A 70,970-nucleotide genomic window follows, 5' to 3' on the forward strand; every position below is an offset into this window, starting at 1 on the left:
TCTGCTATAGCAGCATGTACACATATTGTTCTATCAAACACAACAGTTCTTTTGGCTTAAAATACAGAAGTTTATTATAAAGAAGAGTGCAAGAGCAGAAACTGCTTTTTCAGTCTGTGTTTTCCACAATATAGTCTTGTTCATTTCTTTCATTTTTGTTGTTTGTTTTATTGCTTTACAACTTTTATAGATAACATTTTAACGGCTAGGTCTTTATTTCAAAGGGAAAGTTCAGAATTTTTGACATTTGACTAATCTTTGCGTTAGCGTGGGTTTAATTAGTAGGAGGAGTTGATTTCAACAAATTCCATGCAGTTTATCAGTTATTTGTTAGTTTCAGGGCTCAGGAGTGGCTAAGCTAGCGCGACTCAATGGTGCCTGCTTAGCATACCAGTAAAAAACTATATAAACAGATCTAACATAGTATAATAAATTCAAAATGCAGATCGTTGTTCGAAATACCCATGCGGCCAAAACAATGTCACACCATACTGCCGTAATTCATTCTATTCAGCAGGACATTTTTTTTTTTTTTTTTTTAGATGCATAATGCGACCACAATAGAGAGGAGTGCTTCAGCTCTTGTGCTCAGTCTGCGGGAGAGTCTTTTGCATGTTGGCAGTGCACAGTGCATGTTGGCATTCATGTTAGCATGTTTTGTTCCAATGGTGGCAGCACTCATGCAGCCCTAGACAATGACACTCCCTGACCATGCTTGATTGAAGGCAACACACACCTGTCATTGTATCCTTCACCTGTTTTCCAGCATATACACTTGACACCAACTGAACCAAATATGTTCTTCTTGTTCTCATCAGACCACAGGATATTGTTTCAGGAATCCATTTCCTCAGTCTCCTTCAGCAAACTGTTTTACTGACTCTATCGTGCAGAGAAGAGACATTCTTCTGTTGCAACAGCCAGACCAATTTGATGTAGTGTGCGGCGTATGGTCCAAGCACTGACAATCCGTCTCCCCTCGCTCCTTGAGCCTGTTCAGCAATGCTGGAAATATTCTTATGTCTATATTCCATAGAAAATCTCTGGATATGATGCTGAGAACGAGCACTCAGACTCTTGGGCGAACCATGGCGAGGCCTGTGGTGAGTGGAAACTGTCCTGTCCTGTTAAACAGCTGGATAGTCATGGCACAGTTGGTCACCCAGGGCGACCAAGATGATCACTGCCTTGTTAAAGAGCCCGAAGGTCAAGGCAATTGACTAGACATGCATGTCCCCAAACCTAAACCATGTTGAACATCTCTGGGGTATCCTCATACAAAATGTAGAAGAGGAGTTAAGGTCTCGAATATCCGCCAGCGTCGTGACGTCATCATGAAGGAGTGAAAGAGGATTCCAATGGGAACCGGTAATGCTCTGGTGAGCTTCATGCCCAGGAGAGTGAAATCAGTGCTGAAAAATATTGGTGCCAAATTAAATATTGACTCCCTGGTCATTTTCACTTGGGCAGGGGTGTACTCACTTTTGTGGTCAGTTATTGGCTGTAGGTTGTTATTTTGAGGGAACAATAATTACACTGTTATATAAGCAGTACACTGACTTCTTTTCATTGTGTCAAAGAATAATATGTTCAGTGATCCATTAAATATCTGAGAGAGAGAGAGAGAGAGAGAGAGAGAGAGAGAGAGAGAGAGAGAGAGAGAGAGAGAGAGAGAGAGAGAGAGAGAGAGAGAGAGAGAGAGAGACTCAACAAGATTTTTCTGCCATCACTGGTCTCATATTCATAATTTCTACAAAATTTACAACCTTGACTTCATCATGTCAAGCCACGGGCTTGAATTTTTTGAAGCATGATCTCTTACATCTTTGTCTTAAATGTTTGCTGTATTTCTACATAGAGGAAACAAGAGGAATCCCTCCGTCCTAACAGCCAAATGTAGAGGCACTGTTTAAGTGAGTAGGGTTTACAGTAATTACACTTATAAGCTGTACAATGACTACTTTTCATTGTGTCAAAGACTAATATGTTCAGTGGTCCATTAAATATCTGCAGATGTGGGGAGAGACGCACCAAGATTATTCTGCCATCACTGGTCTCATATTCATAATTTGTACAAGTTTTTCAACCTTGACTTCATCATGCCAAGTTATGGGCTTGCCATTTGTAGTGTGATCTTTTATATCTTTTTCCTAAAATGTTTTCTGTATTTCTACACAGAGGAGACAAGAGGAATCACTCCGTCTTAGCAGCTAAATGCAGAGACACTGTTTAAGTAAATAGCTCTATCTAGTGTTGAAACTGAAAATTGGAATAGAGTGGAGGCCATATTAAATTACATTTCCATAATTCCCTGCAGGCTAATAAAAATTTGATCTCTGGCTGTAGTTTGGACACCCCTATTTCAGATGAAAATAGAGTTTTAAAAAAAACATGGAACATAAAAAATAGAACAGAGAACACAGAGTTACCTCAATAACTTGCTTGCACAAAATATTGCATTACAAATCTGAAATATAGGAAGAAATAATCCGTGTTATAAATGAAATTGTTGAATGTCTTTGAAATTCAGTAGGTACAAATTTACTGCCGCGTGGTAAGATTAAAGATTTCGCGTCATCTAGTGCTTATTTCTGCAACAAATGAGGAGGGTGTGAAAGGGATTTCTGTAAAAGACCTGATGACGAATCAGGTGACTGTCACTTCGAGCAAACAAAACTTAACATTTGAGACACACAAGTCTGAATATATGAAATAAAAAAAGAGGGCTCGAGGTGGAGTTAGTGTGGGTCCCGGACTCTCAGCACACGTGGGGATTGAGGGAAATAAGGAGTTGAATATCCTAGCCAAACATGCACTGAAAGCTCCAGGGAGAAAAAGACAGGTCGGTATGAGTAAAGCAGAAGGGAAATCATTTATAAGGAAACACATACAAAAAAGGTGGCAAAGATATTGGGAAGCACAGGAAACGGGGAGACATTTTTTATTTTTATTTGATTGATTGATTTCAAGCAGTAATAATAAAAAACAAGAGTGGGGGGAAAACAAATGACAATAATAACAGTTATTATTTTGGCTCCAACCCCCAATTCTCTCCTTAAAATTTCAATGACAATACAGTCACTTCCCAACATCGTCCTCATTATCACTATAACCACCGCCATCACTACCACCGCTATCATCGTCATCATCAACGCTGTCACCATTTATTGATCGTACATTCAAAAGTCATAATATGTAATAACAGCTTTACTGGAGCTCATGGTGATAACCATTGTTGTTGAGATGTGTATTATTCATTAATCAATGTTATTTGTGGACCTGCTGCCAGAGGAAAGCAACCTCCAGGTACCAGGACCACTCATTGCTACATGTCCTAGCTGTGCATTAAAAGACAAAATTTGGGAACCTGTGCCAATGGGTTGGCCTCCAGCATCAGCGCTCCCCCTTGCCAGCCCTATACTCAAGTTACACTGAATATGTAGACATATAAACATGTTTGCATAATAGTTTTCATGTCTATAGATATGTATAACCATTTATTTTAACTATCACCATCAGCACCAGCATTCTATTTAACTCAAAGTATTGTTCATAGCAATAAAATCTGGACTAAATAATATCCGAGCAATAGTGAAAACAACAATAAAAATGAGTTATGGCCACAACAATAATGACAACGATGGCAATAACAGTGATATCAATGATGACAACAAAACACTTATACGACAACTATACCAATCATAATGATTACACCGATAATAATAGTACTTGCGGTGATCCTAATAACACCAATACATCAGTAATAATATGTATAAGCAACTATCACACATATAATGATTAATGTACATAACACATGTTATATTTATCTATATACCCAAAACATTAAGAGACCACTTTCTGTATATTGTGACCAGACCTGATGTTTACAAAACAATTTGAATCTCTGGATACTTTGGCACCGCTTATATTGTAAATCCAGACTGTTCCACAGTTTTACCCCACATACAGACACACAGAATCCTTTACGAGTAGTATGAAATTTTGGTAGTGAAAAGAGAAATTATGAGATTGCTCTCGCACTGTAAAAATACATTGTACATTTGTTCTCAATACAGAAATAGGTGGGGGTGGGAAGGAATTTAGGCTGGAAAATATTCTAAAGGTAAAAACAACCAAAATTCAGAGACAGTTAATTGAGTTTCTCGAGGAAACAGGGATAATGAAAAGGATACAGAGCAATTATTTTTTTGTTCCTTCTTGGTGTGTGTAAACATTTGTCAGAATAGCAGAAATGTAGTATGTAACTGCCGGATGAAAAAGTTCATTCAAATATTTATTTTTATATAGAAGGACTAAAACAATCTGTTTAAAGAACAATGACATTTTATTTGATCAAATAGATAACTATATACAATATTTACAAGAAAACATATGAACAAATGTCTCAAAAAACAGACGCTGAGCCACTTTAATGGAATCCTTGAAGCCACTGAATTTTCCACCCTTCACCTAGAAAAAAAAAAAAAGTTTTTAATATTTTTTGCTCAATATCAGAGATGTAAGTCACATGCAATACGTATGTTGTTGTTGTTGTTTTTTTTTTTTTTAAAGAATTGTTGACTATTTGTGTCAGTCTAAATTGAGTTAAATTCACTGCACAAATGTCTCCAACATACATTCTCAAGTCTACAATAAATAAATGGCAAAACAATGGCTCGTGTTTTGAAAAAGCTTGAAGTCAAGTGACCGCTTTTTGAACTTTTTTAAACCAAGAAGCCACAGAATTGTATATAAGTTTCCCTGATTACCTTTGGAGCTTTGCTGTGATGGCTTTAGGAATACTGATTGGCTCTTTGAGTGATCCCATCAGGTGGACGGTGTGCTCCTTGTTTAGCTTCTGGATATGCTCGATCCAGTCCAGCTTGGTTTGAATAGTTGACGCCTATTGTGAAAGAGGAAAGTCGAAGGTTATGAGGCCATTTAGAATTTAAACACTTATTAAAATTTTCATTCGTCTTTCCACACAGGTCTGAATAAACCACGTGAGCATTTCTTATTCGGTGGAGTTTAACATATGATTTTCTTTTCTTTGGTTACAATACTTGGCATTTGACTTATTCGTATTGAAAAAAAATACAGCCAAGGCTAAACATAATAACATATTCGAGATAATAAGATGTGAGAAAAAAAAATAAAGCAAGGTGGACCCAAATGCGCAAGTGGTTTACAAAAACCTGTTCGTAATATGTGTGGGAATCTCACTTTGTTTTGAGGAAAGAATGTCTTACCTTAAGAACAATTCCTTTGCTGGACATCCAGGTGTGCCCCACTCCAAGAACAAACTTGCCAGGATCTCCCTTACGGTGTTCTGTCAGCTTCATCTCAGCTATCTAAGGAAGCAATGAAATTAGTATGTTTATTGAGAATATTGCATACGTAAAAAGTACGGTAAGTAAAGGATAACTCACGTTGAGTTTTCTCTTAAATATGTATTTTGTCATGCCTTTGGGATCCTTGACCTCCTTGCAGACCACCAAGGACTTTTTCAGGAGAAAGAGGTGTCTATTCTTCCCCCTGCAAAATGGTAATTTTGAATCCCACATTTTGAATGAGTCCTGTACGAGTAGCTCACGTCGGGATTCAACGCTCTCATTAAAACCTGACGGAAGAGAGAATAGGTCATGTAAAAAAAATTATGTCTCAAAAGCAAGTGCATGTTCAGCCATCTTGCCCATGTTAACTTACCTTCCAGCATAGAGAAATGAATGGCATCATTGGCTCTCTTAGGAATGCTGATAGTCAACTCCAGGGCTTCCTTGAGTACTCCTTTCCGATCTTCACCGGACTCGAGGAGATTCTAAAATAAGCGAAAATACATTTGAAATGCATTAAGACATTGTTCCCACAGGACATAGAGATTATATACCTGTGAATATTGTTGTATGCTCCGTTTGTATGTGAATAAAGGCGGGAACCCACATGAGCTCAACAACTACAGGCCTATTTCCATCCTCCCTCAACTTTCAAAAATACTTGAAAAGCTCTTTAATAACCGACTTGACAAATTCATAACAAAGCATCACTTATTATACGACAGTCAATATGGATTTAGAAAAAACCACTCCACTGTGCAGGCCCTAGCTGAGTCTATGGAACTGATTACGGATGCTCTTGACCAAAAAAAATACTCTGTGGGAATCTTCCTAGACTTGAAAAAAGCCTTTGATACAGTTAACCACGACATCCTACTGGATAAACTACAGAGACTTGGTATGAGAGGTAACGCTCTAAACTGGATAAGAAGCTATTTGGAGAGGCGCTCGCAATATGTTTCATATGAAGGGTGCAGATCAACAACTCGTCAAATTACATGTGGCGTGCCCCAAGGCTCCGTCCTGGGTCCGAAACTATTCATCCTATACATAAATGACCTGCATATAGCTTCTAATCTAAAAATGGTGCTTTTTGCGGATGAAACAAACATCTTCTGTTCCGGGAAAGACCCCCAGAGTCTATTTAAACTAATAAATGTGGAATTAACTAAACTGCAAAAATGGTTCGATGCTAACAAATTAACTCTTAACCTTGAGAAAACTAAATACATAGTATTTGGAAGAAAAGGTTTGGATATGAACCTAAAGATACAAATAAATAATGTAGAGATACAAAGGGTGCAACAGCACAAAATGCTAGGCATAATTATTGATCAACGTCTAAACTGGAAGCCTCATGTAGATAGACTGAGAAACAAAATTGCTCGGAGCATCTCAATTCTCTAGAGTACAAAACATGTTAGATACGAGGGCTCTCCAAACCCTATACTGTGCACTCGTCCTTCCACATTTCAGTTACTGCTTAGAGATCTGGGGACGCACTTATGAAACCCACCTCAACCCACTCTTCGTTCTCCAAAAGAAAGCCATTCGAATTATTCATGGAGCTTCCTACAGAGCACACACCAATGAGCTCTTTATCAATTCCAAAATTCTGAAATTACATGATTTGGTTAACTACAAAATAGCTCAAATGATGTATAAGGCCAATACAAACAGTCTTCCAGCAAATTTGCAAGCTTTATTCCGTATTAAAGAATCCTCCTACAAACTGAGAGTATCCCGAACGTTTTCCTACCAGTCCATTAGGACTAAAATGAAATCTTTTTCCGTTGTAAACACAGGGGCTCGACTATGGAATACATGTGATGCAGCGCTAACGAATATAAACTCATTAAGCTACTTAAAAAAAATGTACAGAATAAACATAATAAGCCAGTACGTTGCCCAGACTCAACAGTAAAAGCACACACGACACAGATAAGACTGTCCTCACACCAAACCAAGCTAAATGTCAGGGCCAACTAGATAAGACATAACAATTCTGGGACGTGCCCCGCACCGAAATCACATTACGGACTCCAGAGATGATGATGACTAACCTCCTAAAGGGATGCTGACCACAAATCTTCTACAGTGGATGCAACACATGCGAGCCCCCAAAGCACCCCTGGCTTTCACCCCTCACCAAACTAGGACATGAACTGATCAAAGATACATAAATTACTATATGTGAAATCTCCATGGAAATTAATGACTTTTTGAACAAAAGGAGCTAGACTGTCATTGGACTGATCCAGAGCTGTTGCTGGTGCGACCTTGGTGGAAGGGGGACGGGTCCCAATAAGCCTTGGCTTTTTTCCGTTCCCTTTGTCATGTCTGTTCTCATCTTCTTGGATAAACAAATATTCCCCTCTTTCTTTCCTTTCTCTTTCTCTCTTTTCTCTCTCTCTTTACGTTGATTTTACGTTGATTTAATGTTGATGATGATGATGATGTTGATGATGATGATGATAATGTTGATGATGATGATGATGTTGATGATGATGATGATGACAAATGACAATAAATTTAAAATTTAAAAATATTAAAGCAATTGTCTGAAGGATTATAATTATAAAATCTTTGCACGTTTCCATAAACCTGTCTGTTGTTTCGAATTAGGTTTGGGGACTTTCATGAAACAAAATTATGTGATTTACTTGAACAAACTAAACATTGTTGAATTATTTTGTTTGTTTAAATATATATATATATATATATATATATATATATATGTATTTTTTTTAAAAATCTGATTTCTCTATGTGGCAGATTTTACCTATTTTCATTAATGTATCCTCTGTAATTTATGTTGGTTTTCTGAACAACGAACTTAAATATTTGGGCTTACCTTTAACAAGAGCGGATATCTTGTAATTCTCTGTACTGGTTCAATTAGGAAAGATTCTACCGAGAATGCCAGTCCGTGCTTCTGCTGAATTTTCTGTTGAACCCATGGAAACAAAGAGAAGACTGTAAGACAACGAAGCATTATAACCTGTAATTTTACGTTGATAACCTTGACATTCAACTTACATTAGAATAGTTGACAGTATGCTCCATGATGAGCCGAGTGGACTTGTCACTGTTCTTGCAGTAGTCCACATATAACTGGAACTTTTCAGCCTATAACAACAAAACCAACAACATGCTCAGAATTCTTGATGGGTCAATTATCCGAATGATTATGATTACGGTAGTGACAAAGCGATAAATACCCATTTGACAAAGCAATGCCCGACATCTTCAGGGACGTTTGCATGTTTTTCCAGTTCCTTGAGAAAGATCCTGAAGATAGAACACAGAAAAAAATTAATTTGTTCCAAAAAGTGAGTGGTGGTGTCAAAGCTTCGCATAAGTACACATAAGGTGATGTTTTAAATATGAGAAATGACCAAGAGTAGCCTATTTGTTTAGCTTGGTCCACTCGGGGTCAAAATGTCAGTCATTTTTGAGAAAAGTGACGTATGCTTACTCATGATGGAATTCATACAGCTCCAGCAAGTTCCCGAAGATGACGTGCTCCAAGTTGGTTAGCCCTGCAGGAATCGTCTTCTCTTGGGTCAACATCTCCTTCATGCAAGTCTGCAAGATCCAACAGAAAGATTAGCTTAAAGTTTGTCTTACAAGGACTGCACATGAGCAGAAAGGAAACTCACATCAATGCTCTCGCACGTAAGCCTTTTCCGTTTCGATCAGCTCAGCCAAAATGAACCTAAATGAAGGCAAAATTGGCACAAGTTATTATCTTGAAATTAGGAATTAGCAAATGGTATAAGAGTCACATACATTTCCCTGCTTGCAGCCTTTTTTCTTTCCTCGTTGACCTTGAGGATGTCTGATGTGGCTGGAAAGATGCCCATTTGGACTTCCAGCGTGTTGGGTACAGTCATCTTGGAACCGTCGCTCACCATATCCAAATCTGGTAAACCCAGCGGATGCTCCATTAAGTGCTCTGCAGAAAAGAAGTAAAACAAATAATGAATGAGGAAACATTGATGGATACATGAAATGGTTTAATAGACAAGTGATTCCCAACCGCTGTGCCATCAGATATCATCCTGCATGTTGCAGAAAATCATCCACTTTCACCTAATAAATGAGCTTTTAGTTTGTTTGTTTTTTATTAATCTATCTATATATCCCTGATGAGTGTTTAGACAGGCAAAACAACCAAATTTTCGCCCACAAAATGATAAGACCTACCTGGTTGAGTTGCAGCATAACAACCTGCTCCATTGTGCATCGTCCTCGAATTCAGCTCCAAAACTGACCATGTTACTCGCCATACCTCCGGTCAGTTTCGTTTCCTCGGGAGCCGATCGAGATACCCACCTCGATGACATGTTTTTGGCCGTTAGTATTAACGTCGATTCAATTTGAAAAACTTGGTCCACTTACAGCCACATTAACATTTCGTTACACTCTGCTGACGTTTGTATTGTCAATTACAATAAAACATTGTCATAAAGGAAAGGATAAGCATTTTCACACTCCCTGTATTGTGCACGCTACATGTGGATAATGAGTTTACAATTAACATGGATGACTTTTCACGTTTCAGCTACGAAAGTTTGAATTTTAGCCGTTACCTGCGATGCGTTTAGCATAACGCGATATTCCAAATGGCTTTTTGGCGTTTTCGACTCGACGAACAAAAGTCAGTTAAATGTTAAAATTGTTTAGGTGGAAATCATTTTTTCCAAAAAAATTTTTTAAACGGGCTGCAAATCCCGATATTCTGTGTCAAACGACGTCGTGAATAAAACGCTGTAGTCATAAATACTTGACTTTTCACATTTTAGCTCCTAAAGTTTGGATTTTAGCCGTTACACCTGCGATGCGTTTAGAATAACGCGATAACCCAAATGTTGTTTTTGACTCGACAAACATAAGTCGGTTAAATGCTAAAATTATTTTGAATCATTTTGAATACGGGCTGCAAATCACGATATTCTGTGTTAAACCAGGTCACGAATAAAACACTGTTGTCATAAATACTTGACTTTTAGCATTTCAGCTCGTCAGAATTTTAGCCTTTACCTGCGATGCATTATAAACAACATTTGGGATGTCGCGTTGTGCTGACTCGACAAACATAAGTCGGTTAAATGTTAATGTTTTGAATTTTGGAAACGGCTGCAAGTACTGATATTCTGTGTCAAACAACGTCATGAATAAAACGCTGTAGTCGTAAATATTTATTAACAGCCCCAACATGACGCAAAAAGAACATGGCATTCAAAAACAAAGTTCTGCAATTAAAGTTTTTGAAAGAATAATACATGTTTGAATTAGACTAATTGACTTACCTCCCAGCCTTTCGATGTTTGCAAGAATTTCAGATGCAAGATGTTCCATTGTCTAAGTCTTTCGTCCAGATGGTGTCCTCAGTTGAGTCTTGTGCACTTGACTCCACTGCAGCATCTGACGGGATGTCACTCACGGATTGTTTTATACTTTGATTTGACATCTAAGATCAAAGATCGTTCTTTGGTGACGTCAAGCGAGATCTTTGAAGCGACACGAGATCGTTCTTTTACACGTCACGCTCTTTGATCACGATTTCAGTTTTTAGCGCCATGCCCGGCCATCGGCATAGGATAAATTGGCTGCCATCTAGTGGAGGGCGTCCGAAATTTCAGTATTTATTATTTTTTACTATTTCAATACTCAAAAGCGACATGGAGGAGCAGAAGCAGAACCATCTATCTTTCACTGACATATATGGCGGAAAACACTCAAGTGACTTGAAGCTCCGCTCTGAGACCGCCAATTTGGCCAAATTTCAAAATTGTCCGATATGCACGTGTGATACATCATTGGAAAGCTTAAAATCGTAATTTTCTGGGGGAAGAAATTTTTTGAACAGGAGTGCATTTAAAAAAAAAAAAAACTATCTGGAGGCAAGAGCAGAATTAAAGTTTCAATGATTTTAACGAGATATTATCGCGTACTTACCTTGTTTTGATTAAAAAACTCCATGTAGTATGTATCATTGAGGTTCAAGACACAGAAGCGAATGGCCACTATGGAAGACCAGGAGTATGGAGGACCAGGAGTGCAAAAATTCATAGGCCACAGCCGGATTTTTGGAGGATTTAATGGGTGAAATGCTGACAAAAGGGAACTAATGCAAAAACGGGAGCAATTTTAACAACTTTAACGGTTGATTCACGACATTAAATGACTTCCAAACATAGCATAGGTTACTATGTTGTTGCTTTTTTTTTTTTTTTTTTTTTTTTGAAAAAATGGAAGAAAAAAAACATGAACGGTAACACCAGTGACTTTGCCAAGTAACTAATTACTCTTACATGCAGGTAACTGAGTTATTAACTCAATTACGTTTTGGGAGAAGTAATTTGTAACTGTAATTAATTACTTTTTAAAACTAAGATTAACAGCACTGGTCATAAAGATGCCGTCTTTATTATGCAGTTTGCAGAATAAAAAGTGATGAAAGCGGAGATTTTATTCTGCCAATTTGTTGCCGAACACAATTTGCCTGCAACTATTGCTGATCACTTCTCAGAATTAGCTAAATAACTAAATGACTCAAAGATTGCATCGGTAAGTTAATTTTATCAATTGACCTTTTTAATTTATAATTGGACACACTAACGAACTACCTTAAAGTCCAACTGAATTGCGAGCTGAAGTCCCATGAAGTGCAGCCAGCAAAAGACATGATAGAAATTGCCAAAAGTTCTACATACAATTATAACAAAAGTCACTGTTAAATTTTATTAATCATGATGTAGCTGAAGATATTGATTGTTCTTTGATTGCGCCAGGTTATATGTGACAATGTTACCAATGAATTCATATTGTTTTAAAAATTGAGTTTTATTTTTGTTTCATATTGCACGTTATATAAAACGTTGTAAGATTAGTCATCAGTTTGCAAGGGCATACGTCACTATTTGTACAATTGCCAACGGCCTCAGGTTTACAGGTATTATATGTACCACACACAGGGCGTATTATTAACAAATGTTAAAGTTGTATAAAAGAGCAAACGTGTGCGCACACATCTGTCTCTGTCGTGCTCGAGGGCATTAAATATCGTGCGTCACGTAAAGTGAAATACCGTTCATGCCAATTCACAGACATACTTACGTCAATACGCTTGAGCTATGGCTCGCATGCGCACGCGCACGCTTGTGTGTGTGTTGTTGTTAGAATGAATGGCACACGGCAAATGACATTGTTTTGAAGTTACTCCCGATGAAAGTCTCACAGCTTCCTATGTTGTAATCTAAAGTAACATTACGAGCGTACGAAAATGCCACAGTATCCATCATTGCCAATCTTTAAAATCTCTTCAATTTTTTTTTTTTTTTTAATGATCAGTTTCATTCCCTGGATTTTAACTCTGTGTGAGACTCAACCCCTTTAATGTGTTTTGGTTTGTTATTACATTTGAATTTATGCTTGTTTTGGTAAATGGAGAGTACTTATATGCACTTTATCTACATTGTTGCAATGCCCAAAGCGCTTTACTTTATTATATTTTACTGTTTTTGTTCTTGAACATTATGTAACGCATTTTGTGCCAGTTTTTAATGTGTGGTTTTAAAGTGATTTATTAGGAGAGTTATGAATAATTACGCTTAAGAATTTCCATCCTTAATGAATATCCACCCATCTTCCACCGCTTAATCAGAGGGCAGATAGCAGAAGCAGCACCTTCAACAGGAAAGCCCAGAGTTCCCTTTCCTCATAAATAATGTTCAGCTCCTCCAAGCCAGGAAAAGAATGAGGAAGAATTTGGTCTCCTCAACCTGTCCTGGTGAACTTCAGGTTTCTTCCCAGTGAACATGCCCAACAGATCACCAGGGAGGTGATCTTGTTGAATATTCAATTATTAATATTTAATCTAATTGATGATTAACATGATCTCATTATGGTTGCCGTTCCAATCTTTTGATGAGAAGAAAAACAAGAATAAGTCAAGTACCTTTTACCATTTATTGATAACAATATTCTGGAAGAATAAAAGCATTGTTGGGTTCTGATTAACTTACCCTACCAGACAGACATGCATAGCAGAGTTGAACCAGTCAGAACTCTCACCGACTAGTCCCTGAACCCGCATATGGTATCAAAACGCAGTATCTAGACAGTAAATTTGCCTTTCTTAAATGCCAACTTTCCTCTGATTGGCCAGGTACACCGTTATGATGATTCATCTTCTTCCTTCTTCGCCCCCGCACAACAAGTAAAACATGCACTTAAGAAGAATTAAACACACGTAACATATGCATCCTGTTGGAATAAAATCATATTCAATCAATTAAAAAAAAAAGATTTTACTTCTGTAATCCACTAATACAGTGGGGCAAATAAGTATTTAGTCAACCACTAATTGTACAAGTTCTCCTATTTGAAAAGATTACAGAGGCCTGTAATTGTCAACATGGGTAAAACTCAACCGTGAGAGACAGAATGTGAAAAAAAACAACGGAAAATCACATTGTTTGATTTTTAAAGAATTTATTTCCAAATTAGAGTGGAAAATAAGTATTTGGTCACCTACAAACAAGCAAGATATCTGGCTGTCAAAGAGGTTCAACTTCTTCTAACGAGGTCTAGCGAGGCTCCACTCGTTACCTGTATTAATGGCACCTGTTTTAACTCATTATCAGTTTAAAAGACACCTGTCCACAATCTCAGTCAGTCACACTCAAAACTCCACTATGGCCAAGACCAAAGAGCTGTCGAAGGACACCAGAAACAAAATTGTAGACCTGCACCAGGCTGGGAAGACTGAATCTGCAATAGGTAAAACGCTTGGTGTAAAGAAATCAACTGTGGGAGCAGACATACAAGATCTGGGGCTCCATGCAAGACCTCACCCCCGTGGCGTCAAAATGATAACAAGAACGGTGAGCAAAAATCCCAGAACCACACGTGGGGATCTAGTGAATGACCTACAGAGAGCTGGGACCACAGTAACAAAGGCAATTATCAGTAACACAACGCGCCACCAGGGACTCAAATCCTGCACTGCCAGACGTGTCCCCCTGCTGAAGAAAGTACACGTCTGGGCCCGTCTGCGGTTCGCTAGAGAGCATTTGGATGATCCAGAAGAGGACTGGGAGAATGTGTTATGGTCAGATGAAACCAAGATAGAACTTTATGGTAGAAACACAGGTTCTCGTGTTTGGAGGAGAAAAAATACGGAATTGCATCTGAAGAACACCATACCCACTTTGAAGCATGGGGGTGGTAACATCATGCTTTGGGGCCGTTTTTCTGCACAGGGACAAGGACAACTGATCTGTGTAAAGGAAAGAATGAATGGGGCCATGAATCGAGAGATTTTGAGTAAAAATCTCCTTCCATCAGCAAGGGCATTGAAGATGAGACGTGGCTTGATCTTTCAGCATGACAATGATCAACCATTTTTCAAGGTAAAATATATTACATGTTGACTTCTCCTTTAACCTGGCCTTTAGCTCAGTCGGAACATCTGACACTCACCAACTCTCACTCGAGTGCACAGGTACAGTAATTAAATAAGTATGCAAGCAGGTAGGTAGATATTTGTATATATGATTACAATGTTCTAAATTACTTACAAATTTAGCATTCCACATGGTTTTCTTAAAAACTCAACTCATATTCCAATTTTATCACTTTTGGAACTCTATATATGAGGAAGTCAGCATGATGTCACGATGATGTCACCTCGCTTAGCAACGTGTCGCCATTTTGTGAAGGGGGCCCGCACAGCTTTGCATTCCGTCAACAAACGTCTGAAATTCATATATTTCAGGTGTGTTTTGCGTGTTTTTTCATAAAAACGTCTTAAACGTGGCTTACTATTATCACGAGTCACTGCCGACAGACGCGAGGAGGCAATACAATTTAAAATTAGCGTTTATTGGCTTACAAAGCTGCCCATTCAAAGTCACAGCTAATAGCTGGATAAACAAAGGAATGGCCTGCAGTGGAGTTCGGAAACATCTATAACTACCTTATAAAGTCACCCAGTAAGTTTACCTTTATCAATTACGTGGAATATGTACTGTGTGGAACTTAGAAAATTGGCAGTATATACGAAGTGATTATTTCTGCCGTACCCGGTAATTCGCCTCCAAGCTTATTTAGCCGTGAATACGTCACGGCAAAATAACAAATTCCCACCAGGCCAATAATATACCGTTTGACTAATCAGAGCAGTTCACGGCAAAAGAAAAATAACGCTTTGCGAGTTGCCGGTTACTGTAATAATAACCACTGCCTAGTCTATTTGGAGCTAACTGGGGCAAAAATGAAAGTTTACTCACCAGTAATAAAGTGTCGGCTGCAAACGTAAATGTGCTTGGATTTAGGTTCCCACAGGCGAGAATAGTCCACGGAACAGTCTTCTTTTACTGTTCCTCAATTAATTGCTTTCAGACATTTGCTTGTCCTTTTCTTCTCACGAGGAAGAATAAAGAACTTCAAATGCGGCTCCGAACTCTTCCTTGTGTGACAACCCGCAACACAGCAACTTTTAGTCATTCCGACGGAAAAAAGACCGCAAATAAGACGAAAGTTGAACGCCTTTGTATTACAATGCACGACAGAGCAACTGCTTGTGACTCATCTTTAGCCCAGTTTTCAATATGGCGACGCTTTGTTGTGGCTGGTGACGTCATTAATGCCCGGATGTCCGACTTCTTCTATTGGCTGAAATGAACCTTGAAGAAAGGCTCGGGCCTCACCAGTCCAATATGCAAACCTGTTAAGGTCTATTAAGTGAGTTATTGACAGAATAATAACGTATACTAAAGGGTAAGTAATCTTAAATTACATTTAAAAATGTTCTTACCCTTCAATGTTGAATCAAACTAATACACCACCATTTTGGGATGTGTGCCATGTAGCTCTAAAAAAAAAACATCATTATTTTAAATAGTCACGCAAACATTAAAGCATTTTCGTTCTTAAATGTAGCATTGTGAAAACTGTTAGACAATGTAATCAATTAACTTTAAAACTTGCACCTACACTAGAAGAAAAAAATACTAACTTCGGCGAACAGAAATTGAGCAAGTGTACTGAAGCTGAGTGCATATTCTGAAAAGCCAATATTTGGTTACGTATGGCAGTTTAAAAAAATAATACAAGAAAATCCTTCAACAAAGAAATGAAAAATACTTGCCATCAATATGAATATCCCGCAACTGTTTCCACTAGTTTGTTAAGGAAATCCCTGTAAGAATTGTGGAAACATTAAAGAAAAAAAAAATCAGTGTTAAAATCCAAACAGAAAGACAGGAATGTGCAACAAACAAAATGCAGTTCTAATATCCTCGGGAGACCTGAATATCTCTGCCAAATGTATTTGTTGTCCACTACCCCGGATTAATGTGTTGAGCTATAGATCACTGTCAAAACGACGTCATCAGCAGTTGATGTCCTCTAATACGAGAGACAGATGTGTGCGCACACGTTTGCTCTTTTATACAACTTTAACATTTGTTAATAATACGCTCTGTGTGTGGCATCATCGATCGCTTTACATACGCATTTTTAAATGGGCACTTTTAGGGGGGGAAATGATTAAAAATAAAAATATATATATATATATACATATACATACATATATATACACAGTGCCTTGCAAAAGTATTCGGCCCCCTTGAACCTTGCAACCTTTCGCCACATTTCAGGCATCAAACATAAAGATATAAAATTTTAATTTTTTGTCAAGAATCACCAACAAGTGGGACACAATCGTGAAGTGGAACAAAATTTATTGGATAATTTAAACTTTTTTAACAAATAAAACACTGAAAAGTGGGGCGTGCAATATTATTCGGCCCCCTTGCGTTAATACTTTGTAGCGCCACCTTTTGCTCCAATTACAGCTGCAAGTCGCTTGGGGTATGTTTCTATCAGTTTTGCACATCGAGAAACTGACATTCTTGCCCATTCTTCCTTGCAAAACAGCTCGAGCTCAGTGAGGTTGGATGGAGAGTGTTTATGAACAGCAGTCTTCAGCTCTTTCCACAGATTCTCGATTGGATTCAGGTCTGGACTTTGACTTGGCCATTCTAACACCTGGATACGTTTATTTTTGAACCATTCCATTGTAGATTTGGCTTTATGTTTTGGATCATTGTCCTGTTGGAAGATAAATCTCCATCCCAGTCTCAGGCCTTGTGCAGATACCAACAGGTTTTCTTCCAGAATGTTCCTGTATTTGGCTGCATCCATCTTCCCGTCAATTTTAACCATCTTCCCTGTCCCTACTGAAGAAAAGCAGGCCCAAACCATGATGCTGCCACCACCATGTTTGACAGTGGGGATGGTGTGTTCAGGGTGATGAGCTGTGTTGCTTTTACGCCAAACATATCGTTTTGCATTGTGGCCAAAAAGTTCAATTTTGGTTTCATCTGACCAGAGCACCTTCTTCCACATGTTTGGTGTGTCTCCCAGGTGGCTTGTGGCAAACTTTAAACGAGACTTTTTATGGATATCTTTGAGAAATGGCTTTCTTCTTGCCACTCTTCCATAAAGGCCAGATTTGTGCAGTGTACGACTGATTGTTGTCCAATGGACAGACTCTCCCACCTCAGCTGTAGATCTCTGGAGTTCATCCAGAGTGATCATGGGCCTCTTAGCTGCATCTCTGATCAGTTTCTCCTTTTTTGAGAAGAAAGTTTGGAAGGACGGCCGGGTCTTGGTAGATGTGCAGTGGTCTGATGCTCCTTCCATTTCAATATGATGGCTTGCACAGTGCTCCTTGAGATGTTTAAAGCTTGGGAAATCTTTTTGTATCCAAATCCGGCTTTAAACTTCTCCACAACAGTATCTCGGACCTGCCTGGTGTGTTCCTTGGTTTTCATAATGCTCTCTGCACTTTAAACAGAACCCTGAGACTATCACAGAGCAGGTGCATTTATACGGAGACTTGATTACACACAGGTGGATTCTATTTATCATCATCGGTCATTCGCAAGGTTTCCGCCCCTATCGCCATGTTGGAAGCAGGAAGTTCGGTGTCAGAACTCCGGGAAACATCAACAGTGAGGCATTTCGACACAGGTCGGTTTTTTAAAATGGTTGGAAATTATTGTGCGGTAAAGAAATGTAACAACCGATCAAACAGAAAGGAGAATGTACAGATCGACGGAACCCCATTGAGCTTCTTCCGGATCCCTACATGGAGAAAAGGCAAGGGAAAGCTCATATCTGAACTTACCAAACGTCGAAGAATGGCATGGGTAGCCTCGATCAGAAGAAAGGACATAACATTTCATTGTACAGTTACACACAGAGTTTGCTCTATGCACTTCCACTCCGGTAAGTTAATTTGTCTACGCAAATTTCGGTAACATCATGCCCTAAGTCGGCCTGTTGTCAACTATAACTACAGCCAAACAACTAGCTTGCATACATGTGCATTGTCTTCAGTAATGCTTCATAAGACATAATTCCTGTCGTTTCTAAATGAAAGAGCTGTAATATGTTGGCGTGAGACTATGGCAAAGAATTTGTACACTGGCTACATTTTCTGCAACAAAGAATTTGTACATCTGTGGTCACAGACTTATGTTTTCTTTGTGTTGCTTGTTCTTATATTGTTTACAGGTAAGCCATTTTATGAAATGCTATAGAACCACCCAGATTGGAAACCGTCACTGCGGTTTGGCCATGGTGAAGTGCAAGTGACAGATAAGGCAAGATTTCAGAGGCATCTAAGACGCAGACAGGCCTGGCCACCCTCTCCTACTGCAATGCACGCAGGCATGGACCAGCCACCTTGTCATGCAATATATTTTGTGTACTGTACACCAAAGTCATCCCCAACTGTTAATATGAGTGACATACATTGGTAATATGTGAAGAATAATTAAAAACAGTGCAAAAGAGTAAAGAGGATAAGATGCACATAAACACACTGTTGTGCTAAATGTTAACAATGTGCAATGTCAGGGCATGTTTATGTAGTTGTTTACAGTGCAATGTATAAGATCAGACAACGTACGCAAGTACATGGGGGCACAAACAATGCTAAAAATGTAAAAATGGTGGCATATTGGAACATATGCTATACAACCACAGTTTGCATTTGTAAATACATTAGCATGTTGCATACAGAAAGCATAATGTCAGTCATTTTTCTCATGATGGCCAAAACCATACTGAATCAGCTGGAGGTGTGTCAACAATGCCTACACACTGGAAGTGGAACCACTGGACAGAGCAGCTGGTGTTGTCGCATGCAACCATCTCACCATGCTCATGCGTGCAGGACTCAGCCACACTTGCCATGCATGTGCAGTGTGCTGACAAGACTTGCCCCTCTGGTGCCAGGATAACCCATGGAGTTAATGGTGGCCGAGTCTGACGCTGTGAGTGCAACACCTGAGCAGAAACAAAGAGGAAATTTAACATTCAGGGTTACTAGAGGGTCAAATCAAGATAACAATGGAGTAACCCAATGTTGTGCAATACGTTTTACTTTTTGAATACATATAAATTGCTTGCAGTGGGCCAACTGAGAAAGATTGAGCAAGGTAAATCTGTTTTCTACAACACAGCATTGATTTGTCACTTAACAATCACAGCTCAGCACAGCACAAATTCAGATGTTCATGGCAATGAAAATAGTAAACACACATAGCCTACCTTTGCAAGAACGGTGGAGTTGCCGTTTGATATGGTCATAATGTGCAGGTCCTGCACCCATCCGCAGCAAAACTGTTCGTAGCTTTATAGCGATTTGTCATTTCGGAATCGCTGATGAGTTTAGTAACATACACCAAACAATAAATACAGCAGAATGTCCATTTCACGTAATACATAGTTCTCGTGTGACATCAGCATCCGGGCACTTATAATTGTGTCCGCCATCTTGGATGGCAACGACACCTTGTCACGGTACAGTGGATAATTTGAATGAGAATCTATTTATAGTCGTCATGGTGCTTTCATGTTGGGCCAATGGTTGTAAAAATAGACACGATGACTCAGTCAAGCGTAGTTTCTTTCGATTTCCAAAAGTAATCGTCCACGAAGGAAAAGACACTCGGAAAATAAGCGAAGACCGTCGTCGAAAGTGGTTGGCGAATGTCGGTAGAAAGGATGTCCCATCACAGTACTCTCGCATATGTTCAGATCATTTTGTTACCGGTAAATATTACATTGAAGTTTTTTTTTATTTGTGTGCGAAATTTATTCATGATTTGACCTTTCATGCTTGGACTATTGCACTCGTTTCGAATGATTTGGCTTTCTCGCCCGCCTCTACACACTCGTCTGTGCACAGGTGCCTGATAAGTGACCCCCATTCACCATATAGCCTATATAGCACACCTTCTCTTTTATATAAAAGAGAAGGTGTAGAGAAGCCTATATAGCACACCTTCTCTTTTGCACACCTTCTCTTTTATATAAAAGAGAAGGTGTAGAGAAGCCTATATAGCACACCTTCTCTTTTATAGAGAAGCCTATACAGCACACCTTCTCTTTTGCACACCTTCTCTTTTATATAAAAGAGAAGGTGTAGAGAAGCCTATATAGCACACCTTCTCTTTTATATAGGCTATATGGTGAATGGGGGTCACTTATCAGGCACCTGTGCGTCTGTGTACAATTTCTGAGTTGTGATGCAACGATGTACATGTATGTATGACCGTTATATTAAAGCCTATTTAAAAACATTTATATTAACGTAACATCGTCCATGAAATTACCTTAGTCAGAGACTAAGTTTAAGTATTAGTTCATTGCATATAATTATTTTCTCCTCATGGTTCTACTTCATGTTTATTCTGCATTTTTACATTGTTCTTCAGTTACATTGAATTTCATGTTCCCACACACCTAGACCAATTCACTTCTGTTCATATTCATATATTTATCACTCTTTAAACTAGAAAAGTTCACGGGAAGTTTTTCTTCTTTCAGAATCTCTGGAATGTAGATTTCCTGGTGATCTGAAATAACCGCCAGCACTGCAGGCTTAACTCCTGTATTCGATAGTTTCTTGGCAAAACAAGACATCTCTTCCTCTGTGGGCTCTGGGACTAGCGGCATCTTCAGGGGCATTCGCTTTGGTGTTTGAGCTCCAATCAGGGTACATTCAAACTCGCGTTTCCTAACCTCTGTTGATGTAAAGTCGATGTCCTGAATCTCTGAATATGCCACCTTGTCAACATAGGATGGTACTGGCCAGTAAGCTTTCTTCTGGGTCACTGTTAGAGCTTTGTTGGCACGGTAGTTCTCATCCACCCAGAACAACAATGACCCAACATGACAGCAAACCTGCAAATATCGAATTAACTTATGAATGACTTTTTTTTTTTTTTTTTTTTACAAATGTAGTCAAACTTGTCTTAAGTGGTCACCCTGTTATGCAGCCACTATCTTTGGTTCCCTTGGGTGGCTGCTTAAGACAGGTCTGACAATATCTTTTTAGCTACCTTATGATGTAACACATTACAAAATGCATATATAAAGTAACACCTGTCAGGTGATATGACAATAGCAGTTGAATGCGGCATAAAACCCCATTCAATCAATCTAAAACATGCGCTTAAATTTCATATGCCAGTCATACGAATAATTACAAATATCTTTTTATCTATGTAAATAAAATTCCGCTCTATTTCTTCTTTACGACTGGATAAATTTTATTTAAACTTCACATGTAGGCTGAGTGTTAAGCAGAGATGTGCATATGAAATGAAAATGGTACATTGATCAAATCCATATCCTCTCCTCTTTATCTCATGAACTACTGGACAAATTTGATTTTATACTACAGCATGTCATACTTTATTATGGCTACTATAGGTTTCATAAAAGTTAAGGCGGTTTGAAGATTGTGAACAAGTTTCTTTGAAACATCATGGGCAGACTTGGCGCTAACAATGAGTCTCTTATTTTGCATTCCTTTGACATTGATTTGTTTTGTGTAAAAGAGATGTTGGGAGATATGATCACATCTAGTGAAGGCTCTAGTTTTAACGAATAACAATTATCAGGTTTTGGAAAATTTTGCATCAAGCATCTAGAGTATTAAGAAAATGTTTACCTCTCCAAGTCCAGCCATACAATCACAGTGTGCACATTCAACCGATCCTTCTAAGGAAGAAATAACCCATGGTCTCAGTGGTGTATCATTCATTCTCTGGGAATGGCGCACCTGAAAGCATACAAAGAACAAAAATTATTGTACATGTATCAGTTTTGAAAAACATTTTACAGTGTGATAATTTTACCATTTCATGATTTGCATATTCAGCCATTTAAGAGTCAAATGTTTATGTGGAAACGATATGGGTAAACATTTCCATCGGCAAGAAACTGCCCTCACCACTGCTCAGTCACATGAATGAAGCGAAGAGGTGAGACTACACATACAGACACCCTCCAGGGGTGTGGAAATATAAAATTTTTGTACTTGCCCACGGACAAGTTATGAGCTAAAAGATACTTGTCCAGCACAAAATTTTACTTGTCCAGATGTAACTTCAAGAGCAAAATTTGTGGCATTTCACCTGTCCCCGGACAAGTTGGCAAGAACTTTTCACTTGTCTGTGTATGCAATAACCCAGGTCGGACAGGGCATTTCCACATACCTGCCCTTTTTGGGAAATGGGCACACGTTTGTCTACTATGGTGGTATGAGTCAGCAAGGAAAGCAATTTCCATCACGACCTATTTTCAATGACTTAATCATGCATATCCTGGGATATTTAAACCTTGATTATTCATTATCGTTTCTGTTAACAAGTGTAAGATAAATGTAGTCAAGCTTAAACTTTAACTAAATGGCAGTCTATAATGTGAAAAAAGTTTATATTCAATGAGAAACGGTCTATTCTATGCTTTCTACTAATTCCATTTATTAGCATGTTTGGGAACTTTTTCATCCGATGTAAAAATTGAAGGTAATTTCCCTGTTGCAGCGGGGGCATGTGTTGTATCATCTACTACATCCTATTTATTTTGTCATCAAGTCTATCTATATATCTTTGCAGCAACGAAATGATGTTTAACTTAAGGTAATTATATGATAAAACATAGACACAATATCTGTATATATTCATTTCATCTGAAATCATGGAAGGAGACATTTTTAAAAAAAATATACATTGTACAAAGAAATATCTTCTCATTGCCACATACCCTGCCAGTTATCAACACTTTGTCGTTGCACTTCATAGTCATAACATCCTTGACCCAGCCGCTTCTACACTGATTTAGAGCATCCACTGCTTTTAGGGAGTTCAAATCCTGCATTGTATAGGCACTCTTTGTGTGGATGAGGTAGTTGACAATGTCATAGTTCGAAATCGCCGGGAGCGAATCCAGGTCGGTTGTCAAACTGTCTTTTTTCACCTCGTATGGATCAACGCCGATCAATTCAATCTTCTGTTCGTATCTGTTACGTGATTCAGTATCCAATGTGTCAATATATCGTATTTTCTGCTTCGATAAAGCCATGTTTACACCTTAATTGCACGTTTTAGTCACAGTAGTTTTTCAAAATATCGATTTCCGTTCGAATGCCAACCAAGATGGCGGACGTCGCAAAACCGCGCAAAGTATTATGGGAGTGTGGGAACTATGTATTGTGGGAGCCCGTCGACATCTTTACTTAATTTGTCTTCGGCTTGCTCGTAAGGGCCAACATTGTTCACATCCTTAAGTTTGATCACATATCTGTTCTTCGCCTTTGTAACGGGTTTGTCTCTTTAATCTTTATCGAACTGGCAAGTTAAAGTTTAATGTCCCGCAAGCTAGACCTGCTTCCATATGGCTGCGTTGTTGTCAAATCTTACGTGGTCCCCCATTCTGTGACGTAAACGCTCGAGCCTAATTCCTTCCTCCTTTTTTTATTTTTATTTTTTTATGTGATTGTAATTTTTGATATTACGTATATGATTATGCTCTAAGCTTGTCTGTTACTTTTAAAGTTGTTTAAAATTGTACCATGCCACTTATGGTGTAATGTTTGTTGTTGTTTGTCAATAAAAAAAAGAAAAACAAAAAAGTGAACGCATTACCATGACTCAAGAAGTAACAACGGGAACATTTTTAAACAGGCTTTTCACGGGAGAGCATTTCACTCTTCGGCCAATCATATAGCGAGAATAAGGAACGTCACTGTCAAGCGCAGGCCCAGCTAGTCGAGTGTATAGTCAGTGAGGGGAAGAGGATAGTGAACCTACACCTGCTCGCCAGGCAGGCTTTCTTTCTCGGACCTTTATTTCAATGTTTATAATGGGGTCTTGTTAGGGGATTCAAAACTGGAATACTCTCACAAGCGGATTATTTAAACCTCGTACAATGTGAGAGGGGGGTGTTGACTGCAGACCGCAGCACTGCCCCTTCCGCAGATGTCAGGCCGCTGTACTTCCTGTCCAAAGCACCGTTGTTGTTACGAAAACAAGTCACGTCATTTCAGCGCACGAAGAATACAGTAAGGGACTTAAAAAATACTTTTTAAACAGCGTACTAATGAAGCATATATTACTTAAATGAACTAAACCACAACACCCGCGAATAAACCGGAAGTGGTTATTCTGTAAACTGAAAGAGCCGAACAAATGTAACATAAAATCCTGTTAAATTGAAAATATACACTCTTTCGGAAGAGTCGTGTAACTAACTGCAGGTGCGTTTGCTGCAATGGCTTATGGGAGCGTGACCACCACTAGTTGTTCAAAAGGTCACATGTTGCAGATGTCTGTGGGCAAAACTTGAATTCATTTGAGAAGTTAGTTAATCATTAAAGTGTACTGACATAGTTAAGTTAAATTTGGAGTGTCATTGAGTGATATCACTGTTGTTTTGTTGTTGGATATTTTACTTTTTGTGCCCACTCAATGAGCAAAGCCATTCGAAAGTGCTGTCTTAAATGCTAACGAAATGCTATTCTTATCGACGTTTCTGTTGGTCACGTGACTAGTGTTGTATCGGTCGCGAACGATTCGTTCTTTTTGAACGAATTGTTTGGGTGAACGAGACTGAACTAATCACCATCTGCAATGATTCGTTCTATGAAGTTGGGGCTGCGTTAGCTACGTGGGAGGGCGTTGAGCAAGCGGCAGCGTCTTCTGACATCGCACACGACCAATCAGACGCCAGCGTCATCGCAGGCAGGGGAGGGAGCAGAAACAGAATCAGGGCGTCTGTCACTCACTTCCAAGTGTGACCAATAGACCCTACTCACCTACGTCACAAAATGGGCGTGTCGCTGTTTCCGGCCGCCATATTGTACCTCTTTTTCAGACCTATTCTCATTGTTTTCTATTAGTCGAGCAAGTTATAGAGCAATTCATGGAAGCCCCGGTGTTATCTGACGCTGTAAACTCATTGGATCCGTTGCATAAAAGGCGTTACGTGGAAAAGCTTCAGTTTATCCATTCGCCAGATCCGTATTTGATGCCTAAATTGATGTTTTTCGACCCGCTGGCTTCGCCTGACATCTGATACCCACACAAAATCAGCCTATTCTCACGAAAGTTTGAAAAACTTTAAGAGCTTGGAGGCTTATAAATGCTACGTTGCTGGTTAGGTGAAACACGTCCTCGTACACGAAAATTCGGCAGGAATCTTGTGCTCGGAAGGTGAGTTACGAAATTTTCAATTGAAAATCTTTTGTTCTTGCTAACATCCACTGTCAAGTCTAATGTATTTCATGTCATTTGTCAATGGAGCTAGGGCTTTTAATCTTTATATGGTTTAGCGATAGCACTAACTACATACATACGTGTATGTTGTCGGCGATTAGCCTAGCAATGATCTTAATTGTGGTTGTCAGCCCGAAACCCTCTAAATATATATTAAATGCATCTTACCAGATATAAAATGACTACTACATAATCTGTGGTAGTCGTTTGGAGCCCAGTTGTCTCGTCGAATTGCAGCAGTCAATCGCGGCCTCCTCTTCGTGTCTCTCGGAATACGGTAAAAATTCAAGTCTCTCCGTCTATCTTCTCTGTTTTTGCAACCGACCGCCACACACGACTTCACCATTTTGAGTATAAATGTTGACGAGCAGTAAAACGTGCAATAATAGGAAGAATTTACGAAGCGCTAATGCATTTCTATGGCGAGTATGCGGACATCATGGCGCGGGGGCGTGGCTGTGACGTCACGTGAGTAGGGTCTATAAGCAGCCAGCGTGCAGGCAGGGGGGGCAAGACTGAGTTATGTCACTTCCCGTTCAGTGACTCGGTCCTGCGGTTCCTGACCTAGCTTGCTGCTAACTTGACTTTCCAGTAATGCGGTGAACAAGTCAAAAAATGAGAGGAAATGACTTTGTCACATATTCGTTAATGTGGAGCCTATCGTATGCTGCTCAAACAGACAAAAACACCACACAAACCTAGCGAGTATGGTTTAGTGTACTACTTTTCTCAACAGACTCGGAACTACCTATGACGACATACTATCAAATTTACAGTAGTTTAAAACACGGGTAGCTACGAGGCAAGCAAAAGCTGAGCTGCGGTCGCGTGACGGCAGTGAAGGGGACAGAGAACTGTCACTATATGGAGGCTTCATGGCAGCGATATTTACCTCATATATGCACAGAAAAAAAGAATATTTAGTATGATCACCATAATACTGATTTGCCAATAAACTGTATATACATGTCAATTTTTTCCGAGTGTTTTATCTTTTTCGTGTCAGAGCATGGTGGGTGTTGGTTGGTTTGACAAATTATGTCCATCTGTCCATCATGTGCTATTCAAGCGCCTAAAACAACGCTCGCGGACACGGGAGATGTCGCAATATGTCTACATTTTTCTTAAAGACTAATGAGAGTAGAAAGGCGACATCGTAAAGAGCAAGCAATTATTTCTCGTCAGCATTTGACGATCTGAGATGAGGGGACGACAGGGGAGCTGACCGGATTATTTTATTTGTTAATACCAGTGCAAAAAATTGATATGATCACCTTAATACTGATTTGCAATTAAACTGTCAAAATGTAGTATTGTTTTCATTTCAGAGCAGCACATTTGACAACTAGCTATTTACACTTTAGTTTTAACAATAGTGAGCAAAAATAATAGTGATGAGCATAAAAACAAAAATACAACATAGCGAGAGGTAAATATGATGTGTTGGTCGTTCCATATTTAGAAATTAAACTTTTGATTTATTTTTATTTTCGTGACAGCAAGCATGCCGCGTTGGCTGGTAGCAGCATTGTATATGTGATCAAGATCATGCTAAAGAAAGTGCGAGCGCCCCCGACCCCAAACACCCACTCCCCCCACAAAAGGAAAATGTTTAACTGGGTCCTAAATCGAAATGCAAGCACGAGCCATGACTTTGATCCCATAGAAATAGGACAGACGACGCGGAAGTTCTCCCTCGCTTTTGCAGCAGCGGGAGGGAGACGAGGCTGTGAAAGTAGAATGATATCGCCTGTCACTCATTTCTGAAACTACAACGAGCGGTCAATGAGGAGCCTGTGTGCAAGAGAGGGAGGGACCAAGCAATGTCACTTCCCGTTCAGTTATACTGCGAAGCGGTCTTTGGTGATTCGTTTGGCAACGTCACTTACCGTTCACTAACCGAACGATTCATTTGGGCAGGGAGGGAGATGAGGAGGGCGAACGATTCGTTGAACGATTTGTTTGAACGAGTCTTTTTACTAAACGAACTGAAATGGATTCGTTTCCTCAAGTGAACGACAGATCCTGTCACTACACATGACGCGTATCTCTTATCACCTCTAGCTGCAAATGCACAGGTAGTTTGCAGGGTTTTAAAAAATAAATTTATCAGTACGGTCTTAGTGTAGTTCCTTGAGGCAAAAAACATTACTCGGATCGGTTTTTAAACTCGAGTTGCTTGAGTATTCGTTTCAGCTCTAATTGGTACTATGGCCCAGTGTTATGCCTGACGGGAACGCTTATTTATAACGCTTTATTGAGCGTTTATTTTATTTATTTGCTTATTTATTTTATTATTGAGCGCCCTCACGTCACTCGTACAAACAGCTTTTTCTTACCAATCGATGGACATGGAAACGATTTTCTTGTCCCGTGAATATGTATTATTTTACTCTGCTTGAACTAATAAATGTCATACCTTTGTAATTGTCATTGGGATATGGTCGTGAAAACCTGTAGACTAATACATTTCTGTTCAAAGATGGTTATGTGGCCCAGTCCACGATTTGTTACTAAAATACAGTACTAGTATTTTGTGTAATTAATTTATTTAAAACTGATTTTACAGTCATAAATCCATTACTGTAATGCGTCCATGAAAACATTTCATGTTTTCACCTCAATAAAGCGTTATAAATTAGCGTTTCCGTCAGGGGGGACATTTTTCGGCACAACACCGGATCGAAAGTGAAGTGTTTGGGGGAGGAGTGTAACGGGTGCACGCAGGCTCGTTGCGTACATTGCAATTACTAGTCTGGGCTTTAAGCTCAGCAGTTAGCGCCGCCTGCTCTCCTGCCTCGCTGAATGCGCCTTGCGGTGCAGGTTCAAGTCCTGTCCTGGACGAGGGGGGGCAGATCGCATTGTGGTTACATGCAGATCGGTTACACACATTTATTATTGTTTATTTTATGTAATTGAAATAATGTCTGCCTTTTGCTGTAATGTTTATTACGTACGGATAACTTGGGCAGTGAACTGGTGAAAGCTGCTTATGCTTTATACATTTTGTTAACATTGAACGGTCGTCCTAACAAATGTTGGCCAGAGAATAAGCTTGACTTTGAGTAAATGAGAGGGGGGAATGACACACAGTGAAAATAGCTTCTATTGTTGACAGTTTTTAGAAAAATATTCACTAGTAGCGTAGAGTAGTGTTTAAACCTGTCATTTGGAAATTTTGAACTTTTTTGCCTTACGCAGATGCATCATTCAATTCTTACAAGTGGTGAACAAATACCAACTGACCGGTGTAAAAGCTGCTGTTCACTCTACCACTGCCCCCTGTGTCCTTCATACAAGGCAACTAAACTGTACAGGCTGAAGAAACACCTGGATGTACACAACAAAAATTCCATATCGTTTGAGGGTGAGTGTCAATGTTTTTGTTAAGCCTGCTGGCGTGCGTGCTGCCCAGCCTAACTACACAACCATTTTCCACGTTTGATTGATTCGCAGATAAAAAGATATGCAGATGCCACCTGGAATGCAGAAACTCAGGACATTTCCATTGCCCTTGGTGTCCGAAAACCATACTGAAAAGAAGTGACATGGCTAAACACTTAGAGGCTTGTCAAAAAACATTTCTGATTACATCTACCTTGGCTCCTGAGACCTCAATAAGTAATCTCGTATCTACCCCAGTTCCAATGACATTCTCACCCCAGAAGACTGTATCAGCCCTGCAAGTCATCAGCCCTCCCCCCATTAATGACCACGAATACATTGCCATGTCAACTGTCATCCCAGCTGCACTGAAGGAGCAGCATACATTGCCGAAAATTAAGAAAGTCATATGTCCCAACTGCAGACTTGTGTGCGACAAGAAGAACATTCCACAACGCATCCAAAGAAAACATGTAAAAAAAAAAAAAAAAAAAAAAAAAAAGGATATTACTGCCAAGGAACATTCAGTTGTGTCTGAATGCACCATGGCAATATGATTTCTCTTGTACCAAAGTCGAGAGTGTAATGCGTGCACGCAGGCCCGTTGCGTGCGTTGCAATTACTAGACTTGTGGCGCAGGTTCGTGTCCTGACCTGGAGAAGGCAGCAGATCGCGTTGTGGTTTCATGCAGATCGGTTACACACATTTATTATCGTTTATCTTTATGTTATTAAAATAATGTCTGCCTTTGCTATAATGTTTATTACGTACAGATAACTTAGGCAGCAAACTGGTGAACGCAGCTTATGCGTCATACATTTTTTTAACATTGAACGGTCGTCCTAACAAATGTTGGCCCAAGAATGAGTTGAATTCAAGCTAATTGACTGAGTAAATGAGAAGGGGAATGGCACACAGTGAGAAAAGCTGCTATGGTTGACAGTTTTTAGTTAAATATTCACTCGTACCTATGTTTAAACCTGTGTCATTTGGAAATTTTCACTTTTTTGCCTAATGCAGATGCATCATTCAATTCTTACGAGTGGCGAACAAATACCAACCAACAGATGTAATCGCTGCTGTTCACTCTACCACTGCCCCCTGTGTCCTACATACAAGGCAACTAAACTTTGCAAGCTGAAGAAACACCTGGATGTACACAACAAAAATTCCATATCGTTTGAGGGTGAGTGTCAATGTTTTTGTTAAGCCTGCTGGTGTGCGTGCTGCCCAGCCTAACTACACAACCATTTTCCACGTTTGATTGATTTGCAGATAAAAAGATATGCAGATGCCACCTGGAATGCAGAAATTCGGGACATTTCCATTGCCCCTTCTGTCAGAAAACCATACTAAAAAGAAGTGACATGGCTAAACACCTAATGGCTTGTCAAAAAACATTTCTGATGACATCTGCTTTGGTTCCTGAGACCATATCTACCACAGTTCCAATTACATCCTCACCCCAGAAGACTGTATCACCTCTGCAAGTCATCAGCCCTTCCCCCACAGATGACCACGGTACATACAGTGCCATTTCAACTGTTGACCCAGCTGCGCTGAAGGATAAGCATACGCTGCTGAAAATTAAGAAAGCCAAATGTCCCCACTGCAGTCTTGTGTGCTACAAGAAGAACATTCCACTACACATCCAAAGAAAACATGTAAAAAAAAATGAAAGGTTATTAATGCCAAGGATCATTTCAGTTGTGTCTGAATGGACCATGGCAATATGATTTCTCTTGTACCAAAGTCGAGGCATGGCTCTCTCTGTCAGTGTACAAAATAAAACCTGGGGACCTCAGCACAAATTGGAGTGTGAGTACATCAGCTTGTTACACTACTATACTCGAAGAAAGACTTTTCGCAATTATTTTGGACTAAATGGTAATACTTAAATTTTTGAGGGAGGCAAAAAAGCTTCAGCCTTGAAAGACAATATGTTGCATATCTGTCAACCCAAGGCCGTTGGCAATCTCAAAAATAGTGACATATGCCCTTATAAATCGATGACTAATCTTACAACGTTTTATATAGCGAGCAATATGAAACAAAAATAAAACTAAATTTTTAAAATAATATGACTTTATTGGTATGATTGTCACATATAACCTGGTGCAATCAAAGAACAATATCTTCAGCTACATCATGATCAATAAAATTTAACAGTGACTTTTGTTATAATTGTATGCAGCACTTTTGGCAATTTCCAGCATGTCTTTTGATGGCTGCACTTCATGGCACCTAAGCTCACAATTCAGTTTGACTTGAAGGTAGTTCGTTAATGTGTCCAATTATAAATTAAAAAGGTCAATTGATAAAATTAATTTACCGATGCAATCTTTGAGTCAGGGAACATTTATTTAGCTAATTTTAAGAAGTGATCAGCAATAGTTCCAGGAAAATTGTGTTCGGCAACAAATTGGCAGAATAAAATTGCCGCTTTGTTCACTTTTTATTCTGCAGACTGCATCTTTATGACCAGTGTTGTTAATCTTCCTTTTAAAAAAATAATTAATTACAGTTACAAATTACTTCTCCCAAAAAGTAATTGAGTTAATAACTCAGTTAACTGAATGTAAGACTAATTAGTTACTGGGCAAAGTCACTGGTGTTACCTTTCATGTTTTTTCTTCTTCCATTTTTTTCCCAAAAAAAAAACATAGTAACCTTTGCTGTGTTTGGAAGTAATTTAATGTTGTGAATCAACCGTTAAAGTTTTTTAAATTGCTCCCGTTTTGTCATTAGTTCCCTTCTGTCTACATTCGACATGTGAAAGTTTTAAAACCGTTTCATCATTTAAAGATAGATTGAAGTCAAGATTTTGCCGATTTAGGAGTATTTTAGATAAAAAGTTACTTAGGTTCGCTAGGAAGGTTCACTACAACAGAGCCTTTCTGAGAAGTCTACTGCTTTAATATGGCGGTTTACTAGCACCGCTGAGTCTGTCATTTCGCATCTAGTTCTATATGCATATGATATCTAGTGTAGCATCAAGTGGGCGTAGATTGTAGGCTGTCGGCTACAGTCAGGAAATATTGGAGCCACCTAGCTTAGCATCGCGTTTGCAACAGCGTCAAAACACTCTTCCCTCCTTCCCACTCCCGCTCTTCTTTCTCCGTGTCACTGACTTTTCCCGCGTCATTCAACCAACGTAGTAACGCACATTGTCTCAATGCTGAGACGGTGACAAAATCCGGAGAAAAAAATAAACGTAATATATGAAAAACCTACAGATTTTGAACGCATGGAGTACACATTTACACTTGTACAAATTACGCTGAAACCGTACAACTTGACAGGTATGAATACATGAATAAATTATATTCATACAATTACATAGTATATATAAAAAAAAAAAATAAACGACATAAGATTATGTGAGGTAAGACGCTCTGAGAAATAATTGTTCTGGCTAATTCTGTGAACTGCATTTTGCAGTGATGAACAAAATTTTAAATTGGTAAAAAAAATATCTTTTTATTTGAAAGATCAAAATCTTGAACATTTGAAATAGTATGAGTGAGGATGTGTTACAATTTCTTTGGTATTCAATGCTATAAAAGCACTTGAAGAAAAACTGATTAAAACAAATATATATGGCGGAAAACACAGACAAGACTGAGAAAGCAGTTTCTGCTCTTGCACTCCTCTTTAAAATAAATTGCTGTATTTTAAGCCAAATTAAATGTTGTGTTTGATAGAACAATATATGTCTATATGCTGCCATAGCAGATTCATGGCGCATTAAGCCCCCGAACTATTTTTAATTTGTCCCTTTTACCCTGGAAACCCCCGTTTTCAGATGTCGCGCAACCGCTTTTGTTTTAACTCGTCCATAAAAAGAAGGTAAGTCATTATATTTATTTATCAAAATGTCATTTTTAGCTTAGAATCATGAATTGATGTCTGATATTTCGTTAAAAAAAAAAAAAAAAAAAAAAAGATTAAAAAAAATTATTCACTCGCAAATTTTAAACTTAACCAAATTGCGTCTCAATGGGGAAAAAATGGCATCTCTAAAAAAAGTAACGGCTATCAACCTCATAACTATTGATTAATTGTATTTTTTCGTTACACATTTTTCCCAATATGATTGATGATAAATAATAGATCCAAACAAAGAAAAATTGAAGAAAAAAAAACGGGTAAAAAGGGTAAATGTATTGAAAAGAACATCTCTATCTTGATGTCTGCGATTTCTGCATCACAACCCTTGTTATATTAACATTTTTCACCCATTAAATCCCCCAAAAATCCGGCTGTGGCCTTTCACATCTGTGTCTTGACACTCGATGATACATGCTACATGGAGTTTTTGGATCGAAACAAGGTAAGTACGCAATAATATCTCGTTAAAATCATGGCGTCTTTAATTTTGCTCTCGACTCCTGATAGTTGTTTTTTAATGCCCTCCATTTCAAAAATTTTCTTCCCCCAGAAAATTGAGATTTCAAGCTTTCCAGTGATGTATCACACGTGCATATCGAACAATTTTGAAATTCGGCCAAATTGGCGGTCTCAGAGCGGAACTTCAAGTCACTTGAGTGTTTTCCGCCATATATGTCAGTGAAAGATAGACGGTTCTGCTCCATCGTATCGCTTTTGAGTATTAAAATAGTAAAAAAATAAAAATAATAAATACTGAAATTTCGGACGCCCTCTACTAGCTGGCAGCCAATTTATCCTATGCCGATGGCCGGTGTTGTGCCGAAAAATAGCCGCCCTGCGTGAAATATCCCCCCTTGTCGGGAGCGCGCACACGTCACTCGCACATCGATACACTACAGCGATTATACTCCAAATTCATTCAATGCTCGCTATCATTATTTGCTTTGTCATCGAGCCTGTAAAGAAATGACCTTAAAACAAGTTAAAATAATTTACTTAGGCGAAATAAAAGTTTTTCCTTACCGATCGAAATAACACAGCCTCTCCATACCAATCGTTGGACACGTAAACGACTATCTTTTACAGTGAATATGTATTGCTAAATGTTATGTGCTTTAATAGACCCTTTTACACCCAAGTAAACGGTCAATTTCTAATCAGACGAAACAGAAGGCGTTTTCTGCGGGCTTTGTGTTCATCATCACACCACACTTAGCATATGAATACATTTTGCTCTGCTTGAACTAATAAATCTCATACCTGAGCGATTCTCATTGGGATATGGTCGTGAAAACCTGTAGACAAATACATTTCTGTTCGAAGATGGTTATGTGGCCCAGTCCACGATTTGTTACCAAAATAATAATAATAAGATTAATAATAATAATAATAATACATTTTATTTATAACGCATTTTGCATTTGAAAAACAAATCTCAAAGTGCACATTACCATGTAAAAAATAAAAAGACTAAGAATAAAAGAGTAAAATAAAAACAGACAGAGCTAAAATAAAAAACAAATCAGATAAAAGTAAGATAATCATAATAATTTTAAATGTCATTTAAAATATACATATACATTTGTTTAAAACTAGAATTATAAAAAATATAAACATTTGTTCAAAACCATTATTTAGCAGATTATGACATGTTCCCGTCAAAATATTTTCTTTTTTTTTTTTTTTAAACATGAAAATAGTATTAACCTTAATGCACCATGAAGAAGGCAAGACAGAAGATGGATCGTTTGAGAATTATTGGTTGCCCTTGAAAATCACAATGGTTACTCATAGTTGGTCTACCATTTCACAGTTAAAAGTACTCCCTGCTGGCTGCAACAGAACCTGTTTTAAGAGGGAGGCCCATTTCAGGTCAAGTGCTGACCAAAACTGTCCCGCCTGTCTATTTCTGGCTGGGAAGGTCACACATCTATCAAACTCACTACAGTTACTCATACTAGGTCCACCAATGCACAGTGAAAAACATTTCTTGCTGGCTGCAACAGAACCTGTTTTAAGAGGGAGGCCCATTTCAGGTCAAGTGCTGACCAAAACTGTCCCGCCTGTCTATTTCTGGCTAGGAAGGTCACACATCTATCAAACTCACTACAGTTACTCATACTAGGTCCACCGTTGCACAGTGAAAAACATTTCTTGCTGGCTGCAACAAAACCCGTTTTAAGAGGGAGGCCCATTTCAGGTCAAGTGCTGACCAAAACTGTCCCGCCTGTCTATTTCTGGCTAGGAAGGTCACATATCCATCAAACTCACTACAGTTACTCATACTAGGTCCACCGTTGCACAGTTAAAAGTACTCCCTGCTGGCTGCAACAGAACCCGTTTTAAGAGGGAGGTCCATTTCAGGTCAATTGCTGACCAAAACTGTCCCGCCTGTCTATTTCTGGCTAGGAAGGTCACACATCTATCAAACTCACTACAGTTACTCATACTAGGTCCACCGTTGCACAGTGAAAAACATTTCTTGCTGGCTGCAACAGAACCCGTTTTAAGAGGGAGGCCCATTTCAGGTCAAGTGCTGACCAAAACTGTCCCGCCTGTCTATTTCTGGCTAGGAAGGTCACATATCCATCAAACTCACTACAGTTACTCATACTAGGTCCACCGTTGCACAGTTAAAAGTACTCCCTGCTGGCTGCAACAGAACCCGTTTTAAGAGGGAGGTCCATTTCAGGTCAATTGCTGACCAAAACTGTCCCGCCTGTCTATTTCTGGCTAGGAAGGTCACACATCTATCAAACTCACTACAGTTACTCATACTAGGTCCACCGTTGCACAGTGAAAAACATTTCTTGCTGGCTGCAACAGAACCCGTTTTAAGAGGGAGGCCCATTTCAGGTCAAGTGCTGACCAAAACTGTCCCGCCTGTCTATTTCTGGCTAGGAAGGTCACATATCCATCAAACTCACTACAGTTACTCATACTAGGTCCACCGTTGCACAATCAAACATTTTCATAATAATCTGACTCCAGGACAAACAAAACATTAGTTCAGCTCTTAGACTATCTGAATCGTGGTTATGGTGTTGACATTGCATTTGTTGATTACATTGCATTTCTATGTCAATATTTAATCACTGAATTAATAAAGTAATAACAGTGCCTCGAATTATATATTTGATAATACAATATTTCATGAAAGGCTAAATCAAATACATGAAACAACAATTCTTATATTATACTGTATAGTCAAAATTAAACCAGCCTGTATGTACAGTATATTCATACCATACATATATGTTAAACTTGCTTGCACTGTTTACATTACTTACATGTTATATTTAATTTATTCATTTGATTGTAATTTACTCTTGTTATTTTTGTTTGTTTGTATACATGTGTGTTTGGAAACATTGCTTAATCTTTACACTATTTGGTTGTTCCCATTGAGATCTATTGATGCAAGGCCTTCAACAGAATTCATATCATGTTTGCACTTTGGAACTGGTTTACACTGACTATGAAAGAGTGAATTTGCTGTGTTGTGTTGAATTTTGTCATGTATGTTCTCTGGTTATTGCATAAAAAGTTTAAAACCATGGCGTGCGCCATATTTTTTTACACACAGGATGTAAGATTTGCCTCCAACTCTCTAGAGCGTTTGAAAAACATTGGAATCCTTCCATGCATCTTAATAGGTTTTAAGGGCCTCACCTCAAAGGTGTTCACAGAGTAAGCGGTGATGAAAGCTAGATTTTCAGCATTGTCAATCAGCAGCCATATTTGTGTCGTTGGGCTTGCTGTATCTAGTCAGTACTACAGAGTTCAAAATGTTCAAAATATGGTGATTTGAGGGACAAATGATCAATTGTGAGGGACAAATGATCAATTGTGTTTCAGAATACTAAGATCATATTTGATGTAATATTATCAACAACAACGCAGTTGATATACTATAAAGGATGTCTTGAATTTGAATCAACCATACTCAACCATAGTGAGTTTGATGGATGTGTGACCTTCCTAGCCAGAAATAGACAGGCGGGACAGTTTTGGTCAGCACTTGACCTGAAATGGGCCTCCCTCTTAAAACGGGTTCTGTTGCAGCCAGCAGGGAGTACTTTTAACTGTGCAACGGTGGACCTAGTATGAGTAACTGTAGTGAGTTTGATGGATATGTGACCTTCCTAGCCAGAAATAGACAGGCGGGACAGTTTTGGTCAGCACTTGACCTGAAATGGGCCTCCCTCTTAAAACGGGTTCTGTTGCAGCCAGCATGGAGTACTTTTAACTGTGCAACGGTGGACCTAGTATGAGTAACTGTAGTGAGTTTGATGGATGTGTGACCTTCCTAGCCAGAAATAGACAGGCGGGACAGTTTTGGTCAGCACTTGACCTGAAATGGGCCTCCCTCTTAAAACGGGTTCTGTTGCAGCCAGCATGGAGTACTTTTAACTGTGCAACGGTGGACCTAGTATGAGTAACTGTAGTGAGTTTGATGGATGTGTGACCTTCCTAGCCAGAAATAGACAGGCGGGACAGTTTTGGTCAGCACTTGACCTGAAATGGGCCTCCCTCTTAAAACGGGTTTTGTTGCAGCCAGCAAGAAATGTTTTTCACTGTGCATTGGTGGACCTAGTATGAGTAACTGTAGTGAGTTTGATAGATGTGTGACCTTCCCAGCCAGAAATAGACAGGCGGGACAGTTTTGGTCAGCACTTGACCTGAAATGGGCCTCCCTCTTAAAACAGGTTCTGTTGCAGCCAGCAGGGAGTACTTTTAACTGTGAAATGGTAGACCAACTATGAGTAACCATTGTGATTTTCAAGGGCAACCAATAATTCTCAAACGATCCATCTTCTGTCTTGCCTTCTTCATGGTGCATTAAGGTTAATACTATTTTCATGTTTAAAAAAAAAAAAAAGAAAATATTTTGACGGGAACATGTCATAATCTGCTAAATAATGGTTTTGAACAAATGTTTATATTTTTTATAATTCTAGTTTTAAACAAATGTATATGTATATTTTAAATGACATTTAAAATTATTATGATTATCTTACTTTTATCTGATTTGTTTTTTATTTTAGCTCTGTCTGTTTTTATTTTACTCTTTTATTCTTAGTCTTTTTATTTTTTACATGGTAATGTGCACTTTGAGATTTGTTTTTCAAATGCAAAATGCGTTATAAATAAAATGTATTATTATTATTATTATTAATCTTATTATTATTATTTTGGTAACAAATCGTGGACTGGGCCACATAACCATCTTCGAACAGAAATGTATTTGTCTACAGGTTTTCACGACCATATCCCAATGAGAATCGCTCAGGTATGAGATTTATTAGTTCAAGCAGAGCAAAATGTATTCATATGCTAAGTGTGGTGTGATGATGAACACAAAGCCCGCAGAAAACGCCTTCTGTTTCGTCTGATTAGAAATTGACCGTTTACTTGGGTGTAAAAGGGTCTATTAAAGCACATAACATTTAGCAATACATATTCACTGTAAAAGATAGTCGTTTACGTGTCCAACGATTGGTATGGAGAGGCTGTGTTATTTCGATCGGTAAGGAAAAACTTTTATTTCGCCTAAGTAAATTATTTTAACTTGTTTTAAGGTCATTTCTTTACAGGCTCGATGACAAAGCAAATAATGATAGCGAGCATTGAATGAATTTGGAGTATAATCGCTGTAGTGTATCGATGTGCGAGTGACGTGTGCGCGCTCCCGACAAGGGGGGATATTTCACGCAGGGCGGCTATTTTTCGGCACAACACCGGGCATGACGCTATAAACTGAAATCGTGATCAAAGAGCGTGACGTGTTAAAGAACGATCTAGTGTCACTTCAAAGATCTCGCTTGACGTCACAAAGAACGATCTTTGATCTTAGATGTCAAATCACAGTATAAAACAATCCGTGAGTGACATCCCGTCAGATGCTACAGTGGAGTCAAGTGCACAAGACTCAACTGACGACACTATCTGGACGAAAGACTTCGACCATGGAACATCTTGCATCTGAAATTCTTGCAAACATCGAAAGGCTGGGAGGTAAGTTAATTAGTCTAATTTAAACATGTATTATTCTTTCAAAAACTTTAATTGCAGAACTTTGTTTTTGTATGCCATGTTTTTTTTTGCGTCGTGTTGGGGCTGTTAATAAATATGTACGACTACAGCGTTTTATTCATGACGTTGTTTGACACAGCATATCAGGACTTGCAGCCCGTTTCCAAAATTCAAAACATTAACATTTAACCGATTTATGTTTGTCGAATCATAAACAACATTTGGGATATCGCGTTGTGTTAAACGCATCGCAGGTAAAGGCTAAAATTCAGACGAGCTGAAATGCTAAAAGTCAAGTATTTATGACAACAGTGTTTTATTCGTGACATGGTTTAACACAGAATATCGTGATTTGCAGGCCGTTTTCAAAACGATTCAAAATAATTTTAACATTCAACCGACTTATGTTTGTCGAGTCAAAAACAACATTTGGGTCATCGCGTTATTCTAAACACATCGCAGGTGTAACGGCTAAAATTCAAACTTTAGGAGCTAAAATGTGAAAAGTCAAGTATTTATGACTTCAGCGTTTTATTCATGACGTCGTCTAACACAGAAAATCCGGATTTGCTGCCCGTTTAAAAAAAAAATTCAAAATGATTTCCACCTAAACAATTTTAACATTTAACTGACTTTTGTTCGTCGAGTCAAAAACGCCATTTGGAATATCGCATTATGCTAAATGCATCGCAGGTAACGGCTAAAATTCCAACTTTAGTAGCTGAAACGTGAAAAGTCATCAATGTGAATATTAAACTCATTATCCACATGTTGCGTGCACAGGGAGTATGAAAATGCTCATCCTTTATGCCAATGTTTTATTGTAATTGACAATACAAACGTCGGCAGAGTGTAACGAAATGCTAATGTGGCTGTAAGTGGATAAAGTTTTTCAAATGTAATCGACGTTAATACTAACGGCCAAAAACATGTCATCGAGGTTGGTATCTCGATCGGCTCCCGAGGAAAAGAAACTGACCGGAGGTATGGCGAGTAACATGGTCAGTTTTGGAGCTGAATTCGAGGACGATGCACAATGGAGCATGTTGTTATGCTGCAACTCAACCAGGTAGGTCTTATCATTTTATGGGCGAAAATTCAGTTGTTTGGCCTGCCTAAATACTCATCAGGGATATATAGATAGATGAATTTAAAAAACAAAACAAAAAAACATTTATTAGGTGAACGTGGATGATTTTCTGCAACACGCACGATGATATCTGATGGCACAGCGGTTGGGAATCACTTGTCTATCAAACCATTTCATGTATCCATCAATGTTTCCTCATTCATTATTTGTTTTCCTTCTTTTCTGCAGAGCACTTAATGGAGCACCCGCTGGGTTTACCAGATTTGGATATGGTGAGCGACGGTTCCAAGATGACAGTACCCAACATGCTGGAGGTCCAAATGGGCATCTTTCCAGCCACATCAGACATCCTCAAAGTCAACGAGGAAAGAACAAAGTCTGCAACCAGGGAAATGTATGTGACTCTTATACCATTTGCTAATTCCTAATTTTAAGATAATAACTTGTGCCAATTTTGCCTTCATTTAGGTTCATTTTGGCTGAGCTGATCGAAACAGAAAAGGCTTACGTGCGAGACCTGCGTGAGGGCATTGATGTGAGTTTCCTTTCTGCTCATGTGCAGTTCTTGTAAGACAAACTTTAAGCTAATCTTTCTGTTCGATCTTGCAGACTTGCATGAGGGAGATGTTGACCCAAGAGAAGAAGATTCCTGCAGGACTAAACAACATGGAGCACGTCATCTTTGGGAACTTGCTGGAGCTGTATGAATTCCATCATGAGTAAGCATAAGTCACTTTTCTCATAAATGACTGACATTTTGACCCCGAGTGGACCAAGCTTAACAAATAGGCTATTCTTGGTCATTTCTCATATTTAAAACATCACCTTAAATTACAGACATTGCCACAAGTTTGTTTATATGCACATTTTCATGTTATCAAATGAGATGTACTTCTGCGAAGCTTTGACACCACCACTCACTTTTTGGAACAAATTAATTTTTTTCCGTGATCTATCTTCAGGATCTTTCTCAAGGAACTGGAAAAACATGCAAACGTCCCTGAAGATGTCGGGCATTGCTTTGTCAAATGGGTATTTATCGCTTTGTTACTACCGTAATCATAATCATACGGATAATTGACCCATCAAGAATTCTGAGCATGTTGTTGGTTTTGTTGTTATAGGCTGAGAAGTTCCAGTTATATGTGGACTACTGCAAGAACAGTGACAAGTCCACTCGGCTCATCATGGAGCATACTGTCAACTATTCTAATGTAAGTTAAATATCAAGATTATCAACGTACAATTACAGGTTATAATGCTTCATTGTCTTACAGTCTTCTCTTTGTTTCCATGGGTTCAACAGAAAATTCAGCAGAAGCACGGACTGGCATTCTCGGTAGAATCTTTCCTAATCAAACCAATACAGAGAATGACAAGATATCCGCTCTTGTTAAAGGTAAGGCCAAATATTCAAGTTCGTTGTTCAGAAAACCAACATAAAATACAGAGGATACTTTAATGAAAATAGGTAAAATCTGGCACATAGAGAAAGCAGATAAAAAAAAAATACACATATATATATACATTAAACAGAAAAAAAAATTCAACAATATTTAGTTTGTTTAAGTAAATCACATAATTTTGTTTCATGAAAGTCCCCAAACCTAATGCAAAACAACAGTGACAGGTTCATAGAAACGTACAAAGATTTTATGATTATTATAATCCTTCAGACAATTGCTTTAATATTCACATACAAACTGAGCATACAACAATATCCACAGGTATATAATCTCTATGTCCTGTGGGAACAATGTCTTAATGCATTTTAAATGTATTTTCGCTTATTTTAGAATCTCCTCGAGTGCTGTGAAGATAGGAAAGGAGTACTCAAGGAAGCCCTTGAGTTGACTCTCAGCATTCCTAAGAGAGCCAATGATGCCATTCATTTCTCCATGCTGGAAGGTAAGTTAACATGGGCAAGATGGCTGAACATGCACTTGCTTTTGAGGCATAATTTTTTTTGCATGACCTATTCTCTCTTCCGTCAGGTTTTAATGAGAGCGTTGAATCCCAACGTGAGCTACTCCTAAAGGAGTCATTCAAAATGTGGGATTCAAAATTACCATTTTGTAGGGGGAAGAATAGACACCTTTTTCTCCTGAAAAAATCATTGGTGGTCTGCAAGGAGGTCAAGGATGACAAAGGCATGACAAAGTACATATATAAGAGAAAACTTAACGTGAGTCATCCTTTACTTACTTTTTACGTATGCAATATTCTCAATAAACATACTCATTTCATTTCTTCCTTAGCTAGCTGAGATGAAGCTGACAGAACACCTTAAGGGAGATCCTGGCAAGTTTGTTCTTGGAGTGGGGCACACCTGGATGTCCAGCAAAGGAATTGTTCTTAAAGTAAGACATTCTTTCCTCACAACAAAGTGAGATTCCCACACATATTACTAACAGGTTTTTGTAAGCCACTTGCTAAGCATTTGTGTCCACCTTGCGTTTTTTTTTTTTTTTTTTTCTCTCATCTTATTCTCTCGAATATGTTTATATGTTTAGCCTTGGCTGTATTTTTTTTTTCAATACGAATAAGTCAAATGCCAAGTATTGTAACCAAAGAAAAGAAAATCATATGTTAAACTCCACCGAATAAGAAATGCTCACGTGGTTTATTCAGACCTGTGGGGAAAGACGAATGAAAATTTTAACAAGTGTTTAAATTCTAAATGGCCTTATAACCTTCGACTTTCCTCTTTCACAATAGGCGTCAACTATTCAAACCAAGCTGGACTGGATCGAGCATATCCAGAAGTTAAACAAGGAGCACACCATCCACCTGACGGGATCACTCACAGAGCCGATCAGTATTCCTTAAGCCATCACAGCAAAGCTCTGCAAGAGCCAAAGGTAATCAGGGAAACTTCTATACAATTCTGTGGCTTCTTGGTTTAAAAAAGTTAAAAAAGCGGTGACTTGACTTCAAGCTTTTTAAAAACACGAGCCATTGTTTTGCCATTTATTTGATTATGGACTTGAGAGTGTATGTTGGAGACATTTGTGCAGTAAATTTAACCCAATTTAGACTGACACAAATAGTCAACAATTCTTTAAAATATATATATATATATATATATATATATATATATATTATTTATATATTATTTTGTTACATAATTTGGAGAGTGAATGACAAATCTCCAAATCCTCTCTTCCTATTTTGTGTTTCCTCAGCATCCAACTGTGCAAATAAATGTATTTGTATGTCTTCAGTAAGCATGTACAGGTATGATGTTCTGATGGTATGATTACCCTAAGCCAAAATATCACGGTATCATGGTATTGGAATTACAGCTCTAAAATGTGGTACTTTGCGATATCTAGGTTTTTAAAAAAAAAAATTCAAAATATATTAGGAAATTGAAACATAATTCATAGACTTCATAATACTTGACAGGAAACAGGGGCCTATTTTCAAAACTTCAAATTCAAATATTTTCAAAACCAAAGCTGCTACCGACCTAAAACCAAAACCTACCTTAGCCATATACAGTATGAGTCTCCATGAGCAGCGGCATCAAAAAATTCAAAGTCGTTCCCTTATAAAATCCCAATTTTTAATTTTTTTTTTTATTCAAGTATAACAAAATTTAAAATGATGATAAAATTCTCAGATTTTACACTAGATGCACAAAAATAACCAAATGCAGAGATAATCACCTATATTTTCAGGATTAATAGCAATATTAAACATATATACTGTATGTTTTTGCCCAAAATAGCGACTTATTTTTTTATTTACTGCAAATTTTCAACAGATAATAAATCACTCAATTTTCACATAAGAAACTTAATACTGGAGGAAAACATGCAAAATCAACTATAAAAAAAAAAATATAAATAGATTATTAATAAATTGTATATACAATCACAACTTATAGAATAGAATCGCCCTTTATTTTGTACAATGAAATTGTGGAGCATTTCCCTTTACTGTGCATTATAAATGAAAATCCCAAAAGTGACTTGCAAGTATAAAATCCAAATAATCAAATATAAAATGCGTATGAGATAGTCGTATGTTCAGGCAGTGCAAATAACCGAAGTGAATGAGCAGCAGTTTGAAAGTTAGTGCTATGAATATTGTAGGTGAGAAAGTATTGAACATAGAATATTGCACAGGTGTGAAACCGATTCTAGAAAGGGCCTAGTGGGTGCTGGATTTTTTTTCCAACAGATAACGCGCAGAGAGTTTAACCAATGAACTTCCTGCTGAAACAAGCAGCACCTGACAAAGTTTAACTGATTACACATGTAAAAGATCTAATTGGTGAAAAGGTGGCCTCTTCATTGGTTGGAAAGCAAACCTGCACCCACTAGGCCCTTTCTGGAATTGGTTTGACACCTGTGGAATATTGCATGCAAATGAATATTGAACTATTGCTGTGTTTTCCGGTCAGCTTCCTCGACTTGTACAAGTCTGTTTCTCGCCAGCTCCCTCTTGCTGGTCTGCCACTCTAAGTCTTTGTACGTCCTCGCTTTGGAAGTCACATTCTTGGAGAAGTTCGCGCTGGGCCAGCCAATTGCTGACCATAAAGTTCTTTATGCTGGTCCAGTAATTGGTGCGGCACATTTGCTTGCCAAATGAGTGCTCCGTTGGGTCAGAGTTGGCCTTCCCCATGCAGACATACTTGACCCCCGGGATCTTGCGGAGGATGATATCCCTGCAGGAGGCGGGCAGGGCATTGCACGTGACTTGCAGAGCCGAGGCAGTGGGCGTCGGTAGCCTACCGGTCTTTGTCCCTCTTTTCTTTTTCATCTCCTTTTTGGCCCAAATCTGGAACATTTTATAAAATATATTAAAAAAAAAAAACTGAACAAGCTTGCTGTCTATTCAATTCAATTTAATCAACTACAGTGTGGTTACGTACCTTGCAAATTTCACCAATCTCCTGGAGGAACTGGATGTTGGCCTTCGACTGCTCATCAAAACAGCCTGCCTGGTCCTCAACACCTCCTTCCCTGCCCTCATCACCTCCTGCTCTTGGCCGCAGCACACATCGGTAGTTATCATTCCAGCGCATGTCCTGCCCCTGCCCGCGCATGTTCATCACAAAGATCATCCTCTGGGACATCTTCACAATGTCAGCCGTGTCCCTGTGTTACTTCTAGGCCGTGGTCAAGTCGAGGAGCCTAAGCCTGACGACCGTGTTGGGGTTGACAACCGCCATGATGAGCCCGACGCTCTGCTTCTCGATTGAAGAGGGCACCAGTACCTTCTGGGTCAACTTGTAGCCTGTTTTGACAGACATGTTGTTCTCCCAGCTGGCCAGCGCCTTCAGGCTCGAAGAATCGGGCCGTCCTCATCCTCTCAGGTTCCTACAAAACATGTTTGTTTAAGAAAGATAGGCGTTTTGATTCATCCTTTTTATAAAGTGAATAAGGCTGCGCACTTACTTCAGCCCCAGGACAATTGGGCAGCACCATACAGCCATTGTTGTGGAAGCTGCTGTAGAGGTTATTCCAAAGGTGCACGGGGTCAAAGTAGACGAAGATCTGCTTGTTGCCGTCATCGTAGGGGTTGGTGTAGGACCATGGTGTTTCAATGAAAGTTATTAGATTGAAATATTACATAAAATAAAACACTTAAAAGCTGATTGTTTTTAATGTGGACGCAGAAATGTCTAAAATAAAATCTAGATATACAAAATCCAACATGGCCGCCGTAGCAAAACAAAGAGGTTTTTTTCTTGAAATTCTTGTGAATAAACACTTAAATCCCTGAATTCTTTATGAATACAGATGTAAAACATTCTCCATTCTTGGTTAAACGCAAAAGAAACCGTGCAGGAAGCATTTACTTCACGTAAAAATGGCGAATGTGCGACTCGTGTTTAAGTTCACTGTGGCGCCGGCTTACCACAAGTCCATAGCAAAGAGCTTTTTACGTTGAACATCTTGTGAATAAATGCTTAAATCACTGGATTCTGTATACAGTGGGGCAAAGAAATATTTAGTCAACCACTAATTGTGCAAGTTCTCCCACTTGAAAATATTAGAGAGGTCTGTAACTGTCAAAATTGGTAAACCTCAACCATTAGAAACAGACTGTGGAAAAACAAACAAAAAAATCACATTGTTTGATTTTTAAAGAATTTATTTGCAAATCACGGTGGAAAATAAGTATTTGGTCAATACCAGAAGTTCATCTCATTACTTTGTTATGTACCCTTTGTTGGCAATAACGAAGGCCAAACGTTATCTGTAACTCTTCACAAGCTTTTCACAGACTGTTGCTGGTATTTTGGCCCATTCCTTCATGCAGATCTCCTCTAGAGCAGTGATGTTTGGGGGCTGTCATTGGGCAACACGGACTTTCAACTCCCTTCACAGATTTTCTATGGGGTTGAGATCTGGAGACTGGCTAGGCCACTCCAGGACCTTGAAATGCTTCTTACGAAGCCACTCCTTTGTTGCCCTGGCTGTGTGTTTGGGATCATTGTCATGCTGAAAGACCCAGCCACGTCTCATCTTCAATGCCCTTGCTGATGGAAGGAGATTTTCACTTAAAATCTCTCTACACATGGCCCCATTCATTCTTTCCTTTACAAAGATCAGTCGTCCTGGTCCCTTTGCAGAAAAACAGCACCAAAGCATGATGTTTCCACCCCCATGCTTCACCTCGACAGCTCTTTGGTCTTGGCCATAGTGGAGTTTGGAGTGTGACTGACCTCTGGACAGGTGTCTTTTATACCGATAATGAGTTTAAACAGGTGCCATTAATACAGGTAACGAGTGGAGCCTCATTAGACCTAGTTAGACCTCTTTGACAGCCAGAAATCTTGCTTGTTTGTAGGGGACCAAATACTTATTTTCCACTCTAATTTGGAAATAAATTCTTTAAAAATCAAACAATGTGATTTCCCCCCCCCCCCACATTCTGTCTCTCATGGTGGAGGTTGACCCATTTTGACAATTACAGGCCTCTCTAATCTTTTCAAGTAGGAGAACATGCACAATTGGTGGTTGACTAAATACTTATTTGCCCCACTATATATATATATATATATATATATATATATATATATATATATATATATATATATATATATATGGGCATAGAACAGTCTCGATTCTCGGTTAAAAGCAAAACAAACGGGCAGTTTGAATTTACTTAAATCTGTCGATGAATGATGCTAGTCCGTTAGCTTTGTTATGATAAGGGAGCTGCCACAATGGCTTTTTCTATTCAAAATGCTTGTGAATAAATGCTCAAATCACTGAATTCTTTATAGATATGGACGTAAAACAGTCTCAATTTTTAGTTATAAGCGAAAACCGGGCAGTTATTTTACATAAATTTGTCGAAGAATGACATCAATGGCTCCCATTGATTTTTTTTCACGTTTCAAAATGCATGCATTGTACGAAAAATACAATAATTACCTTGAATCCTCGAACAAAACACTCCTGAGACAATCCTTGTTGTTAGTATGCATTCCAGATTTCGTACTTTTTGAAGGTAATTCCACCTGTGTGTTCAAAAGCATGTGTGAGAGTAATTCCTACCGACTTGTAATAAATGAAGCTGACTCACACACCCCCCTACGGGCCGGCGGTGCGCAGATAATACATAATCTGACCTGTCAAGGTATCTTGATGTCTATGCATAATTATAATGTCAAGTTAAAATGAATTTTTAAAAAATAACAAAATATTAAAAGTTAATATTTTTATACTAATAATTAATATTAAAGTAAAATCAAAATAAATGCAGTCCTTTAGGTGAGCCTAAATGCACAGTCACAGCTCAACATTATTACCATCAGAACAAAAATTATTATTTTCCATAAAAAGTACTTGTGTATGACTCGTATCATGTTTACGTTATACCCACACTCTTTCTCAACACAGACATTTGCCATTTGCGCCTCTGCTCACATTCACCATATCATACTTACTCTTCTAAATCTTGTTGGACCTCCACTGGCTAAATTCAATCCAGTCCTGTACGTGGGGTCATGGGTGGCCAAAGGACACAGAACTGCCACTGACACGCGCAGTAAAACCCGAAACAGAGAGGGGGTGGAGAATCCGGACATCCTCGCGGTGTGGAATGTTTTGGAATATGGTAAGCATACACAGACACTCGAAGGCGAAGGACGCATTTTCCTGAGCTCTGTTATCTGTCTCTGATAACTCAGGCGCCAGCTGGAAGAGAATACCTCCCAAATATGCCTAAAGCACCGAAAAAAGGAGAAAAGACTGACAAGACTGAAGAAACGGAAGATTTAACATCTTCTATGCAAAAATTAGAGCTAAAATTAGAGCAAATTATGGAAAGTCTGGATATTGTGGAGGATAGCTGGGGTAGATGGCGGCCGCTGTGTCTGACCACACTCGAAGTGGAACGATATCGAGAATGTTTCCTTTTGGTGCGCTGCTGGCAGCTACTCTTCTGATTGTGCCAGGTGGGACAGTGATCGCTGGGACGGTCCTTACTGAAGGAACTAACGACGCCAGGCCCCCAGGCCTTGAGTCCACAACCGGAATGGCGATGCAACCTACTACGAAGCTGCCCAACCTTGAGATGAATGTTCTTCGGGAGTCAGCAAGGAATGAAAACTGCGACGAGAATTAAGTCGACAAAAGGAGGGTGGCGGACACGCCCACCATCGGTCCTCAGCTATCCCCTATCCTCTGGATCAAATCAACAGAATAAACTAATTACTGAATTATGAACTAATCTACTGGATCTAATCATCATAACGAGCACATTGCCACGATCGACAATGGACTATTGGGAAAATAAACAATCAGAGGGGATGGTTATTATTAAAAAAAAAAAAAAAAAAAAAACTTGTAATCACTACGAAATCTGAATGTCAAATATTGATATCAGATATTTTCTGCGTCCTATATGGTATACTGGGGACTGGTTTCAATAAGCTTCGGCTTCTCCCGTCAGCCCTTTTCTTTTCGGGTTGAATTAATTGTTAACACATATAAATGCTGTATGTTTGGATTTGTCATGCCTGAAGGGAAATAAATAAATAAAGTACTTAATAGGCCGCCGTGCCAATCTCACCTGTCAACCCGAGGCCATTGGCAGTCATACAAATAGTGACGTATGCCCTTACAAATTGGTGACTAATCTTACAACGTTCTATGTAGCGTGCAATATGAAAAAAAAAATAAAACTAAATTTTTAAAATAATATGAATTTATTGGTGATATTGTCACAAATAACCTGGTGCAATCAAAGAACAATCAATATCTTCAGCTACATGATGAGTACTAATATTTAACAGTGACTTTGGTTATAATTGTATGTAGCACTTTTGGCAATTTCTATCATGTGTTGATGGCTGCACTTTATGGCATTTCAGCTCGTAATTCAGTTTGACTTGAAGGTAGTTCGTTGGTGTGTCCATTTATAAATTAAAAAGGTCAATTGATAAAATTACCTTACCGATGCAATCTTTGAGTCAGGGAACATTTCTTTTGCTAATTCTGAGAAGTGATCAGCAAAAGTTGCAGGCAAATTGTTGTTTGGCAACAAATTGGCAGAATGAAATCTCAGCTTTCGTCACTTTTCATTCTGCAGACTTCATCTTTATGACCAGTGTTGGTAATCTTACTTTTAAAAAGTAATTAATTAGTTACAAATTACTTCTCCCAAAAAGTAATTGAGTTAACTCAGTTACCTGAATGTAAGAGTAATTAGTTACTTGGCAAAGCCACTGGTGTTACCTTTCATGTTTTTGTTTTTTTTTCATTTAAAAAAAAAAAAAGAAAGAAAAAAAACACAGTCACCTTTGCTATGTTTGGAAATGGTTTAACGTTGTGAATCAACTGTTAAAGCTATTAAAATTGCTACCGTTTTGCATTGGTTCCCTTCTACTTTCGACATGTTAAAGTTTTAAAACTTTTTCATCATTAAAGATAGATTCAAGTGAGGTTTTTGCCATTTTAGGAGTATTTTAGATAAAAAGTTACTTAAGTTTGCTATGAAGGTTCACTACAACAGAGCCTTTCAGAGAAGTCTGCTGCTTCAAAATGGCGACTGTTTATAAACGCCGCCATCTGTCAATTTGCATGTAGTTCTATAAGCATTTGATATCCAGGCATAGATTGTAGGCTGTCGGCTACAGTCAGGAATCAATGGCGCCACCTAGCCTAGCATTGCATTTGCTACAGCGTCAAAACACTCTTCTCTCTCAGTGTCTCTGAGTTTTCTCGCGTCATTCAACCAACGTAGTAACGGGGAGGCACATTGTCTCGGTGCCGAAACGGTGACAAAATCTGAACAGAAAAAACCCCCCGTAATGTACGAAAAACGTACGGATTTTGAACGTATGGCGTACACATTTAAAAATCAGTGCTCACTTGTACAAATTACGCCAAAACTGCACCACTTCACAGGTATGCAATCTTTTGAACAATAGTACACGAGTTGCTGTTGTGTACCGTCAGTCATTAGTGATACGAGAGTGTTGCATACGCTGTACTCGAGTACCACCAATGACATTAAACAACAGCATCAAGTGTACTATTGCGATTATATAACGGACCACCACATTTAAATCAGCATAAAATGTGTTCATAAATAGGATAAATATGTTAGTAAGCCACAGACTCAAGACACGAATATAACGGCGCAGTGATACATTTGGTGACGAGGCCTTATCCATGTATTAATCAATGAGCCATGTTATTTCGTGATTAATACACGGCAACTGATAATCAGAGAGCTTCCTCAAACCCATCCATAATAATAATCAATAATAATAATGGGACATTTGTGTTATTTATTGTAATCTCTGATTTTTTGTTTTTTATGTTTTACAAGTTAGATCTGTTGAGAAACTAATTGCTGACTGTGTACTGTAAGCCCCACCTGTGGTTTTGTGGGCAATTGCCTGTGCTGTGCAGAGTATAGCCTAAATAATTGTAAATTGTTGTCATAACATTTATACGAGAAATATTATCTGAAATTGAGGCTTGTAAGTCCCACAGCATGGCAAGCGGGCTTTTGCGTGTTGTTTCAGCACAATTTTCTGCTTATGTTCCAGGACCTGCGCTCGTCTCGTCATCCCTGTGCTGTCATATGTACTTTGTATTCTGGCACCTTATGATTTACAAATTAAGCACTGGTTAGCAGCAGATACAGTCGTTGTTGTAAATAATATTCAAAATCATTTTAATTATAATCATCTTCGTATTAACAATATCACGTGCAACAAGTCATTTCATACGCAAGATTTTATCTTTAGTACTTTTTGAGCACCGGACACATGAAAATGCAAGGAAAATGCCATAACACAGCGGCAACATGTCTAAAAAAACACCCGGTCTTTGTGGTAGGGTTGGGCATCGTTTGAAATTGAACGATTCCGATTCCACGTTCTGAATGTGATTCCGATACTTTTAAGAGGCAGGGTAAAAAAAAAGGCAGGGTAAAAAAAAAAAATGCATGGTTTATATTAAAGTCTTAACTTCTCAGTGATTTTTTGAAAATTACATGGACTTCTCAAAAGGGGTAATTTTAACTTGTATTTAAATATCAGTCTTTGATCTCGAGCAATTTTTTCCGCTCGGTGGTCAGGGCATCGAAACATGGAATCGAAATTTTAAAATTCGAATGATTCCGGAAGCATTGTAGTATTAGAATCGGTTCCCATCGATGCTCAAAGCCCAACCCTAGTGGTGGCACAAGCTTGGTTCCACATCTGCCTTCATGAACATGTTGTCCTCCACTCTCGTGATGATGGCAGACTGATGCAATATTTCCAAATTGCCTTTTTAAGGGATTTTGATGAGTAATGTTGCTCCAGCTCCAGTCCAATCTTGTTTTGAAGTGAGAAATTCTCAAACAGAAGTTGCTGGCAGACATAAGGAAGTAAAGCGGAAGTACCTCGGAAACTTGTCTATACTTCTGGGAATTCAAATATGTAGGCTTCCTGTAGTGAAAGTAAACAAATATATAAGTAATCACAATCAGTGGCATGTCGCAATCGGGAAGTGACCAGCTTTTCTCTGGTGGTCATCTGAACAATTATGTTACCATATTAGGAAGGAATGTGGCTTAAAATCGTGGACTGGGCTTCCTTGGCACCCACTCGTTGATTTTGAGTGATACACTAGATACAGTAGTTGTTGGTTTTGTTATGTTACAATATGGATCCAAACACAGACTTTGAAATTAGAAGTATTTATTACAAAAAACGAGAACAAAGGGAGCACGCCAAAGTAACGCGAGTAAGAAAATACAACTGAGAGAGCACGCTAAGTAACGCGGGTAAGAAAATACAACAGAGAGCACGCTAGAAAACGCGGGTCAGAAAATACAACTGAGAGAGCACGCTAGAAAACGCGAGTAAGAAAATACAACTGAGAGAGCACGCCAAAATGGCGTGAATATAACAGTACAAAATTATAATTACAAAATCCCAATAAAACACAAAGGTAAATGAGATCAAACCAGAACACGATCGAAGAATGTCGGGAAGCACCAAGGGTGACGATGAGCACACAGCGGTAAGCAAAGCAGGTAACAAGCAAATGCAATAGTCCGACACTCGCAGACGGTGACAGGAGTCCTTAAATAATGAGCGCTCCAAATGTGCCACAGGTGTGCAGCACAGCCCCGCCCATCCAGCTGCATAATGTGCTGGAAAGGAAAGAAAAGAACTGAGAAGGCACATAAACATGACAGGTTTCTGCAATACGAAGAACATTATGGATAGATAGGTTTAGACACGCTCATCCCATTTTTTTCACTATGATGGAGATATCCATGCTTTTTGCATTTTGCCATGATAGCTCAGAATCATGTGCAAGCCGGGACTGCTGGCGAGATTTCTATATAGACCCCATTCACCTGCGTCACACAATCACATGATCGCTTTATTGTGCCGCCATATTGTCCGTCATTGTGTGTCTGTATTGTCAATGATCGTAGGTTTTAAAGGTGGATTCACTTGCAAATTATGGAAGCCCGGGTGCTTTCAGACGCTGTAAACCCTTTGGATGAGTTGCATAAAAGCAGTTATTTGGAAAAGCTTCGGTCGATCCAATCGCCAGATCCATATTTGACGCCCAAATCGATGTTTTTTCCCGTCCTGTGCGTCAAAGCTCGACCTAAGACCATAAAATTTCCAGTCATACTCCAGTTTATGTCATGATGAGGAGTCGGGTACCCAAAATCGGCACCGGCCCGAATATAAACCGACATTTGGGCAGCTGAGCGTCACCGTTGTCATGATTTTAAAATGAAACCTGATCTGCGGTTTGACGACGGGCTGGTCTTATGCCGAAAAATAGCCGCCCTGCGTGAAATGTCCCCCATGACAGGAGCACTTATTTATAATGCTTTATTGAGGTGAAAACATCAAATGTTTTTATGAACGCATTACAACAATGGATTTTCGACTGTAAAATCAGTTTTAAATAAATAAATAAATTACACAAAATAGTAGTACTGGATTTTAGTAAAAAATCGTGGATTGGGCCACATAACCATCTTTGAACAGAAATGTATTAGTCTACAGGTTTTCAAGACCATATCCCAATGACAATCACACAGGTTTGACATTTATTAGTTCAAGCACAGTAAAATAATACATATTCACAGTACAAGATTTATTAGTTCAAGCAGAGTAAAATAATACGTATTCACGGTACAAGAAAGTCATTTCCGTGTGGGCGCTCCCGTCAGGTGGGACATTTCACGCAGGGCGGCTATTTTTCGGCACATCGGCACAACACCTGTTGTTGCGCTCACCTTCTTGCTGCGGGACTGTGGCGACGAGCTTCGTAGTCTCCGTCTCATGATGTCTGCGATTGTGTTGGCATCACGACTATTGATGTTTTCGCCGCTGTCTGACGGTTGTCGACCAGGGGTGAAAGTGGGCCAGAACGATCAGGAATGCAGTTGCAGTATAAGATTCAGGGCCAGAACACAGTTCCGGTATATGATTCAGGCCCAGAATGCTGTTCTGGTAGACTGTTCTTCGATTCCGACAACATGACGGCAACTGTCAAAACGCTATGTAAAAAAAAAAAAAAAAAAATGCTAAGCTGCCACACATGCATTTCATCTCCAAGAAGAAAACAATCTACCAATATCAGATTTACATACACAACTGTGGACAAAAAGCATAATAAAGTGCTTGTGTAGCATAATCCGTTTCCACCAATATCTATTATTTACGGTATTTTATTCCACGGACGGCACTGAGTTCTCCCCAGCTGCTGCAGTTATCTGAGTCTGACGATGATGAGTCACGTCAATGTGCGAATGCACGCAGCAAAGCAAAACGCCTGGACTCATTTATCTGTTCAATTGGCTGATATACTGACATGTGATCAGCAGAGATAGTTATCGCTTATTGTTTCAAATGGGCATGTTTTCTGGGACAGCAAAAAAAAAAGGAAAAAAAAGTTGAATTGATGCGACAAAAAAGGGCAATCCAACATAAAATGGATCAAATCTTTAAGAGCAACAAAAGAGTTGAGGAGGCTTAATTATCATATTTAGTTTTATTTGCTCTGATGGGGAGGTTTAGAACATCGTAGCTGTCAATGTGCACTTTGGACTTTTATTTGTTCATTTATGTTAGGCTACTTATTCATTTCCATGTGATTTAAAAAAGTAAATGTTTGCGCCATCTTCAAAATATATTCCATTTCACTCTGCATAATATAAGTCATTTGTACTTATTTTTCTGAATGTATGTTACTTAGATCTTTATTATTAAAAAAAAAAAAAAAGTAAATGTTTACATTAACTTTAATCTTAAAATACATCCGAAGTTCTTATGTAGTTAAAATTGAGATTTGGCATTTAGTATGTGAGGAAATGAGGTAAAATAAAAATTAGGAGCTGGAGGTTGGGGTTATTGCTGTTTTTTTTTTTGTGTTTTTTAAAAATTTTATTTTGCAAATCATTGAAAAAAATACAATTTAGAATGAAAATCAATTTTTGTATGTGTTATAGAAGTAACTGTGCTAAAACAGTTTTTTTGCATTTCAGTAGTTTAAGAGGTTTGAACCCCCCCCCCCCCCCCCCAAAAAAAAAAAAACAATAAAAATGAAAGAAAAAAATAAATAAATAAAATTTCTGGCTCGTTGGCGACCTTCACATAGGGGATTTCCGGCAAGAAATATTCTAGCCACTTTCACCCCTGCTGTCGACACAAACGCATCATGGACCGAGATAAACAAACCGTGCTGCTTTAGAGATTTGCCCTTTTAACAATGGGCACACAGTAACTACTAAAATGACCACTTCTTTCACTTGGTCCCAGCTAAATATTATTCAAAAAATAATGATGGTGGAAGAAAGGGAAGAAATAAAGAGCGCAGCCCATACGTCCTTCCACAGCCCAGCAAAGGAGCCATCCCACCCCCCACCCCCGGGATCCAGGGTGGTCCCCCGGGCCACCCGCGCACCCATCAACCGGCCATCAAGGATGCCGAGAGGGGACGCACCACCAACCCCACGGCCACCCCCAGCACCGGCCGCCCACCCGGCCTACGAGCCACAGCCGCAGCCCCCCAACTGGCACGGCACACCACAAGGCCCCCAGCGGCCCACCAGGGCAGGGCAGGGTCCCTCGCCGGAGCAGGCAACATCCAGCCGATACACCGGCGCCCAGCCAGCGACCCGCGACAGAGCACAGGGCGGACATCCAGTTGGAGAAGAGAGGGGAGGGCAGAAGCAGGAGGACACCGAGGAGCCACTGCGGGGTGACGCGAGATCGGAGCCCCGACCTCCCCCCACTCCTGCGGCCGGCAGCCCAGGCTGAGTGGAGGCCACGCCCCGGGAGCCACGCCATAGAGAAAAAATGTGGGACCCACCTACCACCCTATTACTATGGCTGCGAGATTCCCGGCTGGCAGCCATTACCCAGCACCGTGATGGGATTGTGAGGGGAGGGGAGTGCAATGTATGCATTAAAATAGGAGAGCTTGGCTTGGGGCAGTGGAACCGCAGCATGGAATTTCTACCCAGCCGCCCGCCCCACCGCCCTTTGCCGGAGCTCTCCTGTGGAGTATGATGTGTGTGGTGCGTTAAAAAAGGTGCGGGGATGGCGGGGCCTGTCGTGAGGAGGTAACCATGAGGCACCCCCCCCAACAGGTCCCAACCATCCCACAACCTTGGTGTGTGATGCATTAAAAACAGGGGGGAGCCGGGCCGGGACTGTATGGCCCTGTCCCAACTCTCCCCGGAGAAATGAATGAGTATGTAAGTGCCAGGGTGAAAGATATTTATAGTGCCGAAGTGAGAAGTGCGTGAGTTAAGAGTCAGGCTCCCGTGGGCCTGGCTCCGTCCACCAGAACCACATGCCGCAGGGCGGGAGAAGCGCCAGGGCCCCAATCAACCCCCGCCCCAGACCACCCACGGCGCACCCGCAATCGCCTACCCCGCCGCCCGAGCACCCACCCCACACCCCGAGCAGGCGCTACGTCAAACGCTGGAGACCAGGGAATGTCCACCTCACCAGCAAGGAACAGCAAGCCCCACCCAAGGCCCTGCAGGCCCAAAGAGGCCCCGCCGACGACCCTGCCGGCAGGAGGGCAGCGGCAGCCACCGCAGTCCAGGGAGGCGGACAGGGCCGGAGACAGACTAAGGGGACGGAGGCGCAACCCCCCCCCCCCCCCCCCCTTATGAGAATAAAAACCGAGTGGGAATAACAATTTGTCAACGACAATTGTCGTGATAGTAACTTAAAAAAATGTTGAGTTGGCACATAGCCTACTGTGTGTGTGTGTGTGTGTGTGTGTGTGTGTGTGTGTGTGTGTGTGTGTGTGTGTGTGTGTGTGTGTGTGTGTGTGTGTGTGTGTGTGTGTGTATTGACTGGACTACATTTCCATGGGTCTGCATTATATTATTTTTTTTTTTGTATATATATATTTTTTTATAATCGTTAGATTTTTTTGTTTGTTTGTTTTAGGAAAAATAAAGCCTGTTGAGTAACCAGTTGAGTAAAAAAAAGTGGGTGATATAGGCATCTTTGAGTGATCATCAAGTAAAATTCAAGTATCTCTAGGCCGGGCCGAGTGTCCGCTTTTTTGGAAATCAAAATGTGGTCACCCTCGAACAAATATGCGTTTACACCATCTAGGTTTTTTAAATGTATTTCTTTATTGGGAACTTCACATCACCATTCACATTTATAACAAATTGATTTTAGACTATGTTGTAGTAAAAGCAAAGCACAGAGTAAAAAAAAATTCATCGCCATTCACAAGAAGATATTTACAGTTAGCAACCATGTTCTCTGCTTTAGTATTCATTTTTTTTGTATATATATATATTTTTTTATAATCGTTAGATTTTTTTGTTTGTTTGTTTGAGGAAAAATAAAGCCTGTTGAGTAACCAGTTGAGTAAAAAAAAGTGGGTGATATAGGCATCTTTGAGTGATCATAAAGTAAAATTCAAGTATCTCTAGGCCGGGCCGAGTGTCCGCTTTTTTGGAAATCAAAATGTGGTCACCCTCGAACAAATATGCGTTTACACCATCTAGGTTTTTAAAATGTATTTCTTTATTGGGAACTTCACATCACCATTCACATTTATAACAAATTGATTTTAGACTATGTTGTAGTAAAAGCAAAGCACAGAGTAAAAAAAAATTCATCGCCATTCACAAGAAGATATTTACAGTTAGCAACCATGTTCTCTGCTTTAGTATTCATTTTTTTTGTATATATATATATTTTTTTATAATCGTTAGATTTTTTTGTTTGTTTGTTTTAGGAAAAATAAAGCCTGTTGAGTAACCAGTTGAGTAAAAAAAAGTGGGTGATATAGGCATCTTTGAGTGATCATAAAGTAAAATTCAAGTATCTCTAGGCCGGGCCGAGTGTCCGCTTTTTTGGAAATCAAAATGTGGTCACCCTCGAACAAATATGCGTTTACACCATCTAGGTTTTTAAAATGTATTTCTTTATTGGGAACTTCACATCACCATTCACATTTATAACAAATTGATTTTAGACTATGTTGTAGTAAAAGCAAAGCACAGAGTAAAAAAAAATTCATCGCCATTCACAAGAAGATATTTACAGTTAGCAACCATGTTCTCTGCTTTAGTATTCATTTTCTAATATACTAATTGTAATAGTTTTCCAAAATTGGCTTATTCACACATGACTTTATTATCATTATATTTTTGTACTTGGCTAAACTGTTAAAAAATGTTTACTTTTACATATGATACTCCCTAAAACTAAAAGAATAGAAGAAACAAATCAATTCCAGTAATTCTTGTAAAACTGGAACAAAAGTCATACAAATTAGGTCACACAGGTCAGACTTTACATTGAAGTCACTATAAATATTCATACTTCACATGGCACATAGACACATGGCACACCTACTGACTGTATATTGTCAAAAGAGCTAATGGCATATCAAGGCTGATTGTGAAATCTAGCGGGACGTATTCTGTCTTCATCATATATGCAGGCGTGTGTTTGTATTGCTTGTTATCACAATAGAACTGATGCTCAAAGCTAGTGTAATTAGGGGGCATTTACAAAGATTAAAAAAAAAAATGGTAATATTCTGTACGTAATGTTTCAGCACAAATTAACATGAGCAAAGTTCAGATTAAGAATCATAAAAATTGATTAAAAACATGAGAGAAAACAACACAACACAACTTTAGTTTTAATACCTACGACATCTATATAGAACATTGACACGTGCAATGTCATTGCGAGTCATCCTTGTTGAAAGACCAAACATACGGCCAGGGTTTGTTTTAGCGACAATAGTTGGTTGTCTGTTTTTGGAGAAGGCAAATCTTGAAGACAAATGACATAAAAACTGCATAAAGAGTTCATTTTTACTAGTGATGCACGATAATACATTTTTCAACCGATATCGATAACTGATAATTTCCTGCCCCTTCAACCCGTTAACCGATAATGACACGCCGATAATTCTATTCAAATATGTGTGTAAAATTTTAAAGTATACAAAGAGCAAATGTTACTGTGCAAAAATGTAATTTAGTCCTATTTTTTTCCACATCAAATGTGAACAAGTAGTAAATTCCAACTTCTAAACAATGGCAATGATGTGTAATGGTAAGCTTTTGGCAACAATTACTTAGAGAGTAAACACCCAAGTTGCACAAAAATGCCTTTAAAAGTAAGCCATTCCTAACATATATCACATTACTACACTGCAAAAACACCTCCTTAAAACTAGCAGAAGTGGACAAAACTGTTGATTGCGCACATTTGGAGGCTAAATCAAGTATATAATTATCGGATTGCATTATCGGTTGAATTTCGTTTTATCTGGATTATCTGTGTGACGTCATAATTGCCATTATCGGCCGATAATTATCGGTGACCGATATTATCGTGCATCTCTAATTTTTACCCAATGACAATGTTGATTATTTATTAATGTTGGAGAAATAGATATTCATTTTTTTCCAAAACACTTACTTGCTGTAATGCATGATGGAGTCAAAGTTATAGGGAGTACCCAAGTTGTTGGTGTTCACCTTCTGAAAGTTTCTTTCAAATCCTGCACATGGAATAAGACGAGAGTAAAATTTCCCAAACAATGTAAAATGTATTACGTTCTGCCATCAACTAAAATTTATTCATTTATGATGCACTTAAAAAAACAAAAGCAGCTGAGTTCAAAGCGCTGTGCGATGAACATAACAACATAATAGATTAAAAATGAAAACATAAATATTATTAAGAGCAAAATGGAATAAAGTGAGCACTAAAAGAGGTGAGTCTCATGACGTTATAATGGGCAAGGAATAAAAATAGGTCTAAGATGAGTTTTTTTAAAAAATGGACAACGATGTGGCTTTTTAAATGCGCTGTGCATGATCAGGGTCTCTAAAAAAACTAGTGTTGGTGATATGCGACTACAACATCCAAGTCGCATGAAAAAAAAACATACAAAAAACAATGAATGCAAGTTGAATGAAAAGTTTCGCTCTGAATACAAACAGCCTTTGATGTTCTTCAACATCGGCTTCTTTCAAGGTGCCCTCACCTGAAATGATGTTCTGAAATAAAATTCTGACGTGAGCATCTCGGTCAGACCGAACTTGCTCATGGTGAAATCCAAGAGCGTGAAGAACCTCGTGTTGCACAATGCCATGGCGCACACAGCCATTTTTCTGCAAAGAGACTAGCTGCCTTCCTCTTTGACGACCAAGGTATGACCAACACCTAGCACATACAAAAGGAATGTTTAGGCATTTGAGAAATCGATTGATCAAACAAAGTGCAGTCATTTGTTTAGACTCTTTGTTAATTGTAATTGTAAAAAAAAAACATTTTCAGTTGATCATTACAAACATAAAGAGGTTGAAAAATCCAATTGTGAAAATATAGCATGGAACTAGATATAAGTGTAATAAAGTAAATTTAGGACGAACTGTGGAATTATTCCGTCAAATACGTCTCAATAAATCTGCTTGCAATGGTATGAAGATCCACCAGATGTGCCTCTTAAGAAACATACTCACACCGACTCACTGACATAATCAGTGCATATAACCCATGTCCCAAAATGCTTCACAGTGCCTCATCTATCCATACATTTATGATGAAACTACAAGATTTTGCCCCACTTTTTCACAATAGTGCATTTGCGCATCTGAGTGACATGAGTACGTTTGTGTAATTAAAATATAATTTAGATGGCATCAACAGTAAATGTTCAGTTTCATACCCAGATCCAGAGAAAAAGTGCAGATAGGTTTTTTGGACGCCTCCCTGGAGAGGTGTTCCGGGCATGTCCCACCGGCGGGAGGCCCCGGGGACGACCCAGGACACGCTGGAGAGACTATGTCTCTCGGCTGGCCTGGGAACGCCTTGGGATCCCGCCGGAGGAGCTGGTTGAAGTGGCTAAGGAGAGGGAAGTCTGGGCTTCCCTGTTAAAGCTGCTGCCCCCGCGATCCGACACCGGAACAAGTGGAAGATAATGGATGGATGGATACATTCCTCCTATTACTATGTGTTTTTCTGCTTGTCTAAGGAATCACCGCTTAGTAAACGAACCCAAAAACCTTCCTGACGATCGTTAACATTGATTAATCAAAATGGTGAAGGCATGTGTGGCGGTTGGTTGCAGTAACAGAGAAGATAAACGGTCATTTTAGTAGTTGCTGTGTGCCCATTGTTAAAAGGGCAAATCTCGAAAGCAGCGCGGTTTGTTTATCTCGGTCCATGATGCGTTTGTGTCGACAGCCGTTAGACAGCGGCGAAAACATCAATATGATGCCAACACGATCACAGACATCATCTGACGGAGACTACGAAGCTCGTCGCCACGGTCGCGCAGCAAGAAGGTGAGTGCAACAACAGGTGTTGTGCCGAAAAATAGCCGCCCTGCGTGAAATGTCCCCCCTGACGGGAGCTCCCACACGGAAACGACTTTCTTGTACCGTGAATGTTTTATTTTACTCTGCTTAAACTAATAAATGTCATACCTGTGTGATTGTCATTGGGATATGGTCGTGAAAACCTGTAGACTAATACATTTCTGTTCAAAGATGGTTATGTGGCCCAGTCCACGATTTGTTACTAAAGTACAATACTAATATTTTGTGTAATTTAATTATTTAAAACTGATCTTACAGTTGTAAATCCATTACTGTAATGCATCCATGAAAACATTTGATGTTTTCACGTCAATAAAGCGTTGTAAATAAGCGCTCCCATCAGGGCGGACATTTCACGCGAGGAAGCTATTTTTCGGCACACACCGGCCCATTGACGATCAAGTTTCATTTTACAATCGTGACAACGGTGACGCTCAGCTGACCAAATGTCGGTTTATATTCGGGCCGGTGCCAATTTTGGGTACCAGACACCTCATCGTGACATAAACTAGAGTATGATTGGAAATTTTGTGGTCTCAGGACGAGCTCTGACGCACGGGACAGGACCGGACGGGAGGAAACATCGATTTGGGCATCAAATATGGATCTGGCGACTGGATCGACCATAGCTTTTCCAAATAACGGCTTTTATGCAACTCATCCAATGAGTTTACAGCGTCTGAAAGCACCAGGGCTTCCATAATTTGCAAGATAATCCACCTTTAGAAACTACGATTAATGACAATACGGACACACAATGACGGACAATATGGCGGCACAATACAGCGATCACGTGATTGTGTGACGTTGGTGATTGGGGTCTATAAGTGTGCAAACATCCCAGTAATTGCGGCCAACCACGAGATGGTGACCAATACAAATATTTACTATTCTATAGTGTAGGCAGGGATATTGATGTGTCAAGAGCCAAAGGCGAGATTGCAGTCATGAACAAATGATTTATTTCTCTGCGGCCCGGTAGCAAATGCGCTACGTACCGGTGTTCTGCCAAAATCTGCTACATCGGCGAAAAGTCCTACATTAGTCGAATTTGACAACCAAAGTACTATCGTATGCGCTAAACTTGTTTTGTTTAGATGCATAGAGGAATACCGTACTAAAGAAATGCCTGCAGAAAATACTTGAATGTAGTTATATCAAATAAGGACGGTTTAAATACGCTACGTGACTAATGTGGTCAACTGCTTCAAAGTTAACACAACAAAACACAATGTTAAATTTTGTGTTTGTTTTTTTCTAGTGTGACTTCTCCCTGTGATTGCCCAGTGATTTCACCTGTTGTACTTGCTCCTAGTGTATCCTCCAAACTACATCCTCCTGTGCTCACCTGTTTCTCATTGTCTCGTTACCCCTTGTCTGCGTGTGTGTATATAAGCTCCTACTTTCTTTTCACTCCTTGTTGGGTCATCGTCTATGTCAGTGTCCATGTGCATGTCAGCCTCTTTTCCCAGCAGTTTTCTCCGTCCAAGCCCTTGTGTTCCTTGACGTAAGTTTTTGATATCAAGCCTTTTGTTAGTGTTAGAGTTTTGTTTGTTTCAGTGTTTTTTGGATCCCCAGAATATTGTTTGGTACTTTGTTTTTTGCCTTAATTAAGTCATTTTTGCACTGCCGGCCTGCATCGCCTCTTTTCCTGCAATTGGGTCCACAGACCATCTGCCCGCCCGCATTCCTGACGCACAATGGTTAAAAGTATGTAAGACTAATACATGCAAAAAGGATCTTTGAAGTGGTAAAAAGGTTCTAAATAACTAAATAAAATTAAAAAATGGTGAGTACTCGCCACTTATAACCGATGTGCGCATGCGTGTGGATGCTTGCGCAAGCGCCCTGAGGATTGTGTAGGACGTTTCGCTGCGTAGTAAAGAATGGCCGAACACCGGTACATGACAAGTTGGTGCATACGCACCCCTGGTTGCACTGTTTTAGGAGAAAATTCCAATCCATTAGCATTTGCAGTCATGTTTGTGCCCATTTTTGCATATGCAAAGCTTTTGCGTTAACGTTGAAATGATTGCCAGCCAGTCCTCGGGGAAAAAACTTTTGGTACCTGATATTCCCCGGTGGTTATCGGTTCCAACCCAGTTTAGTTTCATAATGGACATTCAAACCAGAGAGGCATTTGTGTCTAATGGACAGTATGCTGATAAGCAATAGAGATCATACTTGCTGTGCTTCTTGTGACACTTTACATGAAATGGATTAACCCAGTTTGAATAAATACACGTTGACACCATGTAGGTTTAAATATTTTTTTATTTGTTGTGCACTTCTCACATTCACATTTACAACAAATTGATTTTAGAGTGTTGTAGTAGAAGCAAAGCACACTTTCTTAGCCATTCACAAGATTTTTAAATTACCATGTTCTCTGCTTTAATTTTCTAATATACTAGTTAGAATAGTTTTCCAAAATTGCCTTATTCACGCATGAATGATATCTTTACTGACTAAAACTGTCTAAAAAATGTTTACTATTACATATGATATTCCTTAAAACTAAGAGTAGAAGATACAAATCAATTCCAGTAATTCTTGTAAAACTGGGACAAAAGTCATTCGAATTAGGTCACACGGTTTACATTGAAGTCACTATAAATATACCTACTTCACACGGCACGTACAATACATTCATTGCACACCTAGTTATATTGTCAGAGGAGCAAATGGCATATTAAAGCTGATTATGAAATCTGCTTGTTATCACAATGGAACTGATGCTCAAAGCTTGTGTAATTAGTGTTAGCGTGAATTTACAAAGATTACAGAAAAAAAGTAATATTCTGTACGTAATGTTTTCAGCCCAAATGAACATGAGCAAAGTTCAGGTTAACAATCATTTAAAATGATTCAAAACATGGAAGAAAAAGGTGAAGATCCAAAACATCGTTGTCATGCACAAAACTTTGATTTTAATACCTACGGCATCGATATAGAGCATTGACACGTGCGATGTCATTGCGAGTCATGCTTGATGAAAGACCAAACATACGGCCAGGGTCTCTTTTAGCGACAATAGTTGGTTGTCTGTTTTTGGAGAAGGCAAATCTTGAAGACAAATGACATAAAAAATGCATAAAGAGTTCATTTTTACCCAATGAGAATGTCGAATATTTATCAAGGTTGGAGAAATAGATATTCATTTTTTTCCAAAACACTCACTTGCTGTAATGCATGATGGAGTCAAAGTCATAGGGAGTACCCAAGTTGTTGGTGTTCACCTTCTGAAAGTTCCTTTCAAATCCTGCTCATGGAATAAGACCAGAGTAAAATTTCCCAAACAATGTGAAATGTATTACGTCCTGCCATCAACTCAAATAAAATTCATTCATTTATGATGCACTTTAAAAAACAGCCGCTGAGTACAAAGCGCTGTGCGATATACATAACATAATAGATTAAAAATGAAAACAATATTAAGAGCAAAATGGAATAAAATGAGCACCAAGAGATGTGAGTCTCATGCTGTTATAATGGGCAAGGAATAAAAATAGGTCTAAGATGAGTTTAAAAAAAAAAAAAAAAAAAAAAAAGGACAACGATGTGGCTATGTGCGCTGGGGATGATCAGGGTCTCTTGAAAAACTAGTGTTGGTGATGTGCGACTACAACAGCCAAGATGCATGAAAAACAAACATACAAAAAACAATGAATGCAAGTTGAATGAAAAGTTTCGCTCTGAATACAAACAGCCTTTGATGTTCTTCAACATCGGCTTCTTTCAAGGTGCCCTCACCTGAAATTATGTTCTGAAACAAAATTCTGACGTGAGCATCTCGGTCAGACCGAACTTGCTCATGGTGAAATCCAAGAGCGTGAAGAACCTCGTGTTGCACAATGCCATGGCGCACACAGCCATTTTTCCGCAAAGAGACTAGCTGCCTTCCCCTTTGACGACCAAGGTATGACCAACACCTAGCACATACACAGGAATGTTTAGGCAGTTAAGAAATCAATTGATCAAACAAAGTGCAGTCATTTGTTTAGACTCTTTGTTAATTGTGATTGTAAAATAACATTTTCAGTTGATCATTGCAAATATGAAGAGATTGAAAAATCCAATTGTGAAAATATAGCATGAAACTATATATAAGTGTAATAAAGTGATTTAGGACGAACTGTGGAATTATTCTGTCAAATACGTCTCAATAAATCTGCTTGCAATGGTATGAAGATCCACCAGATGTGCCTCTTAAGAAACATACTCACACCGACTCACTGACATAATCAGTGCATATAACCCATGTGCCAAAATGCTTCACAGTGCCTCATCTATCCATATATTTATGATGAAACTACACGATTTTGCACCACTTTTTCACAATAGTGCATTTGCGCATCTGAGTGACGTGTGTACGTTTGTGTAATTAAAATATAATTTAGATGGCATCAACAGTAAATGTTCAGTTTCATACCCAGATCCAGAGAAAAAGTGCAGATAGGTTTTTTGCCAACTGCGTTTCCACATAAAGCGAATGCATGTGCTCCGATGAAAACTCACTAAAGCACGAATGATTGTTCTGCGCTCTTGGCTGGCTGCGGAGACAAAAAATGTCATGCTGGAGTAAAAATTACATCACCAAAATCTAAATGGTATTCAAATTAACACTGTGTACATATGTAAGAAAAGAACACTTTTTAAAGAAAGATATTTAATTTACTGAATCGGGATGAAATAGTGACAGGCACATAGACGCGTCTTCCCCACTTAGGCCATTTGCATCCTCTTCTTGTGCAAGGAACTGCATTTCTTTGTAAATTGGGGGCAATGTCACCATGTGTCAGAAATGTTGCTGTCAAAGAAGAAATAAAAGAAGCATGTGATTAAATTAAGTGGTACAGATAATCATTCAAGTTATTATGATAGATAAAATGTGCGAGTTGATGTGACCAGTTTTAAAGCATCAATCAGAAATCATAATCTGTGAAGCAATAGTTTGTGCTCTTACTTGTGTTCACGTTTGCCCCTGCGATACTGTCACTGACGCCAAGGTTGTCTGGAAAAACAAAAAGAGCCATAATAAAGAAAATCAACAAACAAGCACAATTTGTACCACGATGGATTGGATAAATTCACCAATTACTGCATGGTTTTACATACCTAAGCCAATTTCATCCTGTGATGCGGTCTGAAACACATTGAATTACATTATATTACATGATTTTTTTCCCTCAATAATACAGAAGGCATAAAAATAAAAATTAAAAGAGGTCTTACAGGGCAAACACCGATCAGTAAGAGTAGGATGATGATAGCAGAAATTGCAGTCGTGATTGCAGTCGTGATTGCAGTCATGATTGCGTTGATCTTCTGTTTTGGGAGAGGGGGAAACAATGTAGTTAGTAGTTAGTTTATAATAAGTACATTGGAGGTTCTTTTGGAACCAGGTTTACCTGTCCTCGCCGGGCTCCAAATCTTGTATGGAGATGTTCAATTCTCCCCTATTTATTTGTCCCACAAAGGGTGTGTCATTCTTGTTAAGCCATGACCAATTTCTCCATAATTTCTAAAAATGAAATACAATGGGTGGTCACATTCTCATTGTTAGATAACATTTTGAAGAAATTGAACTCAAATTTGCATGTTTGAAAGCTGAGCTTTCTCAGTCAATAAGAATGTAGTGTGGCAACATATTGTTCCATTTTTATTGTGGCAATATGCTGTTCTATTCAATCATTCCAGAATTGCTGCATTCCTAAAAATGAGCAAAAGTGTATTTCATAAATATGAATTATGAGACATATACTGTAGTTAAATTATAGAACATCCTGGTTTTATAGATACAGTTAATACATAGAGTGTCCATAAAGTCTCTTTACCACTTCAAAGATGTATTACAATTAAATTCGATAATATATTTGATCCAGATTTGTTCCATTGAACTCAAAGTTTATTTAAGTTTTTAATCACAATGCATTTGTGTGCTTCGGGGATTCTGTTTGTCAAAAAGGGGTGCTGTTGAATGAACCCCAAAAACTCAGTCAGAGATGTGTAGTAACACGTTGCATTTACTCTGTTACGTTTACTCGAGCAACCTTTTGAGAAAAATATACCGCTTTTACCACATCATACTTTTTACTTTTAGCTGTGTGAAGAAGAAACACTACTATTACTCCACTACTTTGGGCTATGTCACCGGCATTGCACTGCTAATGCCACACCATTGTCACATGCATCTCACTCAATAGTATGTTCTAAGCAGAGGTTGTGCTAGACATTTTCGTTGTCTGTCATTTTGACTGACAGGGTCATAAAAATCCAGTCATAATCTATTTTTACCAGTCACTTAAATTTTTAAAATGATAATGATTACATATTCAATAGTATTTAGTTTTCATTCATTTTTAATTAATATTGTAACGCTTGCTTGGCGGCGAAAAATTAGACACGGAAGTTGTATTTTTCTCCCTCTTTTTACTCTGCTTACCGCCAACAACACCAAAAAAACAACTCCACTCCCAAAGAAAAAGAGGCAACTATATAGACCCCAATCACCAACGTCACACAATGATCTTAATTGTGGTTGTCAGCCCAAAATCTTCTAAATATATATTAAATGCATCTTACCAGATATAAAATGACTACTACATAGTCTGTGGATCGTTTGGTGCCCAGATTTCTTGTCGAATTACAGCAGTCCATCTCGCTCTCCTCTTCGGGTCTCTCAGAATACGGTAGAACTTCAAGTCTCTCCGTCTATCTTCTCTGTTACTGCAACCAACCGCCACACACGCCTTCGCCATTTTGATTATTAATGTTAACGAGCAGAAAAACACGCCGTAATAGGAGGCATGTACGTAGCGGTAATGTGTAAACACGACGAGCTGACGGACAATTTGGCTGCTCCAGTCAGGGGACGGAGTTGTGACGTCATGTGATTGGGGTCTATAGACAAGTTTCCTGAGCGAAATACGGGCGCCGCCATCTTGGAAAATGTCTGCTTCGCACTTCCGGTCCGGTCGAGTAACAGTGTATTAGCAGTGTATTGACGACGATAAAACTACGAAATCAAGCCAGAGAAACCCATGGAATTCTTCAAAAATTGATTCAGCACGACCTAGATGACACGTAGATGAGATTGGATGGCAGTTCGTGTCACTTTGTTGATCATTCGTGGACAAAATTATTAACAACGGTCAGCCTGTGTTAACGTGAGGAATGGATTGATACTACGGCCATTAGTGACCAAAATGTGGTGAAATTACAAGTTATATTACATTTGCCGACTGCAGAAGGGCTGACATGGATTGTTTTGTTACAAGGAAATGCTACAAGGTTATGTACATATGATGTAAACAGAAATAGTATGTCATTCTTTTTTTTATCGCAGGCATTGATCGCAATAAAACATTTAGACATGATTTAATTTCTTGTTTTATTTAAAACGATTGGTGCACTCCAAAACAGGTAAATAAATCACATTTATAAAAGTATTGCAAAAATAGCATACGAGAATGTGATATCAGACCGCAGAGCTCCGGAGCCTCGTGAACAAATAGCCACATCACGGAGGCCCTCGGCGGCATATAGATGCACTTTTTTCCCGTCCTCGGTAATTCCAGCTCCAATAGCATATATTTAAAGACGCTACCGTTCACAAGTTCGTAGTTGGATCACGGCGATCTCGGCGAACCACCGTCTGTCACAATTCCTGCCTCTCTCGGCCTCTCCCGGGAGTCGAGCTGTCATCATCATTGTGGAACGCAAACTATATATGTTCGATATATGTCCATCAACGTACAAGTCAAGTTGTCTTCTCTTTTATAACAGCATTTCCCAGCTGTAAACAAACGAATAAAAACTTGAAACACTTGGATTTATGCGGTGCATTCAAACACGATTAGCAACAGGCGGCTAGCAGCAGTAGCAGAAGCTAGTTGTTGTAAAAATGATTAAACTTCGTAATTACAATCATCATCGTAATATCAATAGCAAAGGCAACAAGTCGTTTCATGCGCCAGATTTTAGGTTTCGTATTTTTAGAGCACATTACCTTCCATAACAGCGGGGGCATGAGTGCAGGAGCTGTCAGTTTTGTCCATCTCCTTCCCTCCCACCTGTATGACGAGTACGAGCACCCATGGTTTGGAAATCGACATGGTACGAAGCATGGAGGCCTTGGCTTGGTTCTCCACCCGCCTACATCAAAATAACATTCCCGGGATCTTGCATAAAGACCTCCCAACTTCGATTCCACCGCCATTGACTTCAACGGTAAACAGGCGGAAACGGAAGGGGAAGGAAGACATAAGGAAGTAAACCGGAAATACCCCGGAAACTTGTCTATACACAGGCGACAATCTAGTCCACCAATTGGATGACGCGCTGGCACACCGGGTGCACCAATAAGAACCTCGCGTTGATGTGTCAATCACGGTGCTGCCGCCAGACCACGGTGACGCTACAATATTCTGACAGAATAGCCAACGACGTCATGCATTAAGACAGACAATAGCTAATTCATATGCCACCCTGTGGTCTGGGGTGTGAATTGCAACCTGTCAAAATGACGGACGGACTTCAGTTTTTTCCGTCACCGTTTTAAAAAACCGGTCAACGACGAAAAATATTCGGTTAACGCGACCCCTGGTTCTAAGACATGTCTGATTCTTGGTACTGCATATGCAATATTTGCAGCTACTCAAATATAGTATCTTTTGTATCCATGCACAAATTGTCATTTTCACTGATGACCCTTCTGCACTGCAGATGCCTGCACAGGCTGGATAAGACATTCTTAAAGATACTTTCCATGCTGCGTGGCAAGAGAAAATGGTCGCTCTGATATGAATGAGAATTCGTGGCCCAACAGAGAGGAGTATCAGGATGTGTAGGAAGACTGGAATAAAATTCCTACAGCACTAAATGGATAGTTTTTCCCATTGTCCTATGATTTTTATTTTTATTTTTTGCCTTGCACAGCCTTTTGATTTACACAGCCTGTTTTTGCCACTGGACTTTTTTTCCATTTGCACAGCCTGTTTCCACTTTTATCTTTTATTTGATGCATTCACTATCATAATAATAATAATAATAGGGCGGTCAAACTATTACAAAATTTAATCGAGTTAATTACAGCTTAAAAATTATTTAATCGTAATTAATCGCAATTCAAACCATCTATAAAATATGCCATATTTTTCTGTAAATTATTATTGAAATGGAAAGATAAGACACAAGACGGATATATATACATTCAACATATGGTACATAAGTACTGTATTTGTTTAT

General features: G+C 39.1%; 5 protein-coding genes across 15 annotated transcripts; 2 read left to right on the plus strand and 3 right to left on the minus strand.

The window, feature by feature from the left end:
- Positions 1-4,111: 4,111 nt before the first annotated feature.
- Positions 4,112-10,931, minus strand: LOC130924675 (triple functional domain protein-like). 2 transcript variants are annotated; one of them, XM_057851276.1, is made up of 13 exons: positions 10,649-10,931; positions 9,543-9,671; positions 9,126-9,291; positions 8,996-9,051; positions 8,812-8,921; positions 8,555-8,624; positions 8,373-8,462; positions 8,188-8,280; positions 5,707-5,818; positions 5,430-5,620; positions 5,250-5,351; positions 4,770-4,903; positions 4,112-4,470 (listed from the first exon to the last, which is right to left on the minus strand). In XM_057851276.1, exons 5-13 carry the CDS (start codon positions 8,913-8,915, stop codon positions 4,467-4,469), a joined length of 900 nt encoding a protein of 299 aa, XP_057707259.1. In that variant the 5' UTR covers positions 8,916-8,921; positions 8,996-9,051; positions 9,126-9,291; positions 9,543-9,671; positions 10,649-10,931; the 3' UTR covers positions 4,112-4,466. The 2 variants fall into 2 exon arrangements, with proteins under 2 accessions (XP_057707259.1, XP_057707260.1); XM_057851277.1 differs by lacking the exon at positions 9,543-9,671.
- Positions 10,932-20,931: 10,000 nt separating this feature from the next.
- On the minus strand, positions 20,932-24,148 carry LOC130927015 (uncharacterized). The gene is made up of 3 exons (XM_057852461.1): positions 23,478-24,148; positions 22,381-22,491; positions 20,932-21,608 (listed from the first exon to the last, which is right to left on the minus strand). Exons 1-3 carry the CDS (start codon positions 23,793-23,795, stop codon positions 21,168-21,170), a joined length of 870 nt encoding a protein of 289 aa, XP_057708444.1. The 5' UTR covers positions 23,796-24,148; the 3' UTR covers positions 20,932-21,167.
- A 331-nt stretch (positions 24,149-24,479) lies between these two features.
- On the plus strand, positions 24,480-32,014 carry LOC130927004 (uncharacterized). 2 transcript variants are annotated; one of them, XM_057852445.1, is made up of 5 exons: positions 24,480-24,774; positions 29,189-29,354; positions 29,444-29,844; positions 30,392-30,557; positions 30,647-32,014. In XM_057852445.1, exons 2-5 carry the CDS (start codon positions 29,189-29,191, stop codon positions 31,105-31,107), a joined length of 1,194 nt encoding a protein of 397 aa, XP_057708428.1. In that variant the 5' UTR covers positions 24,480-24,774; the 3' UTR covers positions 31,108-32,014. The 2 variants fall into 2 exon arrangements, with proteins under 2 accessions (XP_057708428.1, XP_057708436.1); XM_057852453.1 differs by lacking the exon at positions 24,480-24,774 and adding an exon at positions 24,789-25,924.
- Positions 32,015-38,868: 6,854 nt separating this feature from the next.
- On the plus strand, positions 38,869-50,594 carry LOC130918579 (triple functional domain protein-like). 6 transcript variants are annotated; one of them, XR_009063795.1, is made up of 14 exons: positions 38,869-39,280; positions 40,617-40,782; positions 40,857-40,923; positions 40,998-41,107; positions 41,351-41,420; positions 41,513-41,602; positions 41,695-41,787; positions 42,185-42,296; positions 42,383-42,573; positions 42,647-42,748; positions 43,107-43,249; positions 45,512-45,714; positions 48,345-48,470; positions 48,544-50,594. XR_009063795.1 is itself a non-coding variant. In XM_057840643.1 (12 exons), the coding sequence occupies exons 1-11, from the start codon at positions 39,166-39,168 to the stop codon at positions 43,215-43,217; spliced, it is 1,227 nt and encodes a 408-aa protein (XP_057696626.1). In that variant the 5' UTR covers positions 38,869-39,165; the 3' UTR covers positions 43,218-43,249; positions 45,512-46,265. The 6 variants fall into 6 exon arrangements, 2 of the variants coding, with proteins under 2 accessions (XP_057696626.1, XP_057696545.1); XR_009063823.1 differs by lacking the exon at positions 45,512-45,714 and adding an exon at positions 40,239-40,367 and having other exon boundaries at positions 38,870-39,280; positions 48,254-48,470; XR_009063789.1 differs by lacking the exon at positions 45,512-45,714 and having other exon boundaries at positions 38,870-39,280; positions 48,254-48,470.
- A 13,490-nt stretch (positions 50,595-64,084) lies between these two features.
- LOC130915923 (low choriolytic enzyme-like) lies at positions 64,085-69,938 on the minus strand. Of its 4 annotated transcripts, none has more exons than XM_057836191.1 (11): positions 69,733-69,938; positions 69,331-69,519; positions 67,133-67,245; positions 66,957-67,049; positions 66,840-66,867; positions 66,688-66,735; positions 66,400-66,531; positions 66,154-66,274; positions 65,475-65,653; positions 64,902-64,983; positions 64,085-64,787 (listed from the first exon to the last, which is right to left on the minus strand). In XM_057836191.1, the coding sequence occupies exons 4-11, from the start codon at positions 67,032-67,034 to the stop codon at positions 64,652-64,654; spliced, it is 804 nt and encodes a 267-aa protein (XP_057692174.1). In that variant the 5' UTR covers positions 67,035-67,049; positions 67,133-67,245; positions 69,331-69,519; positions 69,733-69,938; the 3' UTR covers positions 64,085-64,651. The 4 variants fall into 4 exon arrangements, with proteins under 4 accessions (XP_057692174.1, XP_057692155.1, XP_057692184.1 ...); XM_057836172.1 differs by having other exon boundaries at positions 69,190-69,519; XM_057836201.1 differs by lacking the exon at positions 69,331-69,519.
- Positions 69,939-70,970: the final 1,032 nt, after the last annotated feature.

Source organism: Corythoichthys intestinalis, chromosome 1 (genome assembly GCF_030265065.1).
Source record: "Corythoichthys intestinalis isolate RoL2023-P3 chromosome 1, ASM3026506v1, whole genome shotgun sequence".
NCBI lineage: Eukaryota > Metazoa > Chordata > Actinopteri > Syngnathiformes > Syngnathidae > Corythoichthys > Corythoichthys intestinalis.

Excerpts from the sequence above, each read along its gene's own strand:
- LOC130924675 (XM_057851277.1), bottom strand. The coding sequence starts at position 8,915 with ATGAAGGAGATGTTGACCCAAGAGAAGACGATTCCTGCAGGGCTAACC. Across the intron at positions 8,463-8,554 it reads GGCATTGCTTTGTCAAATGG|GCTGAAAAGTTCCAGTTATA; the intron begins GTATTTATCGCT and ends TTGTTGTTATAG. Across the intron at positions 4,904-5,249 it reads GCAAAGGAATTGTTCTTAAG|GCGTCAACTATTCAAACCAA; the intron begins GTAAGACATTCT and ends CTTTCACAATAG.
- LOC130927015 (XM_057852461.1), bottom strand. The coding sequence starts at position 23,795 with ATGGCTTTATCGAAGCAGAAAATACGATATATTGACACATTGGATACT. Across the intron at positions 22,492-23,477 it reads AAGTGTTGATAACTGGCAGG|GTGCGCCATTCCCAGAGAAT; the intron begins GTATGTGGCAAT and ends GTATGCTTTCAG. Across the intron at positions 21,609-22,380 it reads GTATGGCTGGACTTGGAGAG|GTTTGCTGTCATGTTGGGTC; the intron begins GTAAACATTTTC and ends CGATATTTGCAG.
- LOC130927004 (XM_057852445.1), top strand. The coding sequence starts at position 29,189 with ATGCATCATTCAATTCTTACAAGTGGTGAACAAATACCAACTGACCGG. Across the intron at positions 29,355-29,443 it reads AAATTCCATATCGTTTGAGG|ATAAAAAGATATGCAGATGC; the intron begins GTGAGTGTCAAT and ends ATTGATTCGCAG. Across the intron at positions 30,558-30,646 it reads AAATTCCATATCGTTTGAGG|ATAAAAAGATATGCAGATGC; the intron begins GTGAGTGTCAAT and ends ATTGATTTGCAG.
- LOC130918579 (XM_057840643.1), top strand. The coding sequence starts at position 39,166 with ATGCTACAGTGGAGTCAAGTGCACAAGACTCAACTGACGACACTATCT. Across the intron at positions 41,108-41,350 it reads CTGTATGAATTCCATCATGA|GATCTTTCTCAAGGAACTGG; the intron begins GTAAGCATAAGT and ends ATCTATCTTCAG. Across the intron at positions 41,603-41,694 it reads ATACTGTCAACTATTCTAAT|AAAATTCAGCAGAAGCACGG; the intron begins GTAAGTTAAATA and ends TGGGTTCAACAG.
- LOC130915923 (XM_057836201.1), bottom strand. The coding sequence starts at position 67,034 with ATGACTGCAATCACGACTGCAATCACGACTGCAATTTCTGCTATCATC. Across the intron at positions 66,275-66,399 it reads CACTATTTCATCCCGATTCA|CCAGCCAAGAGCGCAGAACA; the intron begins GTAAATTAAATA and ends TTGTCTCCGCAG. Across the intron at positions 64,984-65,474 it reads GTTTCAGAACATAATTTCAG|GATTTGAAAGGAACTTTCAG; the intron begins GTGAGGGCACCT and ends TTCCATGAGCAG.